Source organism: Tenrec ecaudatus, chromosome 2 (assembly GCF_050624435.1).
Source record: "Tenrec ecaudatus isolate mTenEca1 chromosome 2, mTenEca1.hap1, whole genome shotgun sequence".
Classification (NCBI taxonomy): Eukaryota; Metazoa; Chordata; class Mammalia; order Afrosoricida; family Tenrecidae; genus Tenrec; species Tenrec ecaudatus.
This window is the reverse complement of record NC_134531.1, coordinates 86341899-86413987: the sequence shown is the minus strand read 5'-3', so window position 1 is coordinate 86413987 and position 72089 is coordinate 86341899. Positions and strand designations below refer to the sequence as shown.

Genomic DNA, 72089 nt, shown 5'->3' with positions numbered 1-72089 from the left:
GGGGAGAAGTGGGTACAGGCCTTCACGTCGCACAAAGCCAGCGCACCAACCAAGTCCCAACAAAGGATCCGGAAATACGTTTTATGTACATGCCTTCAAAGTCTCACATGGGTAGAGAAAGGGGAGAGTGTAGGATTAAGAGTTTGTTTTTAACATAGTGATTTGATGTTTTTCCTTCCTTGTATAAAACCGTTGATCTGGATAAAGCCACGTGTGCTAGACCACAGCATATCTGAGCTGTGTCTGCTCGAAGCTAGGGTGGCGTGCTGGTGGTTGGTTTTGTTTTTCTTTCTTTCTTTTTAGTGTCTATCCTGGTGAAAGGCAAAGAAAGGCATGCTGTAGGCCCCTTGGATGAAACAGTGTCACCAAATCTGATTTAGACGTGGTTTCCAAATGACTGAATACTCTGCTATGGGACCCCTCAGGTCTTCACTGGATTAAAATGAATATATCCGTGCTCGGGCTCTGTGCAGCCAATGTGCATGTGAAGTGCTAGGACCACTGGACGTGACCCAGGGCGTGGATGCGGGGGTTCCGGCTGACTGTGACCGTGGAGGAGTGCGTGCGCAGGGCCGGGCCGCGTGGGCCGTCTCAAGGAGGCAGAGAAACGAACACGATCAGGCCGGGCGGGGCGAGGGGCTCCTCCTGCGTCCTGTGGGGAAACCACAGAGAACCGCAGTTGGGAGACCAAGGCAGAAGAATGGGTGATGGTTGAGAGAGGGTGGGGAAGGGGGTGTGGCGTGTGTGTGTGTGTGTGTGTGTGTGTGAGAGAGAGAGAGAGAGAGAGAGAGAGAGAGAGAGAGAGAGAGAGAGAGAGAGAGAGAGAGAGAGAGAGAGAGACACGGAGGGTTCAATTATGTCTGCGCTTGGGTTTTTGTGCTGTCGTCTCCCAGAGCAAATGTGCTGGAGTTTCAGGTTCAGGTTGGAGTGTAGCAAAAGGGACCGTGGCTCAGGGCTTCTCTTTCTGGCTCCTCGCTGTGGTCGCTGCTCGCAGCCTTGCTGCCGGGCCGGGGGTGTAGGGGGAGAAGCAGGGATGAGGGCCTGTCTGCAGCTGCCCTCTCACACTTGAATAAAAGAACTTTTTTTTTCAGGGGTAGGGGAGCTGTGAATACCTTTCCCAATAAGAGATGAGGCATATTGAAAACTATATTAAATTACCCTGATTAACAATTTAGCCACGAACAGGGGAGCTTTGGGAGATCTCTATAGGCAGGACTGGGGGCTATTCATGCCAGCAGCTAAGAGGTCGAAAGGTTTCTGAAGTTCACAGGCTCAGAGCCTTTGTTATGCTAACAGACAATCTCAAATCAGCTGCCTAGTGGAGTGTGAAATATAAATGATTCCTTGAGAACTTCCAATAAGTTGTCACTCTTGCTCTCCAAATACCAGGACAGGCTGCTAATTTCTAGCGGGCCCTTTTGCAACATCGCTAGCCCTAAATGGATGCCTTTGTCGTTCAAACAATCTTTTCAAAGGAGCTGTCCTATCATCATAGCCCCAATGCATCTTGGTTTTGACTATTAAATGAAAATCAGGGCGCAGCCAGTGCTTGACTTTTCCAAGCAGTCGATGTTTGGGCAGGGTGGTGGCAGTTCCCGCACAACAAGTTAGCACCCACTGCAGGAGGGCCAGAGCATTACTTACAGCCCACAGCCTGCGAGCTACCCCAGCTCTCACCCCGCTCTACCAGGAACAAAGCTCGGAAGAGATTTACATGGCTTCCCCAGGCTGGACTACCTTTCCCTTTCACCCACACCAACAGTTTGCTGATTTATGGGCCCTCTGTCCATGAGGACAACCAGCTGACCCACTAGCCTCTGACTGGTCACTTGGAAGCACCCACTTTGGGAATGGATGTCTTCATTCTCTAGAGTAGACAAGGCCCCAGGGAAGGGGGCATGGTATGCTAGGCCATGTCCCTGGCATCATATGCCTGAGGGTTGTGAAATTATTATTATTTTCACAAACATAGCTGATGAGCCCCAGTGATAGGATAGCATGTTCAGATGATAGGATAAAAATCCTGGGCTTGATTGTGATAAGAGTTGTATGAGCCCCTAATAAAATGTTAAAAAAAAATCCTGGGCTCTCCCCACCTAAATTACAAACTTTTTTCCAAGAAAGGAAGCCACCCTCCAGTCTAAACCCTAAACATGTGTGTGCTGCGGGGGGCGGGGGTGGGGTGGACACAAGAGTTTGATTTGGGTAAAGCGTGCTCACATTAAACTCTCTACTTAGGACAAAGCCAATTTATACAGCGAAAGAGATCATGCAAGAAGAAGACCAAAGGAAAGATGAAATCCATCTTGATAAGTCTTCACAAAGGAAGTAGGAACCCTACTAGCAATAACCTGCATCCTATACATTTGATATTTCTGACTTCTGTCCTCAATTTCTCAGTGAAACAAAAAAGTTCCACAATATCATAGGTATTTCTGGTATTTCTAAATAGAAGAGATTTGGTTTTGAGGTCAGGAATAGGGTGTGTGTGGGGGTGGGGGGGGAATTAAAGGGACCCTGGTTCTTAACACATTCTTAGGGTAACTTTTAAAATATAACTTAAACATTTTAAAATACATTCATAGGTAACTTTATGCCTGATGATTTTAAATGCCTGATGATGTAGCTATACGTTTAAAAAAAAAATCCCTGTGGGGCATGACGTGATTTCTCTTCATTTTCTCTTCCTTCTAACTGCACCATTTTAAAATCAATACACACAACGTGTTTGGGGAAAGTTGCTTTTGATTGTGGTAGAAACTGGTTGGAGTTAGCATCTTTTTCTGCCCATGCTAAGAATTATGATCATATAATAAAATATTAATTAGATATCAATGGGCATCATAGGTTGAAATTAGCTAGTGTAAATGCTTAAATCATGTGTGGGTTTGTCTGTAAAAAGTGAGGTACAATTGTAAAAGGAACTCTAAGATTCAACTGGAGAATTTGGGCACTGGACAAGGAGAGAGTGCTTAGAAATCAGGTCACTATTTGCCTTTCAAATTTTTGTCTCAGTAGAACAAGCTGCAACTAACACTGGGTAGAAAAATAAATTCAGATTACTGATATGAAAGTAGTAAAACTTTGTCATTTCTCATGTCAGATATCAGAATGATTTCTTATCAGTCACCCAGGGCTTTCAGAGGGGCTGGCCCAAGCACTCTTGCTATTCCTGTGTCAGAGGTGTCTGGCTCCTTGGGCACTTGTAATCACACAGAGAAAGCCGCATCGATAGCTAGAAGTTTGCATGGTACAATACAACTTTTAAAATTTAACTCCCCAAGCCCTTTCTTAAAAAACAAAAACCCCATGAATATTAAGCTGTGAAGTATCTGCATGCCACTGAAACATGCTGATGGTTCAGAGGTGAAACACCTTCCCTGGACTTTCGGAATATTGATTTTACTAGTGGACGGGTCCTCTCCCGTTCCTCTGGGCCACATCAAAATAGGGCAGAACGCTTTTGTGCTTTAACTGCAGAGAAAACATTTGCGAGTGTGTCAATGCAGTGAATACCAGCGCCAGTTTGGGGGTTGGCTTGTTTTTCCCCCTGCCGGGGCGTTTCTTTTCCCTTTGCTTTTACGGTCTTTAAACTCTGGCCACTCTGAGAAAAGCTGTGGTCATAATGAAACGTTAGGGCAGACTGCATTAAACCTGTGTGCTCCCAGGACGGGAGCATGATGAAAGCAGTGCTGGGGCGCAACAGAGCCGAAGCAGCTCTCCACACCCACAAAGTGAAGACAAAACCAAACGTACAAGCTGGTCTGTGCACTCGTTCTTCCATACCTGTGACCTAAGAGGGGGTTCCTATGAAAAGAGAGAAAGTCTCCGAGCTCGTCGTGTCTCCACAGTGGGGGTGTTTGTGTGTGTGTGAGCGTGTGAGTGCATGTTTGGGGAGAGAAGAATGGGGGAGGAGGAAGGGCAGATAACTTTACTGACATATTAATTCTTTAGATAGGAGTAAGTGAATGGTCCAAATAGGCATTTGTTTCCCTTAATAGGTTTTGTACAGGTCCCTCACAAGCGTGGCATGTGCTTCATTTATATGTATATTTATTTAGGAGGATAGAGAATAATAGGTGTAGTTTGTCCAGTGCCGCAATTATAATTTAGCATCCAAAGAGGTGACAACTTTTTTCTATTCCAACCATGAATACAAAGGACCCTTGTATGTGCCTCCTGCATCATGTTCAAGGCCAATTAAAAATACAGAAAATATTCTAACGATCGAGCCTTTGGAGGAGGAAGAAGGAGGCTAAAAGGCAAAATCGTTCCAAGATGGCTGCCTCTTCCTTCTTCCCCTCCTGGCTGCCTGCTTTCCACAGAGAAATTAATGTAATATTTTGTTTAGAAATCACATTCGAGGTCATTTGCAAATGAGGTCCTCTCTAAGGCACCCTATTCTGCCCAGAATACTCTCCTGATGCCATTGAAGGATGGAGAGAGATTAAAATGCAAACATTCAAATGTATTTAGATTTGTACATAGTGACTAGATTCGTATACACAAGCTTGACTGTGTGAACAACACACACGGCTGCAAATGGAATAAAAGCTTGAAGTCCTCCTTCATACTTAAGACAGAGGGCAAAGGAGGGCGCCAGGCCACCACCTTCCTCCCCAAAGGTTAGGAAATGCACTGTTCATGGTCTGAATTCGATTTTTTTTAAAAAGATATATCTTACTGATGACTCTCTCATTAGGCAGACTTCTGAAGTCTGGGGAGACAAGATTTCCATAAATTATCTCTCTAACTCATCTCATGCTGGTGCAAAATGCAAAACTAAAATTGTTATACACACACACACACACAAAAGGAAAAGTATCAAACTAGCCAGCCTTTTGCAAACATGCTAAAAGATTAAGGCAACCAGAAATTGCTACTATTAGTCATACAAAATATATTTTTAATCATAAACTCCTACTCAGTCAGCTAAATTAAAAGAATAAGTAAAAGTCTATTTGTGGCTTTATACTAGGTTTATAGTAGGTTAGTGTGTAGACTGGGAGTACACAGGCATAGAACAAAGCAAATGGTTTAGTTCCAATAGGAAATATATGTTAAAAAAAAACACAACCCTTTATCTAAAAGCCATCAGGGACACGCACTCAATACAAGTTAACAAGCAGGAACTGATAAGATAACATTTATATGAGGTCAGAAGTCAAATGCCAGTCAAAGGCTTTTAACCTCTTGGGTCATAAGCAGGAATAGTTAAAAGTGAGAGGTAGTTATTTATTGAATTTTAAGGGTACCTGATCATTGCCAGAGAATCACCAATAATGAAACTAATTGGGATTCATAGAAAAAGACTTTGTAGCTTTTCAAAGCAAATTAACCTACAAACCTATAATTCTTCAATTGGTGAGGGGGGACAACAAAAAACAAAAACAAACCTCTTTTCCTGGGGAAAATAAACCTCGCAATTTAAACAGATTTCAGTAACAAAATCCCAATCACACCCTTAGAAACAATAATTTGTAGCCAATGTAAATATTGATTACTGGATGGCAAATTACATATTTTTATGAATTTTGTGTTAACAATCTAGCAACAAAAATAAGCATTACACGATTCCCTTCCGGTTTTTGTTTTCTTTTATGCCCCTTAAAAGACCTACTAAATTAAATCAACTATAACTCCAATATTACAATACTTCTTGTTCTCAAATGCCACTTTTAAAAATAAAAATAGATATTTATTTTCTAATAGCAATTATGTAAAAATATTGGAATCCTGGAGCTGCTTGATTAAAATGTTATCTCAATCTACCCAGAGAGACAGATGTCCCTTCTTGTAGTTGCTGTCAGAGTATTTCCTTTGTTTTGAATTTTGCCTTCTTTTTTTGTCCTCTTTTTTTTTTTCCTTTCTGATTTACATTCCAAACTCCCTAACAGTTCTTGGTCTCTGAATCCATGCTGGTTTATATTTTCAAAGCATACCATCACCACTTCCCCCTTTTTCCTTTTGCAATAAAAGAAAGCCGATCTAGATATTTCTTTCTAGAGAAAGATAGAGGGATTGTCACTGGGCCTGGTAAGGCCCGCTGTTTCTTTAAACAGAGTCCACGATACACTAGGAGAACACTGTGGATTTAAAATGCTTTTAAATATTTATCACAAGTATTTTATCATCATATTCAAATGACACCTGGAGTGCACTCACCTTTATTGACAATCTCTGTTCTGAAAGTCCATTTGCTTCCTTAAAGCCCCCCAAGCAGAACAAGGACTACCCGTTTTCATTCAGTTAATGTTTAGTAAAAAACCAAGCAACCTTAATCAGCATGCTGATTGCATCGTCAACTAACAAATAATTTACTACTCTGAGCATTGCATTCCATTAAAAGCTCATTAAATTTTCTGTTCTCCAATGGGAGGTTTAGCTTTTGAACTGCATGCTTTTGCTTCGAATGATCATTTATTCATTTTTTACAAAATGTTGCAGGGTTTTGTTTTATTTTCCTAAAGTATTGGCGAGCATTGCAATACCTGTAGACTGTAAGCATATGAAGGCACAGCCCAGGGTTTGAGATGGTTCAGTTTTATTTAGATAGTCTGTTTAATAAAAATTCAACATAATCTTAATATTTAGGAAATTCTGAAATCACTGAGTGTATCTTTAGTTATGTGACCTAAATATAACCCCGGAAATATTCATTTCTGACACAAAACATCAAATCCTCTTTTGGGAAAAAAAATCTTAAAATTTCTTTTTCCCAAACATATTTTCTAAGAAACCAACCAACCTTAATCACCCTGCTGATTGCATCATCAACAAACAAATAAAAATACAGCTATTTGTATTTTGATCATTTTATCCTGATCAGTAGCTGTTTTGTCCTGATTTGAGAGAGGTGCGCAGAGCCCTTCCTCTATTTGGTACCTCAGGCTGTGGGACGTTACCCAAAGAAACACGTATTCTCTGGAGTTTGAGTTTGGTTTGGTTTGGTTTTAAAACCCCACAATTCCCTGAATTATGTTCATGCCCTGACTAGGTAGGAAACGGTATGTTATTATTTATCGTTAATTTAGGGAAATCTCAGACTCCCAAATTAACATGCATCTTTGGATTGCTAATTGTGCTCATCGCTAATGTGGGTCATTTTGCATGAGTGACTCTAATGTAGAGCCGAGCTTGCCGTGCTGCGCAGTGGATTCCCGATTCCCCGCGCTAATCCTGAACACGGTGATTGTGTCAGGTGCAGTTCTGGGCGCTCTAGCAGCTGGCTCATCCTCATCAATGCAAATAAGGCAACTCCTACAATCAGAGCCTCGTGAGTGTGCGGCCTGATTGCTGAGGGCAGGCTAAAGCGCTACACAGACTCTCACTTTCAAATCACGGTAAGTACAAGACAACTGCACTGTCCCTCCAGTTCAAAATCAACCTTTGGAAAACAAAACAAGAAGAAGGGGGTGGCTACAGAACGAGGAGCACCCCAGTGTTTGGGGAGCGGGCTTGTTCGGATGGGCTTTATTTAGATACAGAGTGCATTTCAACAAATCATTCTTTCGCTTCTATTCTGTGCAAGATGCTTCATTTTAGGAGCTTCAGGGGATGCAATGGTAGGTAACACTACCATTTGATTGCCGAAAATGGCAACGATTAAGATAAGAGCAGAATTATAATTAAGGAGCTGTCACCAAATCTTAAATCAAAACCATAACACGTTTCTAAGGGGACGATGTAGAGATGGCCTTCTGATAGGCAGCGCAAGCCTCTGGCAGCGTCACGTTCAAATCCCAGCCTCGCCGCTTCCGTGCGCATGTGATTCCACCTTCCTAACCCTTAGCGTCATCGCGTCATCATCTGCAAACTGGGGGCGACGGCACCTGCCTCACAGACATCGTCAAAGAATGGAGGGAGAGTAAGGCCCCAAGACTTTTGCTAGGATGCTTGAGACGTAGTAGGTGCTCAGTGATGTCAGCTATGGGCATCGCCCTTTCATCCTTACTGCACACAGCCAGGGGTGTGGGGAGCCGGAAAGAGCAGCATAGCGCAGCTGGAAGGGCATGCGTTCCATCTGCTCTTCAAATTCCCACGTTACATGTACCATTTACCCCGTGGAAGTGAAAATACTGTGAGCACGAACAGCCCGTGTCTCTCGGTGGTGTGTGGACAGCCTCGGCAGCTCGGAACATGAAGGCGAGAACAAGAAATCCCTGTGCAACTCCCTTTCTTCTTCTCCAAACACGTGTGCAGACTTCCCTGCGTTTCGGTCCCACCCTCTTTATTTTACTGCCTAGTCTCTAAAGGAGGATTAGCAGCAGCACGCTGCTTTGGCAGAGAGCAGATTCTGGGTGAGGACCTGTAGGTAGAGTTTAATGAATACAATTTTCTAGGACCGTGAGTGCATATTTTTAGCTACATGCTGGGCTCCAGGGTTGGCTCTTAAGACAGACGAACAGACCCTTTGATCAGACTTGGGTGTTGCTCCAAAAAGGACATTTTTTTTTTGAAAGTAGTTGGTGGGGGGGGGCGGAATTTTTTATTTCCCTTGTTCCTAATTTACACTCTGTAGATTCAGATTCCAAATAACTGATCCTGGTTCCAATACATTGCACGACAACATTGAAATGCACCACTCCGGGAAGAAAAAGTACTTCTAGGCAGGACTGAATTCCCCTCCCAGTACCGCGAGTGTGGCTGGGGCACACACGTGTCCTGCTGCTGCCTTTCCCCTTTGAGAGTCAGGTAGAGGTAGTTAACCCTCCTGGGGGAGGTTTGGCCTAGCCAACATCATAGACACTATATCCCCCCTGGAGTTAGCGAACAATAAAGCTGCTTCCTTGGCCAAACACAAAGAATGATCTGGAGTTGGATATTAGTGAACAGCAAGTCACACAAGAACGGAAGGGAGGGGCTGGGGGAAGGAGGGAGATGGAAGGAAAATGATATGAAGAGAAAACATAAAATTAGATCTCTTTTAGGCTTTCCTTTTCCAGAGAGAAGCAAGCCATTCAGTCCTGGCATTTGAGCCGGTGCCAGGGCAGGGATGGGGTCGTGCTGAGAAAGGGATTTCCGTGGATTGCCCAGAAGGTCAGGCCTGAGGTGTCCGGTCTTTGGGACTGGGCTTGGGGAGAGTGGGCACAAGGTAGTGAGTGGAGTGATCTTTGGCGTTCCTGCTCAGGACCCTCTGGTTCTCCTCCTAATAGGATTAACAGATATTTTCCTAAGCAGAAATCAAAATGTGTCAAATCATCTGAGACAGACGATCTGTTCACAATGGCCACATTCTTGCAGTACGGATGCAGCACTATTCAAAAACAGTTTCATTTCAAGAGATACAATGCAGCAGAGGGCTAAACATTTATCTTCATAATCTTCCACTCTTTTCAGACTGCCTAATTTTTCCCCGTGATTTTTCCCTCCTCTTTCACTCCACCCCGAGCTCAGCTTCAAAACATCTAGTACAAAAAAGACAGGAGTTCCCCAGAGGATCCGGCTCTCAGTGATCCTGATGAGGCAACTCTGGCTCTCCATTCTTCTTGGGAGCTCCCGGCATGTGCTTCTGAATCCTGCCTCGCAGCTTTCGCTGTCCTGAGTTTTGTATCACTTACCACCTCCTAGAGCACCTGCAAAGGTTACTGCCACCTCCACCTTCTTTCTCCTACCTCATTCCAAGCTCCCCCTCCCCCTCCCCTCATTTTAATTGTTATTATTGCTATTATCATTCTCACCACCAGCATAACCCTCTGTCACTTCTCCGTAGGGAGGCATTAAGCTGCCTTCCTTTGCGTTACCTTGAAACCGCTTGTTCCTCGCCCAGCTCCTTTTGAGCACCCCTGACCAGTTCACCTTTGGAACAAGGAGTGAAAGTAGCGTGGGCTTCCACCTTCACGTTGTTGGCAACCCCGAAACCCTCCTGCACTGTATGCCCCTCCTCGCTGAAACCCTAGGAGATAGTAGCAATTAGAGGTTCTGAAGTAAATAGCTCCCAGTGTATTTTGCGCTTCAATAGTGGACAATTAGCAAGCAGGAAAAAGTTCCAATTTCATTCCTTGTTCCTACCACCTGGATATTCAGCATGAATGCATAGTTCGGTTTGCTTTTACAAAGAAAAAACAACCAGTGAATTGTTAACAGTACTTTCTGGAATAACACAGTCACCATCGATATACTAGGGATGCCTATTATCCATATCATCCTGGTGTAGAAATATAATGGATTGATTTATCCCAACAGGAAAGCTCCTACTCCACACTTTCTCAGCTGCTTAAAACTCGATTCTTTCTCTTGGATCTAGCTTTTGCCATATCCCTTTGAGGGTAAATTTCCACTTTTCCCCAGAAGAATTTGTCTCCTTTCCCCCAGGGTTTGAATTCTGGGTGTTGGTGACTCCAGAGCTGATTGGAGTCTGGAGTGTAATCTAGCTCCAGTTGACATCCGTCTTCAGCCTTCGAGGAGCAAAGACTGGATCAACCTTACCCTGGATCCCCTGCCGCTCTGAAGAGAGTGCTTGGTGCCACAGAGCGGCTCTGCCAACTGAAGACAAAGCGTGAAGCAATCCCACCACCCCCTGCTTTAGACCATTGGAATCGCAGTGTGTGGGGGTGCAGTGCGGTGGGCTGCGGGTGGAGCCTTCCCAGTGGGCTTCTCCCACCTGGTTTCCACTTGTATTTGACAATGCATTTGAGGCTTCTTTATATTAGAATTTTTAATATTTTTCCATCTAAATGCTCATCTTTAGTAAATATATAGCTAGATGGATTGTGAAGTGAGGGAATTAAAAAGTGCTATCTTCTATCTGAATGAATAAATCATTTATATTAGCTCTTTTGTTTCTCAGCTGGACTGGAATTGGCAACAAAGGCCAAGCTAACATGAGTACTTTTTGACAGGTATATTTATTCTGGCTGTTGTAGCTTGTGTGTGTGTGTGTGTGTGTGTGTGTGTGTGTGTGTGTGTGTGTGAGAGAGAGAGAGAGAGAGAGAGAGAGAGAGAGAGAAAGAGAGAGAGTATGTTCCTTAAGCACTCAGAAAAGTTGTTTACTATGAACCAAATGTCAATTACCGCTGGTCTAGAAAGGCGGTGCCATGCTACATATGTTTCTATCTACCTTCCCAGTGATCCTGATCATTTGGGCTTTAATTTGTACAACGTATTTATCTTCAAAGAGTCACCACCACCACAACAGAAAACTCCCACTTAATATTTTAACGTCCTTAAAACCGTACCTTGTTCTCAACCCTATCATTTCAGCATGGATTTCTTTTCTCCTGATAAGGCAAATGACACTTTAGCCTTAGTTAATGTAAAACAGGAAGGTGTTAATCTCATTTTCAACCTGTCAGCTCCTCCAGGTAGGGTATTAATACTCAAGGTCCCCTGCTGGCAGTCTCAACAGAATCTTTCTGACGGTGAAGTGAAGTCCAAACCTGGTAATTTTTGCTTTCCTTTATTGTATGTGCTCAGGTCTGCTTCATTTATTGAAAAAGATATATCCGTAGCTAACTGTGTATAAAGAAACAAAGGGACGTTTGCAAACTATTGACTTAACTCTGTACTCAGACACTATGAAAGGTTTGTTTTAAAACATTTGCACACTATAAATTTTAGGCTATGACTGATGATAAATAGCAACTGGGTAAGATACTAAACTGCATAAGACACGCTAAAAATCTTTCATTCTGCCACCGAGAACTGATACTCAATAGCACCAATTCATTCCTTTCTCTGCATTCCTTGTTTATTTGAAAACATGTATTTAAATTTTAATTGAAGCCATTTAATGGTGGGTATTTTCAATGAAATGAAGAAAACACATGTTTGAGGTAATATGGTTTTTCATATACTGTGGGACAAATGTGTCCCAAGAGGTCTCTGGTGCTTGGCTGGTAGGGTGAGGCCCATTTGGTCCTGATCGTGCAGTTACACAGTCCCCCTTAGATAGCATGTCCTAAAAGTGTGATGCCTTTTTCCCACTATACCCCAGGGGCCGAAAATGTAAGTGGACACTCTATATCACAGGTCATGAAGGGTTTTAAAAACCTTCTGTCTGTAAAGAGTGAGATCAAGAGGACTACAACGTATGCCTAGGAAAGTGGTATGAGATTCCATAACCCCAAAGAAAATGTGCATTCTTGAAATAATGTACACATTATGCTTTCTTCTTTATTTTAGGGGATAGAAATTGTGGGGGTGGGGCAGACGCGTACTTTAAAGCGGAACTATTTCTTACAGAAACTTTGGGGAGTTTGGGGACCTTCTCTACTCTATTCCCACAACTACTTACCTAAGTTTTAAAAGCAATTTTCAAAAGGGGCCAGTTCAGGAGGAGAAAAAAAAATCAGTAATCCTAGTGGGTTTGAAGAATATTAAGATTACTCTTTCACATGGATAAATATGATTACTGTGTTTTAAAGAAAATGTCATATATTCCAAATTAAGGAAAAGTTAGAATTTGCATTGTCATCACACAAAGGAATGAATTTTGTGCCGTTTTTAAAAATCACTAAGTATAAATATTGATGAATTCATAAGTTCCTTTAAGTAAAACTAGAAGAAGACTAGAAAGAATAAAACGAGATGCTGGAATAGGCAAATAAAAGAACATTTACGGGGGTGAATAAGTAAAAGAGTTGTGACCCTAAAAACAGATGCAAAGCAATGGGACCTTGCAGACACCCAACCACCCAGGTTTGAGCAAAGTTTGGAGACATTTGGGCAGGAGCCTTAGTAATGATGACGCTTGAGAGGTCATTTTTTTCTAGATACTACCTCACTTGCTAGTTGCGTATTCTTATTTTATGGTTAAAATATCCTCCAATTTGCAGATTGAAAAGACACAGGTGCCGAGACATTGAGACTTCTGAGTCAGGCAGAGTTGTGAGCAAGCTCCAGGCCTGGGATTCTTCCTCCAGTTTGTTTATCTTGTTTGTTTGCTTGTTTGTTCATTTTCTCATAGTTTGGGGTGGATTTTAAGAAGAGTGAGAAAAAGGGATGTAAAATGAACCCAAGAGACGTGAAACAAGGAAGGGAGAGTCACTGAGGAATTCTGAGCTGTCAAGTTTGTCCAGCAAAGGAAGGCAGAGGGAAAGTGAGATGATAAGATTTTGTTTAAAACATTTCTGTCCAAGTTAGTAGCATGTACAATGCATGTCTCTATTTATTCATCTCCTGTCTGCACACATTTTCCCACACACCATTCTGTCGCTATATAATTCATTTCCTTGCCCACTGGGTCAATGCTTTATCACTTTACCAGTTCCTTTTTGTAATAACTTTTGTACTCCTTGCTGGTGAAACTATGCGCCCAGAAGAAGAGGCTGACAAAAGGAAGGTGGGCAGAAATGATCTGGTAACGGGATTGCTGGTAGAGCTACATCTCTAATGTTCCATTCCCCCAGTGGGCATTATTGTGCATTTCCCCTTAAGCATGAGGCCATGTTATTTTCTGTGTTTAGCTTTTACCTGGGACAAGCAAGAGCTCACTTTAAAATACAACAGGCTTCAATTCTGGCAACCACGAAACTGATATTTTATCTATTGCGTCCTAAATTCTCCAAGGGGTAATGCAGTTATCACCTGTATAATTTCTTCTATTTCTGATGCTTTTATTTTCTTTAAAAGCAATTTAGTGCTGCTTTTCATTGAAGATCATAAGCCCCATAGACTTGGAGGTGTAGGGCAAAGAGTGGAAGGAGTGAGAGAAAACAACTCACTGCCATGACTTGGGTGGGATTCGAAATTTGGGCTTTTATTCTAGGCTCTTTCCTCTTCAGGTTGCCTCCCAAATTCAATTCTGTGAGTGGTTATTGAGTGTTCACCATGTGCTAAGTGCGACGGGAGATGCGCTGCATTCCTGCTCACGGGACTTCATCTTACATTAGTGAGTGCCTCAAACCAGTTCTAAAAGCAAAAAAAAAAAAATCAACCATATTTTGAAGAGTGATGTCTAAATCAACAACAATGACAATTACCATTTACTTACCACCATTAAAGAACACAGATGGTGCTTACGCAAGTTGTAATGAGGAGGGTGTGTGTGTGTGGAATTGCTGACCCCCCCTCCACGTGTGGGGCAGAACTGCTCCGTGGGGTTTTCAAAGCTGTGACCTCTTAGATCACCTGGTCTGCCTTCCAAGGCATCTCTGGGTCGGTGCGAGCTTCCAACCTTCAACCTTTTAGTGAACAGTCAGCACTGACCTTCTGCTCTCCCAGAATTCCAGGGTTTTCTATGGAAATAGTTTTTTGTTTGTGTCTTTGGTCTGCACCCTTTGCAGCTGGATCACAGTGATGCGCCGTGGGCCGCACTCGTTCGACACAGCATGCGGCGCTGGGAGCGAGTGATGCAAGAAGTGCAGTGTGGGTCGTTTCTTCCTCGCTGCATTTCCCTTCCTATCCCCAATGTCGTAGTACCCCACAAACAGGGTAACTAACGTGGGCTTTGTTGTGCTTAGTTAGGAATCTGTAGTGAACAAGTTCACACTTTCACCACAGCAGATTCTCCTGTTAGGTATGGCTGGTATCTGTCTCCCTTCCAGCTCTGTAACAACTTCCAACAGAATAAAGCCTCTTTTCAAATTCATAATCCATAACAAGAATGGAGTATTCAGCAAGCAAGCTAAGCATGCATTGCCTTGTGCTTAATTACTGATCTGTAATGAACAGTGACATAGAAACACAAATCAGCCTGTATTTACCTTGCTTATTAGTAAGTGATCTGCCTTTGCTTACTTCTCGCCCTCTCCACCTCTTTCTACCTTTGTGTGTTCGTTTGGGTTGACTAAAGAAACAAATTCATAGACACTCACTCATATGTGTACAAGAAAGAGCTTTATATCAAAGAGTAATTGTATATTAAGAAAACATCCCGGCCCAGTCCAGATCACGTCCATAAGTCCAATATTAGCCCATATGTCCAACACCAGCCTCTAAATTCCTCTTCAGACTCACAGAATCCCTGCAATGATGCTGAATGCAGAAAGATCACACACCTATGGGTGCAAAGTCTTGTGGATCCAGTGGTGCTGCAAGCATCTCAGTGCTGGCATGGATCTCCACGTGGGTCCTCCAGTTCCAGGGCTCTGGCTCCTTCAGCATAGCTCCATCTGGCTTATCATCATGAATGTGAAACAGAGAGTGTGTGTGGCTTGCCACCAGTGAGCTATTAATCTCCCTTGCTTCTCCAAATGAGGTCATCAGACTACAAGTTGACAGTCGATAATGTAACTACCACACTTTCTCTCTCCTCCAACATTATCCAGGGCTGCATGCACAAAGAGGAAGCTGTACAAATTCCAGGCATTTATCCTTCACCAGATCAGCTCTGCAATCCCAGTTTGGATGTTGTTTTGGAAGGTTAGCCCAAACCTAGCTCTCAACAATTAAATAAACAACAAAAAGTCCTCTTACTAAACTCCTACTCTGCTTAGCCAACCAGAGTTCACTTTGCTTGGCTGCAACTGAAGGTCCTGATGGGAATAGCCAGTAATTAGAGAAGGCCAACTTGCAACAGAATGGTTGGGGAAGTCATCCCTGAGAAGGGAATATTTGAATGGAGGCAGGAAGAATGTCAAGGAGCAAACAATACTAACAGGTGTGTGTGGGAGAGGAGGGCAGTGGAAGGCACCACTCCAGAAAGAGGAAGGCAGCCCACGGGCTAGTGTGCAGCAGAGAGCAAGACAAACCAAGGAGCTCACTTTCTGATGGGGGCCTGTCAAAAATGGCCACAGAGTCTATGCTGACTCATAGAGACCCTACAGGACAGAGGATATAGAGTTATGACCTTAACATTCCAAAGCGTACTGCTTTGACTTAGCAGGGATAACCGTGTGTGTTGGGCGCACCTGAGTGATACCGATAGCCAGGGTACCCCAGCACAGCAAGAAGCATTATGAACGTTCCTGCCCACCTCCTCTTACCTGGGGTGGAATTTCAGGCATGTTTGCATCATGGTTTTAACGGTTTCAAATCCCACCACTAACCCACCTAACTGCCTGCATTAAAGAGTCCCAGGTTGATCAAACGTCCCTGTCCAGCTAGCTGCTACTGGAAGTGGTACTGTGTCCCAGTCCATAAAACCATTAATGCAAATAATATAATGTCTCTAAAATTAGCTCCAAGTCTGTTTTTGTTCTTTATCTCTCAGCATCTCTGTATAGTGTCTCTCTCCCTGTTAGGGGCTGAGCACAGACATCTGGTGAGCCAGCCAAGAGATTAAAATAACAAAATTAAAGAAGCAGAACTTCAGAGACTGTATGAGAGGATTAGACCCTTTAGCCTCAAGTTGAAGCCCTAGCAAAGCAGTTAGAAATCGGGAGCCGGAATGTGAGTATGGGGTCTACCCCCAAACACCACGAGGACTGTTAAGACCCCTGAAAGGAACAGGGGTAACTGAGGTTAAGAAAGGTGTCCAAGCACTAGTTCCCTCGGTAGCCTGACCCTTTTGAAGTGCTATCCATGCCGCAAGGCGCCGTGGCCAGAGCAATTGAAATTAGAAGCAAAGCAACTATAGCTCTCATCAGGGAAGTGCTAACCAGTGGCCACCAGACAGAAACACTGAAACCACCGAGAGAAGGTGAGAGGGCAGCAGCTAGCGCAGGAAGTGCCCTCAGGGAACCAGCGGAACTCCCAAGTGCGAGGACCGCCTGGAGTCCACTATGAACTCAGAAGCAAGGGGAAATGGGGGGTGGGTGGAGGAAATAAAAATCACCCCTGGCAGTCCACGATTTTGGTGGTATGTCTGCCAAACTGGTGCCAGGCACCTAACCCTGCACCCCACCCCCACCCCAAGTGGTGAATAGCTTGGGTCTTGTCTGGTCAGGTAGGACTAAGGTCATTTCCACTGCTGCGACTGATAAGGTCAGCACCTGCCCCACTCCCTTTAAGGAGAAGGAACTGCAGATCTTTTAGAAATATGGGGTATGGCATCCCTGCATCCTTCACCTGGTTCAGTTAGGGTGCCCGTGCATTGGCTAGTAAGGAAAGGTGTCATGTGGGATTGGTCCTTGAAGGTAGAGTGAGCACTCCACACAGCTGAAATGGCAGCACAGCAAATATGGCCCTTGGGGACTGGAAACACAAGGAAAGAGGCTGAATTGGGTATGGCCAGCTTCCAGAAATGTATGACTGCAGATGGTGGCAACTGCAATAAAGATGGCATATTTCTCTAGGTTTTTTTTTGGTCCCAACTGTGGAAAGGTACAGAGACCAGGTATATCCCTACAGAAAAATAAGGGTGCGCTGGAAAATAGTGTTCAACTGGTGGAAGATGTCACCAAAAGATACCACCAAAAGATGCCACTGGTGATTGAGAAAAGCACCCTGCCAGCTAGTAGTGAGCACTGACAACACCAGATCCTTGAGTCTGTAACCTCTGTCACCAAGGAAGCAGACAATCTGCAATATGCAGAATTGGCCATGCAGGCAGGTCCCGTACACGAGCGAAAGGGCCCCGTGGCCGCATGGCTCAGCCTCGGCAAACGTCCCCAGTGAACAGCAGTGGCTAGCCAACCAGCTGTCGATGATGTGTGGAACAACAGTGGGGAAGGGCAGAGCAGTCTCTGGGTAGAGCTAAGGGCTGCCTTGATGGCCCAGATGTCTGAACCTAGCCCCATATCCTATGCATGAGCAATTGGGTGATTTACAAAGGACTCACATTGGGGTTAGCAAAATGGAAAAGTCAGGAATGCCCCTTGCCTCTGCCTGGAAACTCCAACGATATTCTGTTGCAGTTGCCCCAGCACCAAGCCACTGGGAGGACTATTATCTGTCCTCCGGGGGAAATGGCAAATCAGTCCTCCAAATTCAAAAACCAATCTCACTCCATCGAGTCAATGCTGACTCATAGAAACCCTCCTGTGTATTTTCAAGAATGTTTACAGTCTTTCTCTGAAGGAGCTGCTGATGGTTTCGAACTGTCAACCATGCAGATCACAGCCCAACTCATAATCCAACCAGCCATCAGTGGTTTGATATTTTAACCCTTTAGGGAGAGGGGGCAGAGTTAGGAGCTAAAGTGTCATCATAGTTATATCCAATGCCCCTCTCAAGCCTGCGGGTTAGTAATCATAATAGTGAGATGATCCCTAAGCCCCCATTTTGCAAGCCCAGAGGACGGCCCTGCCAAGGATCACTACCACTGCAAGTATTTCTGCTTGATGATCATGATTTACCATGATTAGAGCCGCTCACCTTCATGACTTTTCATCCCTAGTGCTTCCAGTCATCTTTTTTTTTTGGCCACCTGGTCTGCAATGACTGCTGATGTGAGAAATAAAGCAGACGTGAGGAATGCTCACAACCTCAGCCAATACAATCCACTGGAGTGGTGGGACCAGTCTTGGGTTGGCCTTCCTTTCCCCCTCTCACCAGCTCCATGATTGACCCACTTTCTGTTTTAATTCTCCACCCACCAATGGCATATGTTTTTGCCCATCTTGAGAATTCTCTGCCCTGTGGTGGTCTTTTGTTGTGGGATTTATTTTATGGGCTCTGGCTACAAATCTCCAATTCTTAGATGTAAGGGATAATGTAGAAGAATGGTGGGTAGATCACAAAGGCTATTTTAGGGAATTGAAGCACTTGCTAATGAAGATCAAGAATGACAGTCTTTAACATAGAGTATAACTCAATGTAAGGAAGACCAAAATCCTCACAAATGGACCAATAGGTAACATCATGATAAATGGAGAAAAGGTTGCCATCTTCAAGGATTCCTTCTTGCTTGGATCCACAATCAATGCTCATGAAAGCAGCAGTCAAGAGATCACAAGATGTATTGCACCAGGTAAATCGGCTGCCGAAGGCCTCTAGAGCATCGAAGAGAAAGACTGTTACCTTGCAGACTAAGATGCGCCCGACCCAGTCATAGAATTCCCCATTGCATCTTAGGCATGTGAAAGTTGGACTTGGAATAAAGAAAACTAGAAAAAGAGAAGCATTTGAACTGTGCTTCTGGAGAAGTGTCCTGAAAGCACCAGAAACTGCTAAAGGACAAACCTAGCCATACTGGAATAAGTAAGCACGCTACCTTCGAGGCAAGACTGGCAAGACCTTGTCTTACACAGTTTGAGCATGTTATCAAGAGAGACCCGTCCCTGGAGAAGGACATCATATTTGGTAAAGTGGAGGGATGGAGAAAGCAGGAAGGTCTTCAACACAGTAGCTGCATCAATGGGCTCAGGCATAGGAACACTTGTGAGGATGGAACAGGACCATGCAGTATTTCCTTCTGGTGTGCATAGGGGTGCTATGGTTTGGAGGCAGCTCGATGGCACCTAACAACACAGCAGCAACAACAACAACAACAACATTTTAGAGGCATTGGCGTGAAGTATAGGAACAAGAGTTAACACTCAAAAAAATGGCCACTGCAGCTAAACAGGTATGTGTTTCCTTGGGACCACCTGGCTGTACCAAAGCACAGCCAGAGGCATTGTGATACCATCATGATATTAATAATTTCAGTAGCCTGAGCCTAGCGCACCACTCTTTTATAAATATATAATATAATATATATTATATTATGTATTTATAAAAGAGAGGCCCAGCAGGACCCCTCTCAGCAGAAACTCTCCTGCCCACTTGGCTGCTGGTAGGAGCAGTACTGGAACCAGATCGGTAAGCCCCCTGATGCAAATACAATGATGCCTCTCAGATTGTCTCCAGGTCACTTCTTCAGCCTTTCAGTACTTACTTACAGAGACCTTCTCCCTGTCTTGGAGGTGAACTCAGGCAACTGCTCCTTTAGGTTTACAAGACATTAAGTCTTCACAAAGCAGACAGCCTCATTTTCCTCTCTCGGAGGGCCTAGTGGGTTCGACTTGCTAACCTTTCAGTTTAAAGCCCTGGGTTTAACCCACTGTACCAACAGGTGGGAAAGTTAATAAGTAACAACATTTCAGATGTTGATTAAAACAAATTATAAAGAAAACTGAAGAGAGAATTGCAAGCTACCAGCAGGGGCCAGTTTTGGATAGGATGGGCCAGAAAGGTCCCTCTGAGGAGACGACTTCATGCAAAGAAATAGGAGATTTGTAACTTAGAGCAAATTCCTTAAGTGCACCACTGGGAAACTTTTTTCAGGGAAGTAAATTTAATCAAGATTCATTTTTTTAAAAATCTGCAGGATCATTTTTGTGGCGCTTACGACTCTTGTCAAATAAAGCACACGTTGGAAATGACCTTCAAAACCAAACACAGTCATCGAGCCAGTTCACTCATGGCGACTCTAGAGGACCAGGTAGGACTGCCCCTCTAGGTTTCCAAGATGGTAATCCTTTTTTTAAATTATTATATCATTTTATTGGGGGATCTTATAGCTCTCAAATACACCAATTGTATCAAACACGTATGTACATATGTTGCCGTCATCACCATTTTCAAAATATTTTCTTTTCTGTTTGAGCCCTTGGTATCAGTTCCTCTTTTTTCCCTCTCTCCCCCACCCTACTACCCTCGTGGGCCCTTAAAGTTATAAATCATTATTATTTTCATATCTTACACCTCTGCTGTCTTCCTTCACCCACATTTCTGTTGTTCATCCCTCTGGGGGAGGGGGATTATATGTTGATCATTATAGTCGTTTCCTCATTTCTTACCTTCCCCCTACCCTCATGGTATCACTACTCCCATTATTGTTCCTGAGGGGTTTATCTGTCCTGGATTATGTGTGTCAATCGCTCTTATCTGTACCCATGTGCATGCTCCAGTCTAGCTGGATTTGTAAGGCAGAGCTGGGGTCATGATAGTGGGGAGGAAGCCTTAAAGAACGAGAGGAAAGTTGTTCCAATGGCGACTTCACCCTGGCTGCCTCAGTCTTTCCTGTTGACCCTCTGTAAGGGATGTCCAGTTGTCTTTGACCACTGTGATTTGGGTCACCACTCTGACCCCATCATTTACATCAGTATATTTGTTTGTTTTAGGTTGCCTGATGCCTGATACCTGATCCCGTCAACACCTTGTGATCACACAGGCTGGTGTGCTTCTTCCATGTGGGCTTTGTTGGTTCCCAGCTAGATGGCTGCTTGTTTACCTTCAAGCCTTTAAGACCCCAGATGCTATATCTTTTTTCTATTTTTTTCTGTCAAAAGTTATGTTTTGATGCTATATCTTTTAATAACTTGGCACCATCAGCTTTCTTCATCACATTTTCTTATTCACCCATTTTGATTTCAGCCATTGTGTTGGGAGGGTGAGCATCACAAAATGCCAGGTTATTTGAACAAAGTGTTCTTCTGTTGAAGGAGGACTTGAGTAGAGACCCAATGCCTGTCTGCTACCGTAATTCTTAACATTTAAATATATGTACATAAACCTATATCTCTGTCATTATATATTAATATAATTACATATGTGTATGCCTATTTTTATAACTCTATAAATGTCTTATGGCTCCTAGTTCTTTCCTCTATCTCTTTGTACTTTCCTCCTCCACCATCATGCTTGGCCTTCATTCGACATTCAGTACTTTCTCTAGGATACATTGCACTTGATCAAATGCCATCAGGCACTCTATGCCCTCCTTACCATCAATTTTAGATCTCTTTTTTTTCCCTTTTCCCTGGGTTTGCAAGATGTAATTATTTATGGGGCTAGAAGGCCTTCTCTCTATCCAGCCTCCTCTTTCTCAGAGAGGCTGGTGCTTTGTTTGTTTGTTTTCTATCATGTTATTGGGGGCTTGTACAACTCTTATCACAATCCATCCATCCATCCACTGTGTCAAGCACATTTATACATTTGTTGCCATCATCATTCTCAAAACACTTGCTTTCTACTTGAGCCCTTGGTATCAGCTTCTCATTTTCCCCCTCCCTCTCCCAACCTTCTCCCTCATGAACTCTTTATAATTTATAAAATATTATTATTTTTCATGTCCTATATTGATCGATGTCTTCCTTCACCCACTTTTCTATTGTCCATCCCCTTGGGAAGGGGTTGTATGTAGATCATTTTGATGGGTTCTCCCTTTCTCCCCCCACCTTACCCTTATCCTCTTGGTATGGCTACTCTCAATAGTGGTCCCGAAGAGTTCATTTGTCCTGGATTCCCTGTGTTTCCGGCTCTTATCTATAACCGTGTACATGCTCAAGTCTAGAGGCTAGTGGTTTTTAACTGCCAACCTTGCGCTTAGCAGTTCGACTCATAGCCACTACTCCACCAGGGCCCTAGAGACACATTTTTACAAGGATCTACATGTGACCTCCTCCTTGGGAGACAGACAACAGAAAAGGGGTGAAGGGAAACGTCGGACAGGGCAAGATATGACAAAATAATAATTTATAAATTATCAAGGGCTCATGAGGGAGAGGGAGCCGGGAAGGAGGGGGGAAATGAGGAGCTGATATCAAGGGTTTAAGTGGAGAACAACTATTTGGAAATGATGATGGCAATGAATGTACAAATGTGCTCAACACAATTGATGTATGCATAGATTGTGATAAGAATTGTATGAACCCCCAATAAAATGATTTTGTTTTAAGTAAAGACACATTTTCAAATTTTGGAGTTTACAAATAAATGTTCTTGATCTCCCCAGAGGAAATTCTCTAGAGTTGTTTCAGCAATTTGTTGACCTCGGTCAGTACATTGGGGGATGGGAGTACAGCAGGAATAAATGTGATTTCACACTTCTGACCGAGGATTGGGCATCTAATCTCTGGGAAAAGTAAGATATAGGGTCTAGGCACAGGTTAGAGATCAAAATAGGATTCTAAAAGGGCAAAATAAATGGAAATATGAATGCTAAATGGTGAAAGCACTGTCCTTCTTCATCTGCTAGTTCTCATAACAGTAGCTGAAAACTTGCTACCTATCCCCCAAGAGACTGGAATATTGTCTATAGTGTGTGACCAACTCAACAAAAGGCTTAAAGATATTGAAATCCTAGTTCCCAACTCAATAGCCAACAAGATCAACTCCAATTAACTCCGCAGTTAGATAAGCTACTTCCCCAACGATAACCCAACACCCTTCACACCCAACCTGTTGAGAAATGTGTTCTCATCACCTGAAAAAAAATCTGTACGTTGAAAATTTCATCATAACTCTGATGAAAAATACAAAGGAAATGAGAAAAATTGAAAATGATGAAGTATAAATTATGTAGATAATGGCTTTATATTTTCATAGTAGACAATATTTGACATATACATGTAGGCCTCACAAAATTCATGGAGAGATGGAATTCAATGATCATGGAAGTTTCCCATGAACTTATAAAGCCTCTTCATATAAATTGACTTTAAAACAGTATTCATTAGGGTCTGACCCATGCTGATCAATTAGCATTTCCACCACAGCTATATTGACCCAGAATCTACAATTAAACTTGATCTCCAGGTGATTTTTACAGATGCATAGGTGATTTGTATATCTCCACAGATGAATCTTACAGATTCTTATGTCTATATATAAGAATCACCTCCAGGATCTTATTAAATTAGAGATTCTGGTTCAGAATATCTGAGGTAAAAATACAAATTCTCAACTGGAATGGGCCAGCAAAAGCTCGGGTATAAAGTAATGTTTAATTTGATTATGTTTTTTTTTGTTTTGTTTAATCATTTAATTGAAGTTTCATACTATTCTTATCAGAATTCACACACACATCCATTGTGTCAAGCACATATGTACATTTGTTGCCATCATCATTCTCAAAACATTTGCCTTCTACTTGAGCCCTTAATATAAGCTTCTCATTTCCCCCCTCCCTCCCCACTCCCACCTCCCTCATGAACCCTTCATAATTCATAAATTATTATTATTTTGTCATATGTTACACTGCCCGATGTCCCCCTACCTTCTCTGCTGTTCAACCCAGGGAGGAGGCTATACGTAGATTCTTACAATAGGTTCCCCCTTTCTACCCTACAATCCCTCCACCCTCAAGGCACCGCCACTCTCACCACTGGTCCTGAAGGAGTAATCTGTCCTGATTTCCTGTGTTTCCAGTTGCTATCTGTACCAATGTGCATCCTCTGGTCTATCCAGATTTGTAAGGTAGAATTGGGATAATGATAGTTGGGGGGAGGAATCCTTTAAGAACTAGGGGAAAGTTATATGCTTCATCGTTGCTACCCTGCACCCTGACTGGATCATATCCTCCCCACGACTCTTCAGTCCAGTTGCCTACTGGGCTTTGAGTCTCCACTCTGAACTTACCCACGTTTATAATGATATGATTTTGTGTTCTTTGATGCTTTATACCTGATCCCTTTGACAGCTCGTGATCACACATGCTGGTGTGCTTCTTCAATGTGGGCTTTGATGCTTCTGAGCTAGATGGCTGCTTGTTTATCTTCAAGCCTTTAAGACCCCAGATGCTACATCTTTTGATAGCCATGTACCATCAGCTTTCTTCACCACATTTGCTTATGCACACATTTTTCTTCAGCAATCGTGTAGGAAAGGTGTGCATCCTGGAATGCCAATTTAATAGAACAACATGTTCTTGAATTGAGTAAGTACTTGAGTGGAGGTCCAACGTCCATCTGCTGCCTTAATACTAAAACTATAAATGTATGCACACAGATCTGTTTCCCCATCCTCATATATAAATATATTTACATATGTACATTCCAGTCTTTAGACCTCCATAAATACCCTTTGTCACCTAGTTCTTTCCTCAATTTCATTTTACTTTCCTCTTGTCCCATTATCATGCTTAGCCTTCATTTGGGTTTCAGTAATTTCTCTCGCTTACATTGCCCTTGCTGAACCCTTACCAGGCCTCTCACACCCTCCTTGCCACTGATTTTGGATCACTTGTTGCTCCCCTGTCCCTGGGTTGGTCAGCACCACCTCCTTACCCCCGCCTCCCCTCTCCCATGTCCCCCAGAACCATTGGTCCCCTTGTTTTCTCCTCGGGACTATTCATCCAGTCCATCTTATCTGGAGAGATCTGTAGAGATAATAATATGCACCAAAAATCAAGCCATAGCAAGAGAGGCAATGAATGAGAACACAAAGATGACAACAAAAAAGAAAACCAATTACCTATAGAAAAATAAATTAATTAAAAGAAAAAATGTTAAAAAGAGAGAAAAACCTGTAAATAGATCAAGGCCTCATTTTTTATCTCTAGGCATGTCCTTCAGTCAGGTCCGATGGGTGTCATGCTTTGTCCCCAGAGTCTGTCCTTTGTACTCCCTCAGGGACTCCCTGCTCTGCTCCCACAGTTGCTCTGCCGCATGCCTTTATGAGTTTGCCTTGGTGTCACAGGATCAGTCTGGGCCAGTCCCAACACTGAGACTTCAGTGGTGTCCCCTTTAGGGCCCTGGGCCAGCAAGGGTCGGCATATCTCGTAGTGAGATCAGCCATATTGTCCACTCTGTGCATTGGCTATTCAGAGCAGGTATATCGTCCTCCAGGCCTGGTGGGCCAGGATGTGCTCCACTCTCTCTTCCTCCCCGTTTGTTTGTTCCTGTGTGCTCTGATCAGACATGTTCCTCTTCCTGTAAATTCTTCCTGGGGGAGGGGCAGTTGTCCACATAGCTGGTATGGGGGTTGAGCCCTCAGGCCCCTCCACTGGCTCCCCACACCTTGCCAGCATACTGTATTCATCTGGCACTGGCTTTAAATCTGGTCCCTCTTTCCCTGTGGAGACACAAAAAATACCCTCCCTTTGGGGGGGTTAGTGCCCTATTCCCCCACCACACATCTTTTTTTCCCCCTTTCCTCCATCCCCACCCCCTTTTTAGTTGGCTACCAATGTACCCCTGGATTTGGTCTGGCCCCTGCCATACTACCTGGACCTCACCCCTGGAGTGTTTGTATACAGTAGCTCTTTACCTGTGCCCCTTTTGCATTTACTTTTCTGTTCTTTCATATATATATATATAACTTACCTCAGCGGACTCATGTTATACTTGTCCTTTTGTGCTTGGCTTACTTCACTTAGCATAATTTCCTCCAGTTCTTCCTGTGCGGCAATATGCTTCATGAGTTTATGACTGCTTTTTAGCAATGCATAGTACTCCATTGTATGGATGTACCATAGTCTTTTAATCGATTCATCTGTTGATGGAAATTTGGGTTGTTTCCAACTCCTTGCGATTATGAATTGTGCCACAATGAACATTGGAGCACAGATGTCTGGTTGTGGTTTGTTTCTTGCCTCTTCTGGGTATATGCCCAGTAGGATTGCTGGGGCGTATGGTAGCTCAATTTCCATCTGTTTTAGAAATCACCAAATTGATTTCCATAGTGGCTGTACATACCTACAGGTCCACCAGCAGTGGATGAAAGTTCCTATCTCACCACAGCCCCTCCAAAACTTGTTGATTTCTGATTTTTTTAAATGGGCTATCTTTGAGGGTGTTAGGTGCCATCTCATATTTGTTTTGATTTGCATTTCTCTTACTGGTAATAATCGGGAATATTTTCTAATATGTTTATTGGCCATTTGGATTTCAGACTCTGTGAAGTCTGTTTAGGTCCTTTGCCCATCTCCTCAGTGGGAAATCCATTTTTTTCTTATCGTAAGCTTGCAAAGTATTATAGATTTTAGTAATAAGGCCTTTGTCTGAAGTGTCATTGCTAAAGATGTTTTCCCAGTCAGTGGACTCTCTTATTACTCTCTTGATGAATTCTTTTGATGTACAGAAGTGTCTTATCGACAGTATATCCCCACTTGTCTTTTTGTGACTCCTCTGTATTTGTATCCTTCCCTATTTCTGATAGCCTATGTATTCCTTGTGCCTAGGTTCCCTGGTTTGTCCCAGTTCCTTCATTAATGGCCCAAATTGTTTGGGGTTTTAAATTAAGGTCTGTGATTCACCTTGAGTTTATTCTTGTGCATGGAGTGAGGCAAGGGTCTTATTTCATTTTTCTGCAGGTAGATATCCATTTTTCCAGCACCATTTATTGAAGATGGCATCTGCTTCTCATTTAATATTTTGGGGGGCCTTATCAAAGATCAGTTGCCTGTACGCTGATGTTTTCATGTCTGGGTCTTCAGCTCTTTTCCATCGGTCTGAATATCTGTCATTCTACCAGCACCACACTGATTTGACTGCTGTGGCCGTGTACTATGTGCTAAAGTCCTGTAGAACCAGCCCTCCCACTTTGGTTTTATGATGTTTTAAAATCAAGTCCACCAGAACTTAAACACTGAGTGAATGTTTCCTTTCGAATTGTTCTCCTTAAGAAGCCGGATAGTCCAAAGTTGTTGCAACCACTACAGATGTTTTTGGAACTGTCTTTGGAACTTTAAAGCCTGTGGCTCAGTTCTTCAAATAACTTCAAAGATGCTAATTCATGGATTTCTTATTTTAAAAGAACAAAAAAATCATTTGGAATCATGCAGGTAGGAATAGCAAAACTAAAGTTATTTTGGATAAAAATATAGATATGAATACGAACTAATACAACTGATATTTTGAATGGCTTATAAATTCATCTAACAGGGATTTTTTAAGGAGCAAAGATTCCAATAGTATTTGGTTTTTGTAGATGAATTATTTCAATATATGTATGAGGTTAGCATTTTAGGAAGGTGCCATCACAAAGGGAGTGAGTATGTTCTGTAGGAAGTATACAAACACACAGAAATAGTGCAGGATAGTTTATATTAGATATATGTAGAATTGATTTTAGGAAGAAAAAAATGCCCAATGAAATAGTATTGCTTACATGTGGCAGATGAGTCTCTTTCTCTCTTCTATATCCAAGTAGGGTTTGCTCTCCCATTTGATATTAGCGAAGTGCCTTATTTAGCAGTGATTTATCTTCTTCTCTTAATGGAAAAGCTATAACTAAAAATAAACCTGAGCCTTGGAATAAAAAGGCTTCTACCTGACCCGAGATGAGTTATCTAAGATAAATGGAATAATAGCTGCCTCATGAATTCTGGCATTGCTGCACTGATGAACTCTAGACATCATTCTTTCTTCGCTGATGAATGAATTACATGGTTAATGTGGTACCAAAGACTTCCAATCTTCTCAGGAATGCTTAACTGGAATAGAAGACCTCGGCTCTGTCCTGGTTGATTTAGTCACACTCTCACTTATAGAGACCAAGGGAGCCTTCGACTCTGATCTCTACTAAATAACGCTTCCAAGCTACAGAGATATTACCTGGGTAGCACAGAGACTTCTAGCTGTCCACCATTCTCTCCATCTCAGATGAAAAGAAAGACGACATCTCCCATCCTATGTTGCAGAGATTTTAGCCAATTGGACATGAGTGGAAATTATATGAACCACTTTAAAGTTTAGCCCACGGTGCTTTCTTCTCTCCTGCCATGTACATGCATATGGTGAGGAATTATTAAGCATGGCAAAACCAAAATTCAGAAGGAGCCTCACTCACTCCCATCAAATCTGTCAACTCCAAGAAACCCTGTGGGCAGGGTAGAACTGCCCCCTTTGGGTTTCCAAGACTGTACATCTTTATGGAAGTAGAAAGACCCATCTTTCTCCAGCTCGGGAGTTGGTGGTTTCGAATTGCTCACCTTGTGTCAGTGCCCCAAGTTGTAACTGCTACACTACCAAGAAGCCTAGAGCCCTAAAAGACTGTCAAAATATATATATGTACTTTCTGTTTTCTCAGAACCAAAAGCCTACTTGTTACTGTAGCTTAACCTATGCTAACTTCTTTGTGGATGTTAGTTGCGATCAAGTGCAGAGGGTTTTCAAGGCCAGGAGCTTTCAGAAGAAGATCGCAAGGCCCTTCTTCCAAGACTCCTCTTGGTGAGTTTGAACAACCAGTCTTTCAACGAATAGCTAAGTCCTTCATCATTTACACTACCCAGAGATGCACTACACTAATGGATACACTAACTTTTCACCTGGAATAAGAGACCTAATTTCTGATCACTGAGGGGATAGTGGGTAGACACCTTTTGGAAATTTAGATGCTTGGAAAATACATTTCTTCTGGTTCAAGATGACTACTTTCTTCTCACTCTTATCCTAGAATTCAAGAGATTACTTCTACCTTGTGAAGACATTTACAGACTTTGACTCCAGAAAGGACATGCCAGACCCCTTCTCATTCTTCATGTTATAAACTTCTTCCAGATTTTCAGACTGAGAAATTTGATAGATGTTTTAAATGTTTCACATGTTTCGAAACACAACACAAATTTTAATTTTCAGATTAGATTTACCTTCTTGCTTTGGTATGACCTGAAATTGTGCAGTCTTCATCAAAATTATTCAACTCTAACGTATGTGGTAGGCAATGGACAGCCAGGTGGTGCTCGCCTCAGAGAGCTGACTATTACATTTTCAGAATCTCTGCGTGTGGTTATTAAATGTAGTCATTAATAAAATTTGTTATTCAAATTTACAAATTAATTTAGCAATAAATTAATTTATTGCATATTTGTAAATTTAGGACCTCTGGTAATGTAGTGCTTACTTATAGGGCTATGATCTGCAAAGTCAGCAGTTTGAAACCACCAGCCACTCAGCGGGAGAAGACCAGGCATTCTACTCCCGTAAATAGTTACGGTCTCAGAAACCCACAGTGGGGTGCTATGAGTTCACACCAACTTGATGGCAGTGAGTTTTTGTTGTTGTTGTTACTGTTTTTTAATTTGTAAATGCCCCCATTGTCTGTCACTTTGTCATACTGTGGTGGCTTGTGTGTTGCTGTGATGCTGGAAGTTATGACATCAGTATTTCAAATGCCAGCAGGGTCACCCAAAGTTAACAGGTTTCAGTGGAGCTTCTGAGACTAAGGATAGACTATTATAAAGGACTTTGCTCTCCACTTCACAGAGAGAAGCTGTTGAAAACCTTATAGTTTTGAAACATTGTCAACTAGGAAAGCCTATATAAAGGAAGCAGAACATTTTCAGAGATACTGCAAACAGACAAGCCCCTCAGGTCCAAGGGCATTCAAAATGCCACAGAAGAAGAGCTGATTTCTAAGAGAGGAGTCAATCACGGTGGCCTGAGTAGGATAAAGTCTGTTAGAGTGGGGATTTGGGGATCTTCATTTGCTAATGGGGACCATCAAGCCTCAACAACCACATTGCTGCTCAGAGTAGCCAATGCCTCACTGATGCACAGCCATAAAAGGGGAACAGTACTGGAGGCACAGTGCAGGAATTGTGCCAGGTCTGACCTCCCACCTCACTCCCCGCCCCCCAGATTGAAACAGGAAGAGAGTGCAACAGAGCAACAAGGAGAGCAAAGTAATGAAGTCCCTGAGGAATCCCGAAAATAGACTTCTGACTCGGGGGAAAGGGGTTGGCACCTCATCAGACCTGATCAGAAAACATTTATAAGGGCCAGCAGACACACCTGGAACTATTTATATACTTTAAATTTTTTAAACATTTTTTCATGTTTATCTACATAAAATAGGCAGGGTTGTTCATAATCCCAAGGAGAAAACAACTGGACCATCGGTTCGAGGGGGACATGGGAGAGGAAAGGGAGGGAGGAACCAAAAAACTCAGGGACAAGGAAAAAAGCAATCTAAAATCGATAGCGAGAAGGTGGAGAATACTTGGTGGGGTTTGATCAAGTGCAGAGTAGTTCAGAGGAATTCCTGAGAGCCTTATAAAGGTCGAACAGGATAGTAGGACAGGAGAAAAGTAAAGGGAAATAGAAGAAAGAACTAGGAGGCAAAAGACATTTATAGAGGTATAAATATAGGCATGTATATATGTAAATATATAATACATAATGATTGGGATATAGGTCTATGTGCATATATTTATATGTCAAGTATTAAGAGAGCAGATGGACATTAGGCCTCTACTCAGGTAATCCCTCAATGCAAGAACATTTTGTTCTAATAACCTGGCATTCTGTGATACTTACCTTCCCAACATGAACGCTGAAGACAAAATGAATGCATAAGCTAATGTGGTGAAAGCTGATGGTGCTCGGCTATTACAAGATACAGTCTCTAAGGTCTTAATGTCTTGAAGTTAAACAAGTGACCATCCAGTAAGGTAGCAACAAAGCCCACAAGGAAGAAGCACACCAAACTGTGTGATCACAAGGTGTCGACAGCATAAGGTCAGGCACCAGAAGACCAAAAAAACCCAATAATATCAAAATGTGAATGAGGGGGCTTGGAGTGGAGACCCAAAGCCCATCTGTAGACAATTGGACATCCCCTCCCAGAAGGATCATAAGGAAGGGACCGGTCAGCCAGTTTGCAGTATAACACTGACCATACACACTACATTCCTCTAGTTCTCTAATGCTTCCTCCATTAGGTTGCTGATTGTGCCAACCTGGCTGATAAACACCTGTGGGGTAATTGCAGGGTGGAGGGATAAATGGCTTGGTGAGCCTTGCCTTTCTAGTTCTTGGGTCTCTTGCTTTCTCATGGTCGGACCAGAGTGCAGCTGTCTTAGCCAGTCCTCTGCTTCAGCTAGCAAAGTTCACTTCCTGCAAGACATTCCCGGGGAAAAACCACATGAACCTACCCCAGTGCAGCCCTGGATGCTGGAGCAACTGTGTGGAGACCCCTGCCAATGCTGAGATGTTTACACATTCACTGATTCGGCTTTCCTCCTGCAGTTGGTCTCATAAGTGTGTGTTTTGTGAGATGTAGGAGAACTTTGTGGATTGGTGTCAGACATATGGCTTAATGAGTTAATGTTGGACTTGTGGACTTGAGCAGCACTGGGTTGGAATGTGTTCTTGATGCACACTTAACCTTTATATAAAACTCTCTCTTATACATGAATTACTGTGGATTTGTTTCTCTAAAGTACCCAGACTAACACACTCCCCCTACTATCAGGACCTCAGTTCTACCATACAAATTCGGCTAGACTGGAGTATGTACACTGATACAGATAAGAGCTCTCAACCTACAGAATCCAGGACAGATAAATACCTCAGGAACAGTATTGAAAGTAGCAGTATCATGAAGGTATGGGGAAAGTTGGGGAAGAAAGGGAAGAAAAAGGGAACTGATGGCAATGATCAATGTATAGCCACCAACACCCCTCTGCTTGGGGAATGAACAACAGAATCATGGATGAAGGGAGACAGCGGACAGTGTATTATATGAAAATAATAATACTTTATAATTTTATCAAGGGGTCCACGAGAGTGGGAAGGTGACAGAGGGATGTTAAAAAGAGGAGTTGATACCAAGGGCTGAAGTAAAAAGAAAATGTTTTGAAAATGATGATGGCAACATATGTACAAATGTGCTTGATACAATTGATGTATGGTTTGTTATAAGAGCTTTAAGAACACCCAATGATTTATACTTTTTAAAAAGATCATCCAGCAATAGTTGCAGCACTACAATGATAGGGAGCTGCCAGAAATTCAGGCCTGCCCTAGAAGAGGAAGAAGCCCTGGCTTGGTGGTGGATTAGGTGTTTGGCTATAACTATTAGGCTGATAATTCAAACCCAACAGCCCTCTGTGGAAAAGAGATGAGACTGTCTACCTCTGGAAAGATTTACAGTCTAAAAAACCGTACATTGGGTCACTGGGTCAGAATTAACTCAATGATAGTGGGTTTGAGTATTTAAGTTCCTAAAATTTGACAGTTTTACCCTATCCCATGGTGTTACAGACCTGACCATCTGTTATTGGATAGATTATGGCCAAGAAAACTCATGAGTATCTCAACTCTCTAACCCATAGGGTCACCCTGAGTCAGCAGAATTGACTCAGTGGTAATGGATTTGGTTTGGGTTTCATACTTACATTAAGCTAAATGTGAGTTCATACTGATATCTCCAACTAAAGTCCATTACCACATGGATCACTCTAACTTGGCTTAATGATAACATCCCACACTAAAAGTGGGACATCTAGCCCCTACTCTCCAGTAATTAATTAATTGGTCCACTCCAGTATATTTGTATAGTGACTTTGGGATTGCTAATCCATACAAGGGAATTTTTAGAAGTTGATGGAAATTGCCCATCCTTCTCATTCCATTTCCATGGACTTCTTGAAGTCCCCTCATGCACCCCAGGAAAGCACTTGTTGAACTGTAGTAAAAATGCTTACACATAGCTCCTTTTGCTGTTAGTCTTGCAGACTTGACTTATTTCCCATGTTATTTAGGCTGACAACTTTCTCACAGTTGTAGAAACCTTTAGTGAGGTTGTTTTTTTGTTTGTTTGTTTTTTAAAGTTTAAAATAGACCGTTTTATAAGGATCAGTTATAACATATGTAGTGATGGTTCAAGCTACACAATCTTGATCTCAGCATATGATACACTCGTTGGCAGGAGCACCAGGGATTCCAAACCAGCCAGTCATCATTTTCCTCTCGTCTGCATAGACTTCTTCTTGTTAGCTGCCTTCTGCTTTTGTTACATGATCTCAGAATCCCTCTGCTTCCTCTGAGAAGCAGTCAAGCTATCCTCTTTTATTTTTCCCTTGCTAATCTCCTGGGTTTTCTTCATGTTTTTCTGGCGGGCAAGTTCTCTTTGATTTCCACGGGCCATGCCGACCACAGGGACAGAGCGACTCGGAGAAGCAACGGTTTCCTCGCACGCACGGCCGCCGTCACCACCAGCCAGTCGGCTAGTGAGGTTGTTTTGAACATATGTAGTACAGTTAGATTACTTTGTCACAGTCTGCTTTCCATCCTGAGATCCTCAAACTTCCTAAAATGTTGTTACACTTGCATAATTCAGGTCCATTGTTTATATAGGGTTCCGTATGTTTTGATAGATTCAAGGAGTCATATACACATCATTAAAGTATCATATAGAAGAGTTCCACCACCCTAAAAAAATCCCCTGTGATTTCCCTAACTCGCCCCTTTACCCTACCATGAGCTCATGGCAACACTGATCTCTTTACCATCGCTATAGTTTTGTATTTTTCTGCATGGTATATACCACATACACCTGTGAATAAGCTGAGTTTTTCAGCACATTTTTAATGCAGTTTTGTAGTAAAATTACATGCCTTGACTGATATTTGGGTTGGCTTATACTCAACTACACACAGTAAATTAAGTCATATATTAAATAGTCTTTTCCGAATGGCTTTGTTCACTTAGCTCATTTAAGATTCATCTTGGCTTGATAGCTCATTCATTCTTAATGCTGAGTAGTATCTTATTCGATGGCTATATCATAGTTTGATTATCTTTTCACCTGTTAAAAAGCATCTCGGTTAACTTTTTGATTATTAAAAATTGCTGCATGGCAGCGTTGTACAGACGGTATTTTTTAAAGCAGTTGAAAAATAATAGTTAAGAGTATGATTGTTGAATGGTATGGCAAGACTATGTTTAGTTTTGAAAGAAACTGTCATCATGTCTTCCAAAATGGTTGTATCTTTTTTTAATTCCCACCAGAAATGAATGAGAATTTTTCCTCTTTTGTGGTCAGACCACTCTACCGCCGGGCTGCTTGCAAGCATCTTTTCTGTGCACATTTATATGCATATTCCCCATCTGTGCCTGCTTTGTCTTTATTTTCAATGTTGTATTTCTTTAAGAAAGGTAAAATAAGGTGGACTGGTTTTCATGTTTTCTAGTTACAATCCTGCTTCTTCATGTCATCCTGATTGGTGCTTACATAAAGCCTCAATCTCTACATCATCTTTAGATATAGTCATGGATCGCTACCAAGAGCCTATATCTTTCTTTAAATGTACATTTTATTAGTCTTAAACCTTATTTCTAAACTCTTAACATTTTGGGATAAAGAAGATAACTTCATATCATTCCTACACTATGTAGTTTTCTTTCCTTTAAAATAGTTACTGACACATCAAATATTTGAGACCTGCTTGATCTATTTCATATGTTTCTTTTTATTATCCTGATCTTTTCTTTCCAGCTTTTGTTTAGCACAGTGTTTCTCTAACTTTGGTGGGTATCAGAATCTCCAAAGAGGCCAAAACAGAAGACCATGACCCAGGCTAATTTATACCAAGTTAATACTTGTGCCTTTGTGTCTTTCTCAAGATCCCCAGGAAGCTTGTTATGAATCAATGTTCCAAAACTACTGGTTTGAAGTTCGGAAAACAAACAAACATGGAACGGAAACAGTCTACTCCAGTTGAGGGTCAACCGCACCATGAATCTGAGACACGCAGTCAGCCTAGCTAGATATTGACAGTAGTTTCAGAGGTCAACACCACCAACTGGCTGTCTCCAAAATGAATAGTTTACGGGTGTGTGAGTTCAATTTTTGTCTAGGGCTGAAACTGAATATCACTATAAAGTATATAAAGTATGAAGCATTATGAAAAATCAGTTTATGCTGTAGAGTCCACCAAAGGAACATTTAAAAACCATCTGGACACATTGTACCAGGTTAAATTAAAACTGTTAAAATATGCCCTGGAATTTGTATTTTCAAAAGTACAATATAATGTACAGGGCAGACAATCTATACATCTTTCATATTACAGGTTTGCTACACTTTTTTTTTAAACAACAAAACATTAGCATAAATTGAGAAGACCAGATTCAACAATTCAGCATTTTACAACCAGAAAGCAACTATTTCTTAGGTATTTTTTCTTAAAAAAATGCTAGTCTTCATGTGCTTTGTGCCCTGAAAAGCTATGGCTAATATTCAATATAACTTAAGAGGGCACACTTCCATTCCAAAGAAAAACTTCATCACATCAAAACATTATTTGCATATTCATAAGATTCCACCTTTAGGCAGAGACATGAGCTCTTTTTCTTGCAAACTATTACATCAATAGAAATATACAAATAAGCAAATGTGAATAAGGATATTAAATGAAAAAAGGTTCACTCACCAGTGCACAGTTTAATCTCAGGTGGAGAGGAGGCTTGCTTGATTACAAAGTAAATTTTAAAGGGGGAATAATTGCGCTTCTTGTTCATATAAATATTTAATCATTATTATTACTAATAATTGCTAATACTGATGAGTGTACTTCTGAGCAATTGTTTGAATTTGTTTGAAAATATACTAACATGACTTTTTTGGAGGAAAAATATATTTAAATTTTACCTGAGGGGCTATTTTTTAATCAAAATAACACACTAAGGCATGGTTGAAAGCACTTCGCTCTTTCAAAGGTCTCTCTAAACTCAATTGTAATCCAGAAATGAGTATTTTCCCATAAAATACCTAATATCAACTGCTTGAGCTTCGTTTGCCAAAACCTGGGTTAAGCTATTCATTTTACCAGTAACTAATGGTCACTTTCTAAGGTACTCTATTTCCTTAAATTTATATAGTGAGGATAATTTTATAATCATTACTAGGCAAACATGAGTTTTTTCCTCTTTTAAAGAAATTTAAATGTCCCTCTTAATCACATTTGCAACATATTGGTATGTTCCTATCCTTAGCAATCTTGGTAGCATAATTGTTCAATATTAGGCTGCTGGCCACTAGTCAGACTGCTCAAACTCACCAGTACCTCCAGGAGAAAGGATATGATGCTGTTCTCCCTGTAGAATCCCTATGGGGAATTTCTACTCTGTCTTACAGGGTCTCTGTGAGTTAGAATTAACTCAATAGCGCACAATAACAACATACATAGTTAACTAATTTACATCAGATATTTTCAATATTTTCTCTATTTTAAAGGGGATCAGATTCCTTTCATCTAATATCAGTGCTGGGAAGCAAAAACTATGTAAAAATAACCAAAATCTTTGCAGACAATGGCTCATTAATCGCTGAAGAATAGTTTCACATTATCTCATAGAAGCATTGATAATTGTGGCATAAGCATTACTTTTTTGAGTGTGATGTTAGTAAGGCAGATACTTCCTGTCTTAAGCTGGAAACAAATCCATGCATATATATATATATTTATTTATTTATATAAAATTATATTGGGGGTTCATACAACTCCTATCACAATCCACACATCCATCCATCGTGTCAAGCACATTTGTATATTTGTTGACATCATTATTCTCAAAACATTTTCTTTCTACTTGAGCCCTTGGTATCAGCTCCTCATTTTCCCCTCCCTCCCCTACCCTCCCTCCCTCATTAACCCTAGATAATTTATAAATTATTATTATTTTGTCGTGTCTTTCCCTGTCTGACATCTCCCTTCACTCACTTTTCTGTTGTCCATCCCCCAGGGAGGGGGTTATATGTAGATCCTTGTAACTGGTTCCCCCTTTCTGCCTTCCCTTCCCTTCACCCTCCTGGTATCACCACTTTCATTACTGGTCCTGGAGGGTCCTTCTATCCTGGAGTCCATATATATGAGGAAAATTGACATAAAGAAAATAGATCACAACGTTGTAGAGGAAGGCAAGTTCAAGACCATGGTTCCAAGCCCATGGGCCAGATGTTAGGCTGGAGGCTTCTACCAACTTCTGAAGTTGTAAGGGTTGATGACTAGAAGAAAGACCAGAAGCTGTTGATGACAGAGACAGATGAATCTAAGGTCAGTGGGTCAGGCTTGTTATGGAAGAGGCAAAGTAAACCAAGATCAGCAGATCAGATGGTAAATTACTAATGACTCCCAGTATCAGCAGGTAATATGGCAAGCTTTCAAATCAAATCCAAAGAACTGGACATTGATGAGCCAGAAGGAGCAAAATAAACTGAGCTTAATCTCTTTCTTAACTGTATGAGCCACATGCTTGTTACAAAGTTCTTCTTTATGTAATATATACACACATGACACACATATGTCACTCATTTTGCTTCTCTAGTGAACCCAGCAACACATTATGAAGAAAGCAGAATGTCATTAAAAGGACAAGAGAGATGGAAAAGGCTTAAGTGAATGGCAGAAGAATCTCTGAAACTCATTCTGGAATATTGAGTAGCTAACGCAGATGGAAGAAGTGATGTAGTAGATGATTGATGGTATTAACTTGGGTGAAGGGGTAGATAGTAATCCGCAAGAGGGAGAAGAGAAATCAATGGAGGGGTGGAGTAAAATTGGAGGGGGTGTTGATTAGTAGTGTAAAATATTGAATAAAAAATGATCTTTCAGTCAATGCAAGACATGAAAAAATAATAATAATTTATAAATGTTCAAGGGTTCATGAGGGAGGGAGAGTGGGGTTGGGGGAAAGGAGGAGCTGATACAAGGGTTCCAGTAGAAAGAAAATGTTTTGAAAATGAGAATGGCAACAAATGTATAAATGTGCTTGACAAAATGGATGGATGGATGGATTGTGATGAGTTGTACAGCCCCCTTGAGTCCACTAAGGTAAGCTTAAATAAAAATGCAAAAGGGGCATAGGGGAAGAGCTACTGTATACAAACATTCCCTGGTGAGGACCAAGTAGTATGGCAGGAACCAGACAAAATCCAGGGATACTTATGGTAGCCAACTAAAAAGGAGGTGGGGAAAGGAAAACAAAATAAAAAGAAATGGGTAGTGGGGGCACCCACCCAAAGGGAGGTTATTGTTTATATCTCCAGAGGGAACAGACTTCAACCCAGTGCTCCAAGATGTGAATGCAACATGCCAGTGTGGAATAGGGAAACCAGTAGTGAGGTCTGGGAGACTGGCCCCAATCCCAACTACTACGTGGACACCTGCCCCTCACCCAGAAGAATTTTATTTCAAAGGATGACATTGAATCTGCAGCTCCCGGAGAGGGACATAGCTGATTGGAGCACAAGGGATCAGATGAAGGGGGAGGAGAGAGTGGAGGACAACCTGGCCCAACCAGGCCTTGAGGATGATGTGCCCTATTAGAGCAGCCAGTCCACAGAGAGGACCACATGGCCGGCCTCACTATGAGACATGACATCCCTCACTGACCCATAGCCCTACAGGGTACAACACCAGAGACACCATGTGGGAATTGTGCCTGATCTGATCCCGCCTAACCGAGGCAAAACACTAAGGAGGTGCAACAGAACAACAAGGGAACTGAGCAGTGAGGTCCCCAGTGGATGCTGAATGTGGACTTAGCGGCCAGGGCTTGGTGCCCCAACAAACTGGACTGGAAAACACTCCTAAAGGTCAACAAACAGTCCTTGAACTAACTACAAGCTTTACTTTCTTGTTGTGTTTTGTTTTTTGTCATTGGTTTGTTGTTGTTTTATTGCTCTGTTTTGTTTTTGTGCATGTTATTATCTCCGCAGGTCTGTCTAAATAAGATAGGTTGGATGAACAATCTGGAGGAGAACACAATGGGGCTGACTGTTCTGGGGGACATGGGAGAGGGGGAGGTGGGGGAAAGATAAGGCTGTTAATAAACCCAGGGACAAGGGAACTACAAGTGATCCAAACCCGTGGTGAGGAGGGTGTAAGAGGCCTGCTAGGGCGTGATCAAGGGTAATGTAACCAAGAGGAATTACTGAAACCCACATGAAGACTGAGCATGATAGTGGGACAAGAGGAAAGTCAAAGAAATAGAAGAAAGAGCTAGGAGGCAAAAGGCATTTATAGAGGTCTAAATAAAGGCATGTATGTATGTAAATATATTTATATATGAGGATGGGGAAATAGATCTATGTGTATATATTTATAGGTTTGGTATTAAGGTAGCAGAGGATATTGGCATCCACTCAAGTACTCCTTCAATGCAAGAATGCTTTCTTCTACTAAATTGGCATTCTATGATGCTCACCTTTACAACACAACCGCTGAAAACAAAGCGGGTGAATAAGCAAATGTGGTGAAGAAAACTGATGGTGCCTGGCTATCAAAAGATATAGCGTCTGGGGTTTTAAAAGCTTGAAGGTAAACAAGCGGCCATCTAGCTCAGAAGCAACAAAGCCCACATGGAAGAAACACACCAGCCTGTGTGATCCCAAGGTGCCGAAGGGATCCGTTATCAGGCATCAAAGAACAAAAAAATCATATCATTTTGTGCTCACCTCCCTGATAGAATCGCTGAAAACAAATGGGTGCATAAAAAAATGTGGGGAAGAAAACTGATGGTGCATGTTCACGAGGTGTCGAAGGGATCAGGTAGCAGGCATCATCAAAACAAAAAATCATATCACTGAGAATGAGGAAGGGATTTCAGAGAGGAGACCCAAAGCCCATTTGCAGGCCACTGGACATCCCCTAACAGAAGGATCTCAAGCCAGTCAGGTGCGATGTAGCAATGATGAAACATACAACTTTCCTCTAGTCTTAAATGCTTCCCCCCCACACTATTATCATCCCAATTCTACCTTACAAATATGGCTAGACCAGAGGATGTACACTGGTACAGATAGGAACTGGAAACACAGGGAATCCGGGGCGGATGATCTCTTCAGGACCAGTGGTGTGAGTGGCAATACTGGGAGGGTCGCGGTAGGGTGGGTTGGAAAGGGGGAACCGATAACAAGGATCTACATGTGACCTCCTTCCTGGGAGGACGGACAACAGAAAAGTGGGTGAAAGGAGACGTCGGACAGGGAAAGATATGACAAAATAATAATTTATAAATTATCAAGGGTTCATGAGGGAGGGGAGAGTAGGGAGGGAGGGGAAAAATGAGGAGCTGATGCCAGGGGTTTAGGTGGAGAGCAAATGTTTTGAGAATGGTGAGGGAAATGAATGTACGAATGTGCTTTACACAATTGATGTATATGGGTTGTGATAAGAGTTTTATGAGCCCCTAATAAAATGATAAAAAGAGTTGCACAGCCTCCAATACAATGATTTATTTTTTAATTTTTGTTAAATTCATACATATAAAAAAATTGATTATCTGAAATGTAAACCCTCACTGAAATAATGATAATTATAATGGGCCGAACAGAACATTTCAAAGGAATACTCATGAAGAAAAAATTAAGTATTATAATATGTGCAAGAGCTAGGATTAGAAAGTCAAAAAGAAAGAATATGCTCAGCATATTGCAAATTGAACGAAATGAAGTAAACTTTAAGCCCGAGTTTCAGTACTCAAAGATTCTATGAGGAAAATATTGAATGGCAAAGGAAGCAGCAAACAAAGATAAACACAAAGACTCGCTGTACCAAAAAGAAATGATCAGCGTCTAACCACTTCAACAGGTAGCATATTATCAAGGACCAACGGTATTGAAGGAAGAAGCCCAAGCTGCACTGAAGACATTGGTGAAATACAAAGTTCCAGTAACTGATGGACTAACCACTGAGATGTTTCACACACTGATGCAATGCTAGAAATGCTCATTTGTGTATAGAAAGAAATGGAATCAGGTCCTCTTCCCCCCCCCTCCCCATTCCCCCCTCCCTCATGAGCCCTTGATAATTTATAAATTATTATTTTGTCATATCTTGCCCTGTCCGATGTCTACCTTCTCCTCCTTGAGAGTTATTGTGGAAAGTGTATTAGTGTTTAGTAGCTAAATCAAGTCACAACACACTGCAGATCTTTTCTGTCTGTCTTAATATTTCTCAGCAAGAAGCCACTTTTAGCTCAACAACTTTATTCTTAATTCACTAAAGAAAAGTTGGTTTTACCATCGATAAGTAAATTAAAAGTTAGCTTTAGAAGAAAAATAACCACTTTATAAATGAAATTTAGAGAGTAACTTTTATATAGGAGGGTTAAAATCCCAAATCAAATATTTGAATATTTGCTTGCCTAAAATGCATGAAGTTATTTAATAATTATTCATGACTGAGACATCCTTAAAACTCTAAAACTTTATTTCTTTTACTTTGAAATTTAAATAACACCAATATGTTTGGACCTCATTGCCATATAACAGGATTTTTGGTATTTCTGTGCTACAATAAGAATAATTACTTGAAGAGGGAAGGTAATTTCTAAAATTAGTCAAATGTGTCTGTACGGCATAACATATGGATTCATGAAGGCAAATAAAAACGTCTGAGACAGAAATCATAAGAAATGTTATTAAAGAAAATTTCAAAATGTAAAGCTATTGTTTCTTGATATATCGCCTAACTAGAATTATATACTTCTGAAGGCAGCATTTCCATCTCTTCCCAGCACTGTAACCCAGTAGTTACAAATTCAAGAGGAATAATGTCCCATTCATTGCCAAAAAGGACATTTCAATGTCTATCTTGAAGTACACCACTGTCTGTAATAGAATAATACGTATCTGAATGCAAAGGAATCCAGCCAATACAACTTTCATCTAAATTTCCATGCACCAACACTAAAGCTAGTGATGAAGAACCTGAAGAATTGTATCAACATCTGCAGTCAGAAATTGATCAAATATGCAATCAAGGTGCATTGATAATTATTGGATTTCAGCTTGCTTGTATTCACAATCAGTGTTCATGGACGCAACAGTCGAGATAAAACGATGCATTGCATTGAGTAAATTTGCTGCAAGAGACCTTCTCAAAGTGTTGAAAAGTAAGGATGTTCCTTTGAGAACTGAGGTGCCCCTAACGCATGCCTCGGTATTTCCAGTTGCTTGATTTGCCCATGGAAACTGGGCATCGAATAAAGAAGACAGAAGAGGAATGGGTTCATTTGAATTATGGTGCTGGCGAAGAATACTGAAAGCACCATGGACTGCCAAAAAACCCAATCACTCTTGGAAAAAGTATAGCCAGAATACTCCATAGAAGCAAGGGTGCCAAACCTCATCTCATGGACTTTGGACATGTTATTAGGAGAAACCGCCCCTGGGCAAGGGCACATCATGACTGGTAGAATAGAGGCCCTGCGAAAAAGAGGAAGACCTTCCACAAGACGGATTGACACAGTTTCAAGCTGCAGCGAGAGGAGTAGCCACAAACGGGCCTCCTAGAATTTGTAGAATATCAATTAGAATTCGTGGAATACCGATTTAAATGTTTCAGCGAGGTGAGGAAGCACATTCTTGCCCATGACAGCACTTGGCCAACTCCCTGTAAGAGACCCATATTTGGACCCATTCCAAAAAAAGGTGACTAAACACAATGCTCAAATTATAGAACAGCATCACTGATATCACACACAAGTAAAATTATACAGAAGATCATCCAACAATCGTTGCAGCAGTACATTGACAGGGAATGTCCAGAGATTCGAGTCGAATTCAGAAGAGGACGTAGATCAAGGGATATAATTGCTGATGTCAGATAGGTCTTGGATGTAAGCAGATAACACCAGAAAGATGTTTACTTGTGTGTTATTAACTATGAAAGGCATTGGACTGTGTGGAAGAACGGGAATAAACCTAGCTATTAGAAAGCATCGTAAAGTCAATCATGAAGATGTAGCTAGGTAAAAATATAACACCCGAACAGTTTATATCCTTTTAGATTTACTTTAAAGTTATTTCTGGTTTTAATTTTTTTTTCACTTTTTAATCGAGTTTTTCTCTTCTTTTGTCATTGTTGGCTTTTTTTGATTTCTTCTTGTTGGGATTTTGTATGATTTTGTGCATATGAAATCCAGGTGAGGTAAATCTATAAAAATAATAGCTGGATTAATAATTAGTTAGTGGCTTAACAGGGAAGTTTGGAGGGAAATGGGGAGCAACCAACAACGAGTACAAGAAGAAAATTGTTCTGAAATTGATTGTGGTGATGATTACATGACTCTTCTGAATACAATTGAATGGTTAATTGTATGATATGTGAATTAAATGCCAATAAAACTATTAAAAATAAACTTGTAAAGCAGAAAACAGTTAAAAATTAAGTATTGTAAAGCAAGGGTGTTATTTTGAGGACTAAGGTGTGGCTGACCTAGGCCATGGTATTTTCAATTGACTCATATGCTCGTGAACACTGGAAATTGAATGAGAAAGTTCAAACAAGAACCAATGCATTTGCATTGTGGTGTTGGAGAAGACTATTGAAAATACCATGGATTGCCAAAAGACAAACAAATCTGTCTAGTAAGGAGTATAATTAGAATACTCCTTAGAAGCAAAGAGAAGAAAGGTGAGACTTTGTTTTATGTACTTTGGTCATGCAATCAGAAACGACCAGTCCCTGGAAAAGAACATCCTGCTTGGTAATGTAGAGGGTTGGTGAAAAAGAGGAAGACTCTCAATGAGATAGATTGACACAGTGGCTGCAACAATGGGCTGAAACAACCATTGTGAGGGTGGCCCAGGGCCAGACAGTGTTTCCTGCTATAGGATCTACGGTTGCTATGAGCTGGAACTGAGTGGGTGGCACCTACCAAGCAACACCATGCTGCAAGTAATTGACATCCAATGACAAGGTATGGAATAGTAAAAAGTCTGTACTGGCTCACCTGATTGAACATTAAGATAGCTTACATGGGCTTCAGGACTGGTTTGACTTGATAACTCCAAGATGTCAAAACACACTTTGGTTTTTGGCTTTTTTTTTATGTTCTGTCTTCTGTTCCCTATGACCTGCTTTATCATTTTGTAATCATGGAAAATGGCTAATGTAGAAAGGAGAACTAGCCTTGGGTAAAAACATCCCCGAGGGATGTAAACAGTTTGTATTCCACTATTGACCTATAGATTGCTAATTTAAACCTACTTGTGGTACTGCTGAAGAAAGACCTGCCAATCTGCTTCAGAAAAGATTATAACCTTAGAAACCCTGAGGCATAGTTCTCCGACTCATACTGATCTTATGGGACAGAGTAGAACTCTCCGTAGAGTTTCCAAGGCCATTATATGTCTGAGCTCAGACTGCCACATCTTTCTCCCTACGAGTGGCTGGTGCATTCAAACGGCTGACTGTTTGCTTAGCAGCCAGGCACATGGCATCCAGGCACATGGTAGCTAGGCACTTACCTTGACTACTGCACCACAAGGGCTCCTTGACCAGGCCATTTAAGGTAGAAATGTGCTACTCTTTTCACTTATGCCATCCAAGTATTATCCAGCTTTATTTCTCAATAAAATTCTGAGAAAACACATAATTTAACAAGGAATGTGTTCAAGTCATGTATCTGTAAATTCCTTTCCATATAGTGATTCCTCAAAACTAACCATTTTGGCAAGAAAGAAGTAACAATGTGTATATCTGAAATGTGAGTCATTCTCTGAATATTACTTTCCCTTTGGTTTAGCTTTGCATAGTCAAAAGAATGTAGAATTTGTATTTATTTTTTAGTTGAAATGCTGTTTGATTAAGTAGAGGAATATCAATATTCTGGGGCTATGAATGGCTCTAGCTAAATGCAAACAAAAGCTTTGGGCGCTGTGTCGTACAGAGCCAATACAGTTGTCATAAATTTAACTTGTAGCAGAAGAAATCGGGGTTAACAAAATTGTTTAATTTGCTTAGGCAGGATGAACCCTGTGCCTCTGCAAATTATTTCATGAGCTTTATGTTGAATAATGCTCTAGAGAGATACTTTGTTCTCCATTGATACCCGAGTAGGAGTTAGCTTCTAGTTTATTTCAAGTACATAATATATGTGAAAAAGTGCTTGCAAATTAGAGGAATTATTGTAACACAAGTCTGCCTGAAGACACGCAGGCTTTCAAGTTAAAAAGGAATTACGTTCTTTAGCTAACAGATTTATGGAAGGTAATGAAATTTTGCGACTGGTTACTAAGAATAGACTGCATAGTCTATTTCAATGGAGAATCAGAAGAGGTAAGGAAGACACAGTGTTGGGGAAAAAAAACCCAACATTAAAGTGTGAGTCAGAAGCCCTGACTGACCTTGAGCCACTTGACTTCTCTGAACTTGAGTTTCTTTATCTATAACTAGTAATTCTAGGCTATATTATTGTTGGGATCACTTTAGATAATAGATGTGGCTATGTCTTTCAAAGATCCATATTAATTTAAAATGTTATTATTTCGAGGCTACATCAGAACACATGGGATACATTCAACTAAGGTATGAAAAATAAAGTGAGAAATTCTATGGTGTATAGGGTAAGCTGTGTCAATAAGCAACGTATTTTCTTAGATTCTCTAGGAAAAGTGTGATGGGAGCTGATTGAGAAAAAAGTGAAAATCACCTAATTCTGGTGGAAATACCAAATGCCATTTCATTTCATCCGGCGTATGTATTTAAAACAAGAGTTCACATATATTTTAAGGGAAACCCTGATTTCAGAATCAATAGACTTGAGCAAAAGTTGGGATAAGCGAACTTTTTTGGTAAGAACCAGAAAGTAAATATATTGGCTTTTATGAATCATGTAAGAAGTTTGTAGCATCATCTTCTTTGTTATTGTTATTTAAAATGTTTTTTTAATCTTTAGATTTCTAGAAATACATAAACAAGGCAGAGGCAAAATGTTACTCTAAAAAAGGAAACTATTCTCATCATAATGAATAAATTAGCACATAATACACATTCAATGTAATGCAAATGTATGAATGCTTACATTTTTCGTTACTATGAATTCTTTAGTATAAATTTTTTTTTAATTCTTGGGTCCAGCCCATTTCATGGAACATCATCCTCACTCAATAACTGTTGAATGGAAGATGGTCTGCTAAGGAAGCTGATGTCAGAGACTATTGTTGTTAGGTGGCAAAAAGAAGGTTCTGACACAGAGTCACCCTTTGTACAACAAAATGAAATTCCACCCAGTCTTGAACTATTCTATCTTTCATGTGTTTGAGCCCATTAGGACAGCCACCGTGACAATCTATGTCATTGAAATCTTCCTCTTTTTTTTACTGACCCTCTCACTTTACCTACCATGATGGCCTTCTCCAGAGGCTGGTCCCTCTTGAAAACATAATCCAAAGTAACTGAGACAAACTCTTCCCATCTTCGCTTCTAAGAAACATTCTAGTTATAGCTCTTCCAAGACAGGTTTGTTTATTCTTATTGTAGTCTATGGTATATCCAATATTTCTTATCAACACCATAATTCAGATGACATACATCAATTTTCTGCAGTCTTCTTTATTCATTGACCAGCTTTCTGAGGCATATCTGGCAATTAAAAATATTATGGCTTACAAAAACAATTCCACTGAAAAAGGGGACCAGACTTGTACTACCTAATAACATAAGACAAAGAAAAGATGCCAAAGGTATTCATCTGGAGAAGGAGGAGGCAAAACTATCATTATTCACAGACAATAGAATGTTAGAAGCGATAGAAGACTATGACCGAGTGGCAGGATACAAGAATAACAATCAGAAGTCTATCACACTGCTATATACATAAGACAAGATCGCACAATAGCCAAGCACAAATTAAAATATCAAGGAATATACCTAACTGAAAAAAACCAAAAGGTTTCTAAAAGGAAAACTACAGAACACTATTGCAAGAAACCAAGAGTGACCTCAACAAATGGAATAATATCTCATGCTCGTGGATTGGAAGACTCAATATAGTAAAGATGTCAGTTCTGCCCAAGGCACAATATAAGTTTAATGCTACCCCAAAACAAATACCATCATCCTTCTTCAAAGAATTGGAAAAACTGATTACCAACTTCCTATGGAGAGGGAAGAATCCCAGAATTAGCAAAGAACTCCTCAAGAAGAAGGACAAAGTGGGAGGGCTTACTCTACCTGACTTTAGCACAAATTATACGACCAGAGTAGTCAAAACAGTGTGGTACTGGTATAATGACAGATATTGAGACCAATGGAAAAAAGCTGAAATAAAAACATCAGCATACAAGTAACTGATTTTTGATAAGGGTCCAAAAAAATACCAACTGAGAAGTGCTGGAAATAAGTAGTGCTGGAAAAATGGATATCTACCTGCAGAAAAATGAAGCAAAACCCTTACCTCACTCCATGCACAAGAACAAACTCAAAGTGGATCACAGGCCTTGAGGTAAAACCCCAACTATTAGGGTCATTAATGAGGGAATTGGGACAAACCTGAGAACCTTGGTGCAGGGACTACATAGGCTATTGGAATTAGGGAAAGATAATACTGAGGAGTCACAAATTGACAAATGGGATATACTGAAGATAAAACACCTGAGTACATTGAAAGAATTCATCAACAGAGTAATAAGAGAGTCCATGGACTAGGAAAACAGCTTCAGCAATGACACATCAGACGAAGACCGTATTACTAAAATCTGCAATCCTTTGCAAGCTTACAATAAGAAAAACACTAACTGCCCACTGAGAAGGTCAGCAAAGGACCTGAAGAGAAGGTTCACAAGGGCAGATCCCCGAATGGTCAATAAACATATGATTAAATGTTCCTGATCATTAGCCATAAGAGAAATGCAAATTAAAACAACTATGAGACACCACCTAATACCCTAAAAGATAGCCTAATTCAAAAAATCAGAAAGTAACAAGTGTTGGAGGAGCTGTGTGGAGATAGAAACTCTCGTCCACCGCTGGTAGACCTGTAGGTATGTACAGCCATTTGGCGATATATAAAACAGATGAAAATTGAGCTACCATACAACCCATCAATCCCCCTACTGGGCATATACCCAGAAAAGGCAAGAAACAAACCATAGCCAGACATCTGCGCTCCAATGTTCATCACAGCACAGTTCACGATTGCAAGGAGTTGGAAACAACCCAAATTTCCATCAACAGATGAATAAATTTTAAAAACTGTGGTACATACATACAATGGATTAGTACACATCCCTAAAAAGCAGCAATGAATGCATGAGGCACATTGCCACAGGGGAAGAACTGGAGGAAATCATGCTAAATGAAGTAAGTCAAGCACAAAAGGACAAGTACAACATAAGTCCACTGAGGTAAGCTTAAAAATAAACAGGGCATTGGGGGAAAGCTACTATGTACATACATCCCTTGGGTGAGATCCAGCAACTATGGCAGGGGCCAAACCCAATCCAGGGATACAGCCGCAGCCAACTAAATAAGAGGGGGGGGAAAGACATGGATTGGGGGGGGGAAGCAGGGCACTAACCCACCCAAGGGGAGGGTATTGTTTATATCTCCACAGGAGAGGGAGAGAGAGGCTAGGTTTCAACCCGATGTGCCAAGACATCCATACAACATACCAGCATGTATCAGGGAACCCATGGAGAGATCTGCAGGGCCAGCCCCAATCCCAACTATGTGGACACCCACCCACTCCTCCCTCAGAAGAATGCACTTCAGAGAACAGCACTGGGGCTACAGCTTAGGGAGAGGTGCCTGTAGGATTAGAAGCACACAGGAGGGGGAGGAGAAGACATCATGGCCCACCAAACTCCAAGGATGATGCTCCTCTCTACAGGGAGGACCGTAGGGCTGGCCCCATCACAGGACATGGTGTCTGTCACTGAACTATAGTGTTGTGGGGGACAGCACTGGAGACACAGGGTGGGAAAAATGCAGGTCTGGCCTTATCATGCTGTGGCAAGGCACTGAGGGCATGCAGCAGAACATCATGGGGATAAGAGTGATGAAACCCCCAGGGAATACCAAAATAGACTTTGGAGACAGAATGACACCCCATCAGACTCAACTGGAAAACATTCATAAAGGCCAACAGATCTTGAATTGTTTATAGGCTTTTCCATTTTTGTCAATGGCTTTCTTTTTGTTAGTGTTATTTTGGTTTTGTTGTTTAATTGTTTTTTACTTCCTTTGTTGTTTTATTTGGCTTTGCCTGGTTTTTGCACTTATTAATGTATCTGCATGTCTATCTAGACAAAATAGGTGGGATTAAATAATTCTGAGATGAAAAGAATGGGACTAATGGTTCCAGGGGAATACAGGAGAAGGGGAAGTGGGAGAAAGGAAGGGTGGGATGGGTGGGGAGGAACAAACACAGGGACAAGGGAACAACAAGTGAACTAAAATCAATGTAAGGAAGGTCATAGGATGCCTAATGGGGCTTAATCAAGGGCAATGTAGCAGCGAGGAATTACTAAAGCCAAATGAAGGAGGAATGTGATGGTGTGACAAGAGGAAAGTAAAAAGGGAATAGAAGAAAGGAGCAGGAGGCAAAAAACATTTATAGAGGCCTAAATACAGGCAGGTACATATATAAATATGTATATAATGAGAGAGGACTGTAACTATGTACTCACATTTATATGTTAAGAATTAAGGTTGCAGATGGACATTGGGCCCCCAACTCAAATACTCCCTTAACACAAGAACACTTTGTTCTAACAATCTGGCCTTCTATGATGCTCATCTCCCTGACACAATCCCTGAAGACAAAATGGGTGCATAAACAAATGTGGTGAAGAAAGCTGATGTGCCCGGCTATCGAAAGATATAGTGTCTGAGGTCTTAAAGTCTTGAAGATAAACAAGCAGCCATCTAGGTCAGAAGAAACAAAGCCCACGTGGAAGAAGCACACCAACTTGTGTGGTCATGAGGTGTCGATGGGATCAGGTACCAGGCATCTAAGACCCAGAAGAAAACCATACCCAATGTGAATGATGTCATGGAGTGGAGGCCCAGTGCCCATCTGTAGACAATTGGACATCCCCTCACAGAGTGGTCACAGGGAGGAGATGAGCCAGTCAGGGTGCAGTATAACACCAAGGAAACACACAACTTTCCTCCAGTTCTTTGGTGCTTCCTTCCCCCCACTATCAAGACCTCAATTCTACCTTACAAATCAGATTAGATCAGAGCATGCACACTGCTACAGAAAAGAGCCAGAAACAGGGAATCCAGGATAGATAAACCCCTCAGAACCAACAATGAGAGTAGAGATAGCAGAAGGGTTACGGGATGGTGGGGCAGAAAGAGGAAACCGATCACAATGATCAATCTAAAACCTCCTCTCAGGGGGACGAATAACAGAAAAGTGGGTGAGGGGGGCAACGGAGGATGATGTAAATTATGGAAATAATAATCTATAATCTATCAAGGGTTCATGAGGGAAGGTGGGCAAGGGAGGGAGGGGAAGAAATGGGACGCTGATATCAGGGGCTCAAGTGGGAAGAGAATGTTTTGAAAATGATGATGGTGGCATATGTGCAAATGTACTTGAGGTATGGATTGTGATAAGAGATGTAAGAGCCCCCAGTAAAAGTATTAAAAAAATATTTGATGGCTTGGATTAGGCCTTCCCTTTTCCTCAAATTGACCTCTTTTTCCTTTAACATTCTAAAGAGGTATTTTGTAACAGATTTGCCCAGTGCAATGTGTCACTAAATTTCGTGACAGCTGATGCCATGGCCATTGATTTGGAATCCAAGTAAAACAAAATTCTTTGTAAAAACGTTTTTATTGTGACTTAAACTCAAAACTCACAACTATCAAGTTGATCCCAATTTGTTGTGATCCAATAGGACAGAGTAGAAATGCTCTGTAGGTTTCTGAAACTAACTTTTTACAGAAATATAAAACCTCATCTTTCTCCAGCAAAGTGGTTGCTGGTTTGAATTGCAGACCCTGCATTAGCAGCCCAATGCAAGGCACCATACATGACCGGGGAAAAGGAAAACTCCATTGCCATCCAGTCGACTCCGACGCAGCCACCCCTCAATGACTGTGCTGTACACGAGGGTCCTTTTATTGTGAATTAGGTGAGGCTACATATCAAATCATCATCCTTGTTCCTCTGAAGCAGTCCTTTGTTAACCCTGTGTTTCTTTTTATCTAAAGGTAGTGATGATTTTTCTCTTTGAAGGATGATGCGAGGACCTGGATCAGGATTGCATTATGCACATTTATAGATTGCTTTGGGCAGTAATGACATCTTCACAATGCCATCTTCTTTGGGATAGATGGGCACAGCGGCTGCAACAATGGGTTCAAACGTAGAAGCCTTTGTGACAATATGGTACATGAAGGAGGAAAGTTCTGTCTGCTGGACATGTAGTCCCTAGGAGTCAGAAGTGACTTGATAGCACCTAACAGCACGTCTTCCTACTCAGAAACATGGTATCTGCTTCCACATATGTAGGTCTCTTTTGGTGTCTTATAGTAGTGTTTTGTAGTTTTCTTTGTATAAGCGTTCTTGTGTCTGGTTTTGTTAATTCCTAAACCCTGGGGTGTAATGTTACACACTGGCCTGTGATCTACCAAGATCCACAGTTTGAAAGCGCCAGTTGATCCTCAGGAGACAGACAGGCCTTTCTAGTCCCATAAACAGTAAACAGAAACTCACAGAGGCAGTTCTACCCTGCCTTATAGAGTCATAAGAGTGAGAATCAACTGGATGCCAGGGAGTTGTTTGTTTTTTAATATTTTGGGTAGATACTGTAAAAAACAATGCTTTCTTCATTTACTTTTTTTTGGAGCTCTATCCTTTACTATGAGGAAATGCAGTTGATTTTTTTATGGAAATCGATTACCTCACCAAACATTCAATTAGTTGTAACAATTTTCTTATTGACGTCTTTGGGGTTTTTCTTGTATAGAATCATTATCATCTGCAAATAGGGATAGGAAAACAAAATTCCTGACAACTTCAATCTTTTCTCCATTTATCATGATGTTGCGTAATAGTCCAGTTGTAAGAATTTTTATTTTATTCACATTGAGGTGCTATACATACTAACCCACTGTAATGGAGTCAATTCAAATTCATAGTGACCTCATTGGACAGAACAGAATTCTCCCTTTGGGTTCTGAGGCTGTAAGTCTTTATGGGAATAGGCTATTTCATCTCTCTGTCATCAAGTTGCTGATGAGGTCAAACTGCTATCCTTTCACTTAGCAGCCCGACATGTGAACCCACCATACCACCAGGTTCCTTGATCTATCCCAAAGACTGGTTTTTTAAATCCAGAGGTGCAAGGATCTACATCAGCACGTGCTCAAACCCTCCTGGCTTTCAAAAAGAAGGTTAAGTTATCTGCATATCAAAACTTGTTATTAAGCCTTTCTCAAATCCTGATGCCATGTTCTTCTTCATGTAGTTCAGTTTCCTAGATTATTTGTTTGACAGATACCCTGATTATATGTAGTAGAAGAATATATCCCTGACACATATAGTTCTTGGTTTTAAGAGCCCCCAGTAAAACTAATGCTTTGTCTTTGTATAGATTCTGCATCAGCACAATTAAGTGTTAAAAAGAATTCCAGTCATTTTTACAATATAATCCACATTTTTTATGATCCCCCACAGTCAAATACCTTTACACAAATAACAAAACACAAGAAAACATCTTTCCAGTATTTTTTGCTTTCAGCCAAAATCCACTTGACATTTACAATGATATCCCTTGTTCCTCACCCTCTTCAGAATCTAGTTTGAACTTTCGGCAGCTCAATGTCAATGTACTGGCACATCCATTTTCTAATTATCTTCAGGGAAGTTTTGCTTGCATGTAATATTAATATTGTTTGATGATTTCTGCATTGTATTAGTTTACATTTTTTAGAATGCACATATATGTAGATTACTTCCCATCAGTTGACCAGGTAGCTCTCTTTCCGATTTCTTGGCATAGATGGGTAAGAACTACAAGGGCTACATAGATTGGTATTTTATCACTTCCTGAAATTTTCCTTTTCTCCAATTTTTTCAATGCAGCTTGGACTTTTTCTCCAATATCTTGCATTGTGGGATGGTTGGAAATCAGTCAAGTAGTTTTGGAACAGAGACTCTATGCGTTCCACTTTCTTTTGATGCTCCTTACAGTGGCTGCAACAATGGGCTCAAACATAGGAGCAATGATGAGGATGACACAGGAGGGGCAATGTTTCTTTCTGTTGCATATAGGGTCATTATGAGTCTGAACCAACCCATAAATAACAACGACAATAACATAGCAAACTATAGCTAATAAAAAATTATGGATCACATAGAGAAGAATGGGAATTCCAGACTTCATTTTGTTCATATGGGACCAGTACAAGGCCGTCATTCAATCAAAACAAGGGTATATATGTGATTTAAAATCAGGAAAGGGATGTGTGAGGGTTGACTATTTTCATCATGTGTGTTCAGTCTGTATGCTGAGCAAATCTGAAGAAATGGACTATATGAAAAAATCACAGCCTCAGAACTGGAGAAAGTCTTTATAATAATCTACAATATGCAGATGACACAGCCCTGCTTACTGAAAGTCAGGCAGACTTGAACCTGCTAATGAAAATCAAAGGCTGCAGCCTACAATAGAGACTGCAACTCACTGCAAACAAAACCCAAATCCTCACAACTAGACCAATCATCACATCATGAGTCTACCTCTTTTTTGAAGTCTCTCCTCTTTACCAAACATTATGCTCTTCTCACATGTCCAAAGAATGTTACGTTGAAGTCTTGCCATTTTTACCTCTAAGAAACACTCTGGCATTACTTCTTCTAATCCAGATCGGTTTGCCTTTTAGTAGTCCATTGCACTTGCAATATTCTCCTCCAGCACCACAGGTCAAATGCAAACACCCTGATAAAGCATCGTGATAAACAGAGAGAGAAAAGATGCCATGGAAGTTTTGGGTTTTTTTAACAATTTATTAGGGGCTCATACAACTCTTATCACAGTTCATACATATACATACATCAATTGTATAAAGCACATCCATACATTCCCTGCCCCAATCATTCTCAAAGCATTTGCTCTCCACTTTGCATCAGCCCTTTGCATCAGGTCCTCTTTTTTATTTTTTTCCCTCCCTCCCCTCTCCCCCCTCCCTCATGTGTCCTTGGTAATTTATACATCGTTATTTTGTCATATCTTGCCCTATCCGGAGTCTCCCTTACCCCCTTCTCTGCTGTCCCTCTCCCAGGGAAGAAGTCACATGTGGATCCTTGTAATCAGTTCCCCCTTTCCAACCCACTCACCCTCCACTCTCCCAGCATCGTCCCTCACACCCTTGGTCCTGAAGGTATCATCCACCCTGGATTCCCTGTGCCTCCAGCCCTCATATGTACCAGTGTACAACCTCTGCACTATCCAGCCCTGCAAGGTAGACTTTGGATCATGGTAGTTGGGGGGAGGAAGCATCCAGGATCTGGGGGAAAGCTGTTCTTCATCGGTACTACCTCACACCCTAATTAACCCATCTCCTCTCCTAAACCCCTCTATGAGGGGATCTCCATTGGCTGACACTTGGGCCTTGGGTCTCCACTCTGTACTTCCCCCTTCATTTAATATGGTATATATATATATAATACATATATATACATATACACATACATACACACACATATATACATACACACATATATCTTTTTTTTTTTTGCATGATGCCTTATACCTGGTCCCTTGGCACCTCGTGATCGCACTGGCCGGTGTGCTTCTTCCATGTGGGCTTTTTTGCTTCTGAGCTAGATGGCCGCTTGTTCACCTTCAAGCCTTTAAGACCCCAGACACTATCTCTTTCGATAGCCGGGCACCATCAGCTTTCTTCACCACATTTGCTTATGCACCCATTTGTCTTCAGCGATCCTATCATGGAGGTGTGCAGTCAATGATATGATTTTTTGTTCTTTGATGCCTGGTAACTGATACCTTTGGGACCCCTCGATCACACAGGCTGGTGTGTTCTTCCATGTGGACTTTGTTGCTTCTGAGCTAGATGGCCGCTTGTTTATCTTCAAGCCTTTAAGACCCCAGTCACTACCTCTTTTGATAGCCAGGCACCATCAGCTTTCTTCACCACATTTACTTGTTCACCCACTTTGGCTCCAGCCGTTGTGTCGGGAGAGTGAGCATCATAGAGTTCCAATTTAATAAAAGAAGGTATTCATGCATTGAGGGAGTGTTTGAGTAGAGGCCCAAAGTCCTTCCGCCACCTTAATACTTAACCTATAAATATAGACACATAGATCTATTTCCCCATCCTCCTATATATATTTGCATGTACATGTCTTTGTCTAAACCTCCATAAATGCCCTTTGACTCCTACCTCTTTCCTCCATCTCCCTTGACTTTACTCCTGCCCTACTACCATGCTTCGTCGCCACATGGGCTAGAGTATACCTCTTCTCTAAGCAACCTTACCCTTGATCATTTCCCACCATGCCTGCCACTCCCCCCTCTCTACCATTTGGGGTCCCATGTTTTTCCCTTGTCCCTGTGTTTGTTAACACCACTTCCTCACCCCCCCTACCCCCCAACCCCAAGTCCCCCCGGAACTGTTGGTCCCGTTGTTTTTCCTCCCGATAGTTCATCCAGCGTGTCCTATTCAGACAGACCTGTGGAGACACTAACATGCACGAAAACAAGACAGAGGGAAACAAAGCAACAGTATACAACCAGACAACAAAACAACAAAAACAAACCACTGAGAAAGAACAGAACAAAACAGTTCACAAGAGAAAAGCTTGTAGTTAGTTCAGGGATCGTTTGCTGGCCCTTAAAAGCGTTTTCCAGTCCAGTCTGTTGGGGCATCATGCCCTGGCCCAAAAGTCCACTTTCAGCATTCCCTGGGGACCTTGCCACTCCATTCCCTTGCTGTTCCGCTGCACTCCCCCAGTGATTTGCCTCAGTGTGGTGGGAGCAGGTCAGGTGCAATTCCCACACTCTGTCTCCGGTGCAGTCCCCTGTATTGCCCTTAGTCACTGATTGGCATCATTTCTCATAGTGGGGCCAGCCATGTTGCTCTCTCTGTGGACTGGCTGCTCTACTCAGGAACATCATCCTCATGGCCTGGTGGACCAGGCTGTGCTCCACTCTCTCCTCCTACCCCTTCATCTGCTCCCGTGTGCTCTGATCAGATATGTCCATCTCCCGGAGCTGCAGAGTCAATGTTGTCCTTTGGATAAAATTCTTTTGGGGGGAGGGGCAGGAATCCATTTAATTTATGGTGCTGGGGCCAGCCTCCCAGACCTCTCCACTGGTTCTCTACTCCATGCTGGGATATTGCATTCACACCTTGCGGCACTGGGTTGAAGCCATGGAAGTTTTTAAGCATCTCATTTTGCTTGGATCAATTTTCATGGAAGTTGTAGACAAGAAATTAAATCATGTATATTGTTGGGTAGATCTGCTGCACAAGACCTCTTTAAAGTGTTGAAGAACAAGGTTGTCCCTTTGAGGACTAAAGTACACTTGACTCTTAGCACGGTGTTTTTAATAACCTCATTTGCATGTGAAAACTGGACAGTGAATAAGGAAAACCAAAGAAGAATTGATGCATTTGAATTATGGTGTTGCTGAAGCAGATTGAGAGTGCCATGGCCTGACAGAAACAAATGTGTCGAAGGACTGCCAGAATACTCCTTAGAAGTAAGGATGACAAGACTTTGTCTCATATATGTTAGACATGTTCAGGAAAGACCAGTTCCTGGGGAAGGACTTCATTGTTGGTAACGTGAAGTGTTAGTAAAGAAGAAATCCTCAATGAGATGGATTGACACAATGGCTGCAACAATGGGCTCAATGGGTTCAATGATTACCATTTTGGGGGTTGGTGCGGGACTGAGCAGTTTCATTCTTTTGTCATTCAATATTTTGTCAAAATAATTCTTCAATAATGTAACTCAAGGATTGAATTTTTTTCAGTTCTTTCAACTTGAAAAGGCTGAACATGTTTTTTCCATTTGGTTTTCTAACCTCAGGTTATTGTACATTTCATTATACACTTCCTTTTCCCAAGATTATACCATAGACTATAGTATTTACAGATCTTCCAAATGGCAAGAGAGATGACCATTTCATAGTTGGTTTCATCAATATAGAGTGAAAATCAAAATTATGTAACCATCTAGTAGTTTAATTTTAATATTTAATATTGACTATATTAAGTAGATATTGGCAAATATCCCTTTATTTGTTACTTAAAAATCTTGTTCTTGAATTTGTGGTACTTTTAGAAAGATGGAGAGTCATTTTTTCCATACAATATTTCGGCCGGCTGATTGAGTAAGATTGAGAGTATATCTTTTGAGAAGAAAAGTTTGTCTCCTGGGAAACATTTAATCTATAGCACTTAAATTCTTCAAAGACAGATTTGTTTGTTCTTTAGGCAGTCCATGGTACTTCCAATATTCTTCACCAGCATCATAACTCAAATGCATTGGCTTTTCTTTGAGTTTCTTCAGTCAATGTCTTTCATGTGCATATGTTGTTGTTGTTGTCAGGTGCTTTCCAATGAGCTCTAATTCCTAGTGACTCTCTGCACAGCCAAACAAAGCAATGCCCAGTTCTGTGCCATCTTCACAATTGTTCCTGTGCCAAAGCCCAGTGTTGCAGCCCCTGTGCCAATCAATCTCATTGAGAGCCGTCCTATTTTTGTCTGCTCTTCCCATTTATTAAACATGCTGTCCTTTTCCAGGAACTAGTCTCTCCTGACAATAACTCCAAAGTATGGAAGATGAAGTCATGCCATCCTTGCCTCTAAGGAAAACTCTGGACAAACTTCTTCCAACACAGATTGGTTTATGCTTTTAGCAGTTCATGGCACTTTCAATACTCTTCCCCAGCACCACGATTCAAACACATCCAGTCTTCTCAGGCTTCCATATTTAATGTCCAAGTTTGCATGCATATAATGTAGTGCAGAATTCCATGACTTGGTTCAGACTCCCCTTAGTACTCAGAGTAACATCCTTGCTCTTCAGTATTCTAAAGAGATCTTGTGGAGCCGATTTACCGAATGCAACTCATCTTTTGACCTTTTGACTGTTGCTTCCATGAGCATTGATTGTGGCTCCAAGCAAAACAAAAATTTGATGTCAATTTCAACCTTTTATCCATTTATCATGAGATTACCTATTGGTCCACTTTTGAGAATTCTGGTTTCCTTTACACTGAGTTGTTATCCATACTGAAAGCTATAATCCTTGATCTTCATCAGCAAGTACTTCAAGTCCTCCTCACCTTCAGCAAGCAAAGTTGTGTAATTTGCATACTGCAGGTTGTTAATAAGGCTTCTTCCAATCCTAATGCCACCACATCCTTCTCCATATAATCTGGCTTCTCTGATGATTTGCTCAGCATTGAGATTGAATAAGTATGGTGACAGGATATAACCCTGATGCACACATTTTCTGATTTTAAGCCATGCAACATGCTCTTGTTCTGCTCACCTAAATGGTTGTTTGTTTGTTTTTTGATCCATGTACAAGTTCCAAATGAGCACAAAGAAGTGTTCTGGAATTCCCATTCTCCTCAAGGTGATCCATAGTTTATTATAGTCCACAGGGTTGAATGCCTCTGCATAGTCAATGAAACACAGGTAAACATCTTTTTGGTACCATTTGGTTATAACCAAGGTCCATCTGACATCAGTAATGATAGCCTTTGTTTTATGTCCTCTCCTAAATTTGCCCTGAACTTCTGGCAGTTTCCTGCCAATGTATTACTGTAACCATTGTTGGATGGTCTCGGGCAAAATTTTGCTGGTGTGCTAGATCAGTAATATCATTCTACAGATTAAGCATTCTGTTGAGTCACCTTTCTTTGGAATGGGCACAAACATGGATTTCTTCCAATCATTTGACCAAATAGCCACATTCCAAATTTCCCTGGCATAGACAGTTGAGTGTTTACAGTGCTTCTTCAACTTGCTGAAACATTTCAATGGGTAATCCATCAATTCTGAGAACTTTGTTTTTGGCTAATGCATTCAGGCCAGCTTGAATGTTATTCTTCAGCAAAATTGGCTCTTGCGCATATGCTACCTCTGGAAATGGCTGATGTTCACTCGTTCTTTTTGGTGCGGTGGCTGTGTGTTCTTTCCACCTTCTCTTGATGCTTCCTGCATCACTCAATATTTTTCCCGTAGACTCTTCAAGGTTACAACTTGAGGCTTGAGTTCTTTCAGTTTCAAATATTCTGAGTGTGTTCTTCCCTTTTGTTTTTCTAATTCTGGATCCTGGCACATTTTGTTATTTTTGACTTTGTATTTTCTAGATGCCCTTTGAAGTATTCTAGTCAGCTCCTGATTTCATATTTTTTCCCATTTTGTTTTAGCTACTATATGTTTAAGAGCAAGTTTCAGAGTTTCTTCTGACTTACACCTGGATCTTTCCTTTCTTTCTTGTCTTTTTAATTATGTGTGATGATGTCCTTGTTGTCCGCCCATGGTTTACCAGGTCTCCTGTCATTATTGTTCAGGGCAGTCATCAGTTCTTGAGACGTTCTTGAAATTCAGGTGGGATAGACTTCAGAATGTATTTTCCCTCTCATGGACTTGTTTTAATTTTCTTCAGCTTTATCCTGAAGTTATATTTTAGCAATTGACTATCTCCTCCACATTTGGCCCCTGGTCTGGTTTTAGCTGATATTGAGCTTCTCCATAACTTTTTCCCCACAGATGGAGTAAATTTGATTTCTGCGTATTCTGGGAAGTCCATGTGGATAGTCACCTCCTGGGTTGTTGAAAAGGGTACTTGCTGTGAACAAGTCACTGGTTTGGCAAAGTTGTGTCATGCGATCTCCAGCTTCATTTCTCTCACCAAATCTATATTTTTCAACTACTATTACTTCCTTTTGTTTCCATCTTTTGTATTTCAATCATCAATAATTATCAATGCGTCTTGATTGTATGGTTGATCAATTGCAGATGAATCTTTGGTAGAATTCTTCAGTTTCTTCATCACTAGCCTTTGTCGCTGGTGTATAAAGTTGAATTATAGTGTATTGATTGGATTTCCTTAAAGGCAGATAGATATACCATTGCAGACATCATTGTACTTCATGATAGATTTATCAAGATCCTTTATGACAATGAATGCCAATCCTCTTGATTGTGCTATTCCCACCATAGTAAATCATATGATTTTCTGATTCAAAATGCCGATACCAGTCCATTTTAGCTCGCTCATTTTTGATCCCTTCCAATTTTCCTAAATTCATACTTCACACATTCCAAGTTCAGATCATTAGAAGATTCTTGCAGTTATTTCTCTTTACCTTGAGTTTTGCTCCATCAGTAAATAAAGATCCCTAAGGCTCCTCTCCCACAGACTATCCCTGACTCAGATCACCATGGTTGATTCCCCTCCCAGATCAGCTCCAATTCAGTCACAATTTGAGTACCATCTGACCTAAGGGATCCAGCCTTGGGCAGTATCTCCAACAAAGTTCTCCTTCCTGAGGTCAGGCCTTCAGTATTTGGTTATGCATAAGGTTTCCAGTAGCTTCTTCCTCTGATTTGGGGAGCAGGGTCCCTCTCATTGTCTGTTCCTAGTCTAGTAGCTCCACTGCAGCTACTGTGCACTTTGAGACTGATACTTGAAATGTAGCATTTTGAACATCGGTGACAGCTTAGTGACCATCACAGCAACACACAAGCCACCACAGTACAATAAACTGACAGATCAGTGGTAGACATGTATATGAGGTGATGGAAAATACCATGACTTGGGTAAGAAACACTTGTCCTCAAGTGTTTCTTTTCAGCAACTTAAAGAGGGGTTGTGCAGCAGACTGACCCAATGCACTGCATCATTTGATCTCTTCACTGCTGTTTCTATGAGAACTGATCATGATTATTTCATCCAGCAAGCAATAGTAAATCCTTGACAACTTGAAACTCTTCTCCATTTATCAAAATGTTGTGAGAATTTTGGTCCAGTTGTGAGGATTTTGATCTTATTTACATTGAGTTGTAATCCGTATTGAAGGCTTCAGTCCTTGATTTTCAGTGGCACATGCGTTAAGTCCTTTTAACTTTCAGTAAGTAAAGTCGTGTCATCTGCAAATGGAAGGTGGTAATAAAGAGCCTTTCTCCAATCCTGATACTGCAATCTCTTTATCATATTATCCAGATTCTCTGATTATTTGCTTAGCATATAGAATTGCCCAAAGAAGAAGCAAATTTGTTTTGGAAGAAGTACACCCAGAATGCTCTTTAGAGGCAAGGACAGTGAGATTTCATCCCATGTGTTTTGTGCATATTGTCAGGAGAGAACAGTCCTTGGGAAAGGACATCGTGCTTGGTAAAATAAAAGGACAGTGTAAAAGAGGAAGGTCTTCAACATAGATTGGCACAGAGGCTGCAACAGTGGGCTGAACATGAAGACAATTGTGAAGATGGCAAGGGTTGGGCGGTGTTTCATTCTGTTGTACACAGGGTCGTTATGTGTCAGAATTGACACAACACCAATCAGCAGCAACTGAAATTATGATATCAGTATCAGTTATATCAACTTACATAAATGTAGCCCTTGATAATCATATGAATGTATTGCTTAGTCCAATGTTGCTGACATAGAGAATATGAAAGCTGCGATAAAGCATACACCATAACGGTTTACATCCATTTTGTCGGCTTAAAGCAGATCCCGTTCAGATAGTTCTTCTTCTTGGCCATCTCGATATAAAGATCTGAAGACTTGTCTTAAACTGTCCTATTATGACTGGCATTCTCTGGACTGGATTATCGCTTTGTTTGTTTTCTGCTGAGGTAAGCTGTGTTGTTAGTTAACTTGGAGTTGATTCCTCAGCCGTAACCCACCTTTGACAGATTAGAGATGTGTTCCATGAAGTTTTCAAAGTGTTCACCTTAAGATACAGGTGATACATAAGATACTATCTTATGAGGTTTTCCGGTGTGTTCAATTCACCAGCTCTGGGATTGGTGACTGAGCACTGAGCCATTTATGTCTCCGAGACTCCTCAGTCTTCTTAGTGAATCTTTTCAGCAGCTTCCTTGCTCACTTGATTAGATTTCCTAATACCATCGCCTTACTCCATCTTAAAACCCAAACAAAACTCCAGTGCCCTTGAGGCCATTTCCATTCACAGTCAGCTCATAAAAGAAAGCAACACTGCCTCATTGGGTTTCTTGTATCTGTGTTTGACGAAAAGAGACTTTATTCTGAATAAGCAGAAAATAGAAAACCCAGGTGGGAAACAGATGGATATGCCATTGGAACTATGTCTACCTGAGTCCAAAGGACATTACAAAACCAACAGTATAGAGAAAAGTCAAAACCCACAGAGGTGCCATTCCTTCATAGTTACCCAGTTGGGTTTCTAAGACTGTAAAACTTTATATGAAACATATTGTCATGTATTTTAAGTTTTATTGACATATAACTCATACATAATACAATTCAGTATGTTAAGTGTATAAGCTGTGCAATCATTACCACAATCAATTTTAGAACACTTTCTTTATTCCTACTCCCATGACTATTAGCTCCCCATTATTCCTAAGCTCCCGTACCATCACTATCAGGAAATATTAAACTGGATATTTTCTCTGTAGATTCACTTATCCTGGGATTCATATTTTTAAAATCCTACAAAATCCCTACAACAAAAAAATAAAAGACAGAAAAACCTCAATCCAGGAGCAATCTAATAAGATCAAGAAAGTAGACCAAATTAAAAATGGATTAAGAGGGAAAACAAGTGATAATATGTTAAAGTTTAAGTTAACTATATATGTAGTAATCTACTTTCCCATGTGCTTTGTTTGAAGGCAAGCCTACTCACATCCCTGAACAATGATGGTATGAGGGAACGCAATGGGGGCTCGATCCTCACAGAAACTCTGGAAATAGACTTTGGGCTTCTGTGTGTATCTAGAGCCTTCTGCATACCAGGTGCTCAGAATGTAAGCTCTAATGTAGCTCAGGCTGGTGTGCTCCTTTCTGGGCAGCTTAGCAACACCACACTAAGCTGGCTGCTTATCTTAACATAAGCCTTTATGAACTCTATTGCCATTATTTCTGATGGCCAGTATATAAACTTGATAAATAAAGTGTAGGGGTGGAGTTTAGCCTGTCAATCAGGCCTGTCAGTGGGCTTGGTGACCTCATTTGGAGGCATGACTGAGATAAATGGATCTCTGGAAGCCCAGCTCCTCTTTCTTTGCCTTCACCTTCCTGTTGTCAAGTCATGCTGAGGCCTGCACCAGCCCTGGAAGTACACGCATCACCATCCAATCCACAAGACTGTACTCACTGGCCTATGATCTACCTGCATCAGTGAGTCTGAAGAGGGATTTATGGACTAGAATTGGATTTATGGACTAATATAGACCTAATGAACTTGAGTTGGACTGGGCTGGGATGTTTTCTTAATATACAATTACTCTTTGATATAAAGCTCTTGTTTTTAAAAATCATTTTATTGGGGGCTCTTGTAGCTCTTACAACAATCCATGCATCCATTGTGTCAAACACATTTGTACATGTGTTGCCATCATCCTTTCCAAAACATTTTCTTGCGACTTGAGCCCTAGGTTTCAGTTCCTCATTTTTTCCTCCCTCTCCCACCCTCCCTCCCTCATGAACCCTGGATAATTTATAAATAATTATTTTGTCATGTCTTACACTGACCACTGTCTCCCTTCACCCATGTTTCTGTTATACGTCCACAGGAGGGGGTGGTTAAGTGTTGATCTTTGTGATTTGTTCCCCCTTTTCCTCCCACCTTCCCCTAGCCTCATGGCATCACTACTCCCAGTATTATTCCTGAGGGGTTTATGTGTCCTGGATTCCATGTGTTGAGAGCATAGCTCTTCCTTGTACATATATGAGCGCCCCTTGATTTGTTTCTCTAATCAACGCAGTCTAACACTGCAAGGCACTGTCTGATTTCTTCCTCACATTTTGTTATAGCACCCATGTCTCCAGTGATCATCTCATGATGGCAAGCTCTGAGCAGAGCCACATTGTACAAACTAATTTTTCTTAGATTAGGGTTCACAATTATGTATAAGATTATTATTTATATATATCCCTGCTCTACATTAGCAGACTACAACATCCTTCCTCCACAGAATAACTAATGGGTTCAAGCTGACACCAGTTGAGGGCTTAACTGCACTATAGCATTTTCCGGGGAGTTTTACTACAGAGGTGCATCATTAAGGGAAAGTAACTCTCGTTCTCTATTTCCCCCTCAGGGTTTTAAACACTTTTAAAACCTTTAAGCCAGCGGCTTCTAGCTCGTCACAGGTGGGATACAGCAGCTGAAGCAGAGGACGTGGCTCTGGGAATGAGCTCTTGAACTTTATCTGGAAAACTGGTGGCAGTGGTGATGGCAGCAGGCCTGCTGCGCTGCAGGGCTGCTGCGCAGGTGGGTGGAGCAATCAGGGGAGTGGGCAGGACACACTCCACTCCCTCCGGCTGCATTCACTTCCCCTGGTTCTGCTCCTGCTGTCCCTGTCAACACTGATTTCTGCAGCCTCCTCCTGCAGCAGGAGCAATGATGAGGGTCACCTTCGGCAGGGACCCCCCAGGCTTTAATGCGGTGTTTGGAACATGTTCAAATCACACAATGCCCTGTTTCATAGTGAGTGAAACGTACCAGGAGTAGTCCATGATTCAAGTTAACTTTTCCTTCTGAATAGTTGTAGTCTTCTAATGGCCTCCTACTTCCATAATCACACGCAAATACCTCATGTTCCTTGAATATGCTGTTTCTTCTGCCTCTGGCTGGTTCCCTATTTGAACATGAGCTTTGTGTGGGCAGACTTGTAGTGCCTCACAAAGCTGTAGGGCATTTCAGAGGTGCAAGTAAGGCTTAAGAACCGAATGAAGCTAAATAACTGTCGTCTTTTTGCCTGTGGAGATGTACAGTCAAGGTAATCAGAGAAACCCTTTGTAACTAGTCCCTTCCTCGGTGGGTGAGCAGGGTGGGTCAGGAGAGAGAGGCCAAAGTGGGCATTATTTCTCTACTTTGCTCAGCTCCAGAGCAATCACAGCTTAAAGGAGCATCAATAGATCAGGCAAAGATCTGGCAGCACCTACTGCCATCTGCTACCTGTCCCTGATAAAACTATATGGGAAAGCAGTTTTGTTTATTATTGGATAGGCCATCAGTTCAAGAAATAACCCAGACGGGGAAATTTTTTTTTTTTTATTCCTTCTGGCAAAAAAAAAAAAATAGTGGCTTATAAACTTCTGGAGATGGAAGGAACACTGGCTTCCATTTATCAAGCATATAAAATGTTAACTGTGTCATTTTATCGAGCCTTTATGACATACATCACCAAGATATGATTTATATGACATCAGAAATGCTGCTGCTTCATTCCCCACTCCACTCAAGGGCCCAACTTAGCCTCAAGGACTCCAGCTGAAAGTCTCAAGCTAGATAATACAGAAGATGCTGCAAGAGTTCAGAAATAGTCCCTGTCCTGAGTTAAAAACATTTTAGAAGGCCAATTTTGTTGTGTTTCCTTGTTATCCTCCGGGATATTCTATCCTTGTTACTCAAATTCCTTGTCTATGGCCCTGACCTTTTAAAAAATGTTATTGCCTAGTTAGATCTCTGGCTTCCTGTTGGCCAAAACCCTTTTCCAGGGAACCTATCATTATCTTATCCACCTCGATACATTGTGACATCTTAGTTTATCTCAGTTCTTAATATCTGGACATGTAAACATGGCTCATCAATTTCTAATACATATATGTACCTCATTTCATAACTAAAATGAACGTGATGATGATTTTACTCTGGCTCAAACTGATATACCATAGACTGCTCTGCTTCTCACTATGTACATACCCTACCACGTTCACCATGGCTCTCTCTGGACTATTTGTCTTGTATTTTTATATGGCATTGGCCATAATTCTAGGAATATACCACACAGTGCAAAGACCATCTTCATATTTTAACTAACTTTAGTGGAAGTAATATACGTGCAGAGCTTAAAATACAATGGGGAGAGCAGTTCAAAAAGGAGGAAAGAGTGTACTTAACTTGGCTCTTCTAGCCATAGTCTTTGTAACTCCCGCCAGGTGACAGAGCGCCTGGTCTCCTTTACAGGTGTGTCTGCGTAAGACAAGAGTCTGTCATTCTGTTGTGAGTGATTGTTAACAGGGTTAACTGTGATTGAAAAAAAAAATGGATATCTAACAGAGCATTGGTTAATTTTGACATCCTGCTGGATGTAAAATATGCTATCTCAGATGCAGGAAAGTGAGATCTCACTACCGTAAAGAAAGAAGAGCTAGGAATGGCATGTGTCCTTTGGGCCCTGAGATTCCCGCACATTAAGCCTCCTCATTCCACAGACAGAAAACTGTGACTGCAGAGAATCCGTAAAGCCATTCCAACAGCACAAACAAGAGCCAGACAAGTGACAGAGCAGTGGGTGCCTGGTCCACAGAGTCAGAAAGCTGCCGGCTTAGGACAGGAAGCTTGTTGGTCAAGTGAAATGTCTGCAAGCACTTACTTTGAGAACGAAGTTGGTTAATCCACCCGGCTTGAGCTGAGCATGTATCAGGTCAGAGGCCAAAGAGCCTTGTGACTAAGTAGTTGACAACCAGAGAGGGACTTGCCCAAGTATATGGCTGAGAAGAGGCTTGACTGAAATAACGGCGTCTTGGACATTTTCTATTGCAACCTGTTAACTTCCCTAGTCAAGTCCATGGTTGGGAGTAACTTCTCGGTTTTGTGTGGTGTGGTAGCAGGATGATTTTATGTCAACTTGAATTTCTCCCTCACTCTCACGGCCCCTCCACTTTCCTGCATGCTGGCACCGCTGTCAGTCTCCAGGGTAGCCTTTTGTGGGCTGCACAACCCAGGGGAGAGTTGTCAGCACCCCACCATAGTCCCACACATTGGATCCACATGACTCTCCGCCCACCCGACTGGTATCATCCTGCTTCCCATGTCAACCTTAGCCATTTCTAGGCGATAGCTACATGCATCTGAAGAGGGCCTTGCTTGCATCAGATCTATGGCCTTAAGTTTTATTTGACTGGGATATCTTCCTGACATAAGATTACTTCTTGACATAAAGTTCTTTTATATACATATATGAGTTTCACTGATTTTGTGTCTCCTGACAACTCAGTCTAACACAAGAATATTGCATTGAATTATCAAACCCAGATGACAAGTAGGGAGTGCTATGGTAGGGACAGCTGGTTTCAGAATTAATAAGGCATGTTGGAGGGTAGACACGAGTTTGATCCCTGCCTCACAGATATCAGTCTTGGTCTCCCCTCCCCGCTTTCCTTCTTGAAGTCAAAGGAAATGCACGTGTTATGGATGAGACTATGTCCCCCTAAAATATGTCAACTTGGTTGAGCCATGATTCTCAATAGGTTGGCAATTATGTAATGATGTAATTCGACAGTTACAGAAAGATGTAATTATCCTAGTAATTGGATATGATGTTATCTGCCAATCAATTGTGAGGAGATTAGGATGAGGTGAAATATCCTTACTAAGATCTCAGCCTTGATTCAATGACAGGAATTTTCTCTGGGGCATGGCCTGTACACCCTTTTATCTTACAAGAGATAAAAGGAAAGAGAAAGCACAGAGAAGAGCATCTCCTGCCACCAAGAAAGAAGGAATGGGAGAAGAGCACAGGTCCCTACAGGGTGATGCTGCTAGACCCTGGGGGACATTGATGACAGCGTTGAGAGAAGAAACGTCCTCTGGTGCTGGAATGGGTACTCGAACTTCTAGCTTCTTAAACTCTGAGAGAATCAGTTCTGTGTTAAACTATCTGCTGGTGGTATTTGTCAGATCCTCACTACATAGCTAATGATATGGAATACTAAAAAGGAACAGATGATTTTGAATTATGGTTATGGTAAGAATATGAACTATACCATAGACTTTTAGAAGAACCCAAAAATCTGCTTGAAAATTGATCCCTAGAAATGAGGATGGTGAGACTTCATTGTGCATGCTTATAGACCAGTCCCTGGAGGACATTGTGCGTGGTGGAGGAGAAGGTCAGAAAAAGATGACTCTCAATAAGATGGCTTGACATTGCCTGCAGAGCTGGGCTCAAACATAGGAATGATGGTGAACACGGCACTGGGCCAGGCAGTGCTTTGTTCTGTTGTATTAGGATTGCTATGAATTGGAACCAGCTGAAGAGCACTTGTGCTTCTTATAGGTTTTATGTCAACAGGATGCTCCTGATTAGGGGTGGTATCCAACCTGCCAATCAGATCACAGCCTGATGGTGCCTCCTTGGGAGTGTGACCTTCTCAGGAGCAGGGCCCTTGGAACCTCCCCGTCGCTCTGCCATCGATCGACACTGAAGCTACCAGAGCCCTGCCATGTTTCCATTGACCTTGGATCCACACAAATCTGCACTCGCTGGCCTGGGATCTGCACCCACTGGCATTCTGCCTCATTACATGTGGCTGCGTGAGTGTGAGGGGGCACTTATGGATGAGTATCAGACTTATGGACTCGAGTTGGGCTAGACTGGGAAGCTTTCATGAAGTATAATAACTTCTTGATATACAACTCTTTCTTATACCTATATGAAAGTCACTGGATTTGTGTCTCTGGTCAACCCAGCCTAATACAGCACCTACCAACAAAAACAAGATAACTAAGATGGAATTTGGTATTGGGAGAGGACTACTGATTTAACAGATATCTTAAATGGAGAAGCAGTTTCAGAACCTGAAAACGAGTAGATGTTGTCGGAGTCTTAAGGAACTCCGAAGTAAAAGCCTAGATTACCCTGAAGAGGCTTCATGAAAGTATAGATGCAGCCACCACCATGAGACATTTCCTCTGGGTTTTCACAAGTTTCTGTGGAATGCTGCAGAGGATCGCCCAATCCAGGGGTGTGAGGGAATGTGCTCAAGGGAAGAGTGTGGGGAAAATTGAGCTAAATCGCATTGTAGAAGAGCTTGGTATTTGGGAAATCATTAATCTCCAACTCCTTGGGACCAGTCTGGTGTGAATTCTCTCTAAAAAATAATTATTACCACACTTTGGAAATGATATGATGGGTGAAAGTGCTTTACATGTGGTGAGAGCATGAATTTTGAGGGCCCCAAAGGGTGAAATGTCATGGGTTGAATTTTGTCCACCTAAAGTATGTTATCATCACTCTGCCTGTGCCATGATTCTCAGGAGTTTGGCAGCTAGGTAATGATGTGATCATCCCCTTGATGTGATCTGATGTGATTACCCAACCAGTTGGGGAGTAGGATAGACTATAGCATTTTTAACAAGGTGACAGATCTAATATTATGTAGGGATTTTGTTGGGATGTGGCTTTCATCACATTTTATTTTACAAGAAACAAGTAGAGAAGAAAAAAAACAGGATTGGGTATATCCTTTGGAACCAGGGTCCTTGTGCTGAGAAATTCTTAGAGTCAAGGGAAAACTAATGATAAGGATCTTCTTCAAAAGCCAGCCATAGAAAAAGCCTTCCTCTGAAACCGGAACCCTGAACATAGACGTCTAGCCTCCAAAACTTCAAATTGACAACAGATTGTGTAACTATCACACCAAAAAATCTACAAAAAAATTCTACAGCTAATAAGTGAGTTCAGAAAGTTAATATGGGCACTGTAATATAAAATGCTATTTACAATCACTTAAAGAAAAGTGAAATATTTAAGTGTAACTGTTACAAAATATGTATAATACTTACTTTAATTAAAGAAATAAAAGAAAACCTAACTAAATCAAAAGACATAATGTACTATATATTGGAAAACTCAATATACTAAAGATATCCAATTTTCCTAAATTGATATACACATTCAATCTAATTTATGTAAAAAATCCCAGTAAGATTATTTGCTGATATAAACAAGATCTTTCTAAAACTTTCATGACATACCAAAGAAATTAGAACGGTTAAAGTAAGTAAATGGTTACAGAGAAAGAATCAGTCTACCAGACTTCCAGTCTTATATCACTGCAGTACTTGGGATTTTACAGTATTGGTGGGAAGAGAGGCACTTAGATCAATGAGATAAAACAGAGGGCCCCTTCAAAAAAATAAATAACAGAGAATCCTTAACTGAATTGATGCAACTGTGCCCAACTGACAAAGATATTAAAATTATTCAATCAAGGACAGGTTTTCAACTGAAGATGCTGTAACAATTAGCTACCCATAGGCAAAAAACGAAAAAGAAAGGTGTTCCAGGCTATATCAAAAATTAACTTTAAATGTGATTTTAAAAGTACAATGTTAAACTATAAACTTTGGCGGTAGAGGGGTGGGATGACCACCAGAGAATGTTTTAGGGATAATAATCTTAGATTTAACATCCAAAGGAAGGTCTCTAAAAAGAGAAGTTATTCATTGGACTCCATAAAACTTAGAAGTATTTTGCTCAGCAAATTATCTTGTAAAGAGGATGAAAAAGCAAGCTAAAGAGTGATAGAAAAATTTGGAACCTGTCAATAGAACAAATTACTTGTATCCAGAATACACAAAGAACTAATAAAACTCAGAGTAAAATACATATATAATTATAACAGGGATAAAAGACATGAAGATACACTCCACTGAAAAAGATATACAAGAAGCAAATAGGCATTTGGAAAAAATTCTCAAGATCATAAGGTCTTAAGAAAATGCAAATTAAAAATTCAATTAAATGTCTATTAAAGAAAAGAAAACTCAGAGTCATCAAGTAGATTCAGACCTAAAGTGGTCCTATAGGAACTGACCCCGTGGGCTTCTGATCATGCAAATCTTTTCAGGAATAGAAAGCTTCATCTGTCCTCCATGGCGGATACTAGTAGTTTTGAACTGCTGATCTTGCCTTTAAAAGTTCAATTGGAACCAAATTAGTCAACATGGCTCCTGAAATACAATGAAGATTATTCAGTAAAGCCTGAATATTTAGTCATAAAAAAAATAATAGCAACAATACCAGATGCTTGGAAGGATGCATAGAATGTGAATCACAGGTGGAAATATAAGATGGTACTGCCGCCCTGGAAAAGTTTCATAGAAGACATAAACATGAAAATGGATTACAAACCAGGAGTTGCACATTTGAGTGTTTATTCCAAAGGAATGAAAACTTAAATTCACACAAACCCCTCTACATAAGTAGTTGTAGCAACCTTATTTATACTAGCTAAACACAGAAGTCTTTCCGTGAGTTTATGCCTAAGCAAACCGGTACTCCTATACCCTGAAATACTTTTAAACGCTAAAAGTCGATTCTGATAAATAGTGACCCTGTGAGCAGTAGAATGAAGCATTGCTTGGTGCTGTGCTATCCTGACAATTGTTCTTACATTTGAGCCATCGATCAAGCCACTGTGTCAATCCATCTCATCAAGGACCGCCCTCTGTTTTGCTGTGTCTCTACCAACTATAATGTCCTCCTCCAGGGATTGTTCTCTCCTGAGAACATGTCCAAATAAGTGGGACAAACTCTTGCCACCAGTGACTGTACAGTGCATTCTGTCCGTACTTCTGCCAAGACAGATGTGTTTGTTCTTGTGGCAGTCCATGGTACTTTCAACATTCTTCACCCATTTTTCTTCTGTCTTTCTTCTTCCTTGTCCAATTTTCACATGAAGAGGAGGCCACTGAAAATACTATGATGGCATGAGCCAGGCAAATCTTAGTTCTCAAAGTAATATCCTTGCTTGTCAACACTTTACAGGGGTCTTGTGCAGAAGATTTACCCAATGGACCTCATTAAATATCTTAACTTCTGCTTCTATAAGCATTGATTGTGGATCCCAGCAAGCTAATGTATTTGACAGTCTCAGTCTCTTCTCCATTTATTATGACGTTACCTATTTGTTAGGTTGTGAAGATTTTGCTTTTCTTTAGATTGAGTCGTAATCCATACTGAAGGCTACAATCTTTGATCTTTATCAGCAAGTGCTTCAAGTCCTCCTCACTTTAAACAAGCAAGGGTTTTTTTAAACAGTTTTATTGGCATGCCTTCTATATATCATACAATTCAATAGTTCAATCATATCAGGAAGAGTTGTGCAATCATTACCATAATCAATTTTAGAACATTGTCTTCT

General features: G+C 41.2%; 1 pseudogene; it reads right to left on the bottom strand.

The window, feature by feature from the left end:
• Positions 1 to 32996: 32996 nt before the first annotated feature.
• LOC142440890 (small EDRK-rich factor 1 pseudogene) lies at positions 32997 to 33403 on the bottom strand (annotated as a pseudogene).
• Positions 33404 to 72089: the final 38686 nt, after the last annotated feature.